The 72,089-nt window shown below is 33.7% G+C and overlaps 3 protein-coding genes across 6 annotated transcripts; 2 read left to right on the top strand and 1 right to left on the bottom strand.

Moving 5' to 3' along the window:
- Positions 1–5,342: 5,342 nt before the first annotated feature.
- On the bottom strand, positions 5,343–21,659 carry LOC132065374 (hydroxyproline O-arabinosyltransferase RDN2-like). 3 transcript variants are annotated; one of them, XM_059458750.1, is made up of 9 exons: positions 21,534–21,659; positions 17,700–18,262; positions 16,986–17,053; positions 16,701–16,902; positions 16,011–16,108; positions 15,862–15,931; positions 15,452–15,523; positions 15,258–15,371; positions 5,343–5,600 (listed from the first exon to the last, which is right to left on the bottom strand). In XM_059458750.1, exons 2-9 carry the CDS (start codon positions 18,120–18,122, stop codon positions 5,547–5,549), a joined length of 1,101 nt encoding a protein of 366 aa, XP_059314733.1. In that variant the 5' UTR covers positions 18,123–18,262; positions 21,534–21,659; the 3' UTR covers positions 5,343–5,546. The 3 variants fall into 3 exon arrangements, with proteins under 3 accessions (XP_059314733.1, XP_059314731.1, XP_059314732.1); XM_059458748.1 differs by lacking the exon at positions 21,534–21,659 and adding an exon at positions 18,961–19,134; XM_059458749.1 differs by lacking the exon at positions 21,534–21,659 and adding an exon at positions 18,834–18,901.
- A 6,287-nt stretch (positions 21,660–27,946) lies between these two features.
- Positions 27,947–31,948, top strand: LOC132065375 (SHUGOSHIN 2). Its single transcript, XM_059458751.1, has 9 exons — positions 27,947–28,570; positions 28,672–28,709; positions 29,106–29,214; positions 29,302–29,325; positions 29,414–29,479; positions 30,392–30,430; positions 30,526–30,616; positions 30,698–30,758; positions 31,371–31,948. Exons 1-9 carry the CDS (start codon positions 28,400–28,402, stop codon positions 31,657–31,659), a joined length of 888 nt encoding a protein of 295 aa, XP_059314734.1. The 5' UTR covers positions 27,947–28,399; the 3' UTR covers positions 31,660–31,948.
- Positions 31,949–66,334: 34,386 nt separating this feature from the next.
- Positions 66,335–68,583, top strand: LOC132065376 (uncharacterized). 2 transcript variants are annotated; one of them, XM_059458752.1, is made up of 3 exons: positions 66,335–66,566; positions 66,970–67,192; positions 67,729–68,583. In XM_059458752.1, exons 1-3 carry the CDS (start codon positions 66,513–66,515, stop codon positions 68,184–68,186), a joined length of 735 nt encoding a protein of 244 aa, XP_059314735.1. In that variant the 5' UTR covers positions 66,335–66,512; the 3' UTR covers positions 68,187–68,583. The 2 variants fall into 2 exon arrangements, with proteins under 2 accessions (XP_059314735.1, XP_059314736.1); XM_059458753.1 differs by lacking the exon at positions 66,335–66,566 and adding an exon at positions 66,588–66,754.
- Positions 68,584–72,089: the final 3,506 nt, after the last annotated feature.

Genomic DNA, 72,089 nt, shown 5'->3' on the forward strand with positions numbered 1-72,089 from the left:
ACATACCACATCCGTCATCGATTCTCTATCAGCCATGCCAACATTTAGATTTCCTTTACCATAGCCAACAATGAAGGTGTCCATGGTTCTGTGGAAAGAAGAAGCAGAGTATACTTTTGTATTTATAAAAAATTAACTTAAATAAACATTTTATAGTGGAAGTGATTTTAAAATATAAATTACTTTTGATTTGAATCAACTTTAGAGTTTAAAAATCTTTTAAAGCAACTTATTATGGTGTTAACTTGACTTTAAGGGTATTTCGGTATTTTGACGGAAAATAAGTGCTTAACAACACTTCTTTACCAAACACATCAACAACTTATTTTCAGCATAAGCACTTTTATCCAAACACTCAACTGCTTATTTATAAAAATAACTTTCAGCACTTAAAAGTTCTAAAAGCACTTTATACATAAAAGTCACTTTTTTTAAGCCCATCCAAACGGGCTCTATGACTTTAAACATTCTATGTTTACACCAAATCAGGTAAATTTACTACAGTTAAGTGATTTAATGAGTTGAGACACATGTTAACTAACCATAATTAATTGTTAAAGATTATGTGCAAATATATGTCATGCATTTATTCGCTGGCTGAAGTGATGAAAACACCCCTAAACTTGACACGTTTTCATACTTTAGTCCTTGAACTATTGTCACACTTAAAAACACCCCTAGACTTGGCTAACTACATTTTAATTCACCCCCGCGTTGACACGCCGTGGAATGCACTCACTGTCCACTTGGCATTTTCGTCTTATGTGTCCTCCACGTAGATAAATCGTTTTAAAAAAAAATGGTAAAACTGATTTTTTTATAAAAAATTTGGAACAATGGTTTTTATTTTTAAAAATCTGGAAATTTTGATTTTTTTTTTTAAAAAATAAATTGGAAAACTAGAATTTTTTTTAAAATGTGGAAAACCCATTTTTTTATTTTTAAAAAATCCTGTCCAGATTTTTTAATAAACAATACAGTCCAGATATATTTTTTTAAAAATAATCCGGGAAAATTAGATTATTTTTTAAATCTAGAAAAAAATTATCAGTTTTCCACTTTATTCTTAAAAAAAAATCAGTATTCCAGATTTTAAAAAAGTCCAGGTTTTTTTAATTAAAAAATCAATTTTTTTTTTAAAAATAAATGGTTTTGCACATTTAAAAAAATAAAAAAATAAATCAGTTTTCCAAATTTTTTTAATAAAAAATCCAGTCCAGATTTATATTTAAAAGAATGGGTTTTCCACATTTAAAAAAAATAGTTTTTTCTAATTTTAAAAAAGTCCACTTTTTAATGGAGGAAGGGGATAATTTAGATGTTGGAATAGGAAAAAAAAATTAAAGGGAAATGTAAAAAAAAATTGATTTTTCTAGTTTAAAAAAAATAAAAAAAGCTGATGTGGCTGCGACTCACGTGCTTGTTGGAGTTTGAGCACACTTGTTGTGCCATGTGTCAACGTGGGGGTGAATTCAAATGTAGTCGGCCAAGTTTAGAGGTGTTTTTAAGTGTGGCAATAGCTCAGGGACTAAAGTACGAAAACGTGTCAAGTTTAGGGGTGTTTTCATCACTTCAGCCTAAAAATATTGATCTTCTGTAACGACCCGTTTGGCCGTTACCGACTTTCCTCAAGTCGTGTCCTAATCATCCTTGGTTAGTTGTGCCCTGTTAGTTGTACGCGGGGATTTTCAGTTAAAATTGATTTTTAGTCCAGTTAAAAGGAAATTAAAGATCGAGTTATGGCCACCTGAGCTTAGTGCATAGCCCCAGCAAGGTTTGGACCATGCCGCGGGTCCTCCCTAAGGTGCCGATCTTCACCGTAATGAAATATTCAAAGGATTAGACGTTTTGCCCCAGCGATTTCTCCTACGCCACGGCGGAAGAATCGAATCTCCTTAATGACCGCCCCCGCGGTCGAATATGCGCTGTAGCGGTTGTTTGCCATAGCGGCCCATGCTCGCCACAACGAGAGTTGCTGGGCAGACCTGGTATTTAATGCTCATTTCAGGATTTGACCTCATTTTTCACCCAACTCTTATTCCAAGCCGCCTTTGTGGACACTTTCAGAGAAAATCCCATGAAACCTTGGGAAGGGTAAGCTCTAAACCTTAACCATTCCATCTTTCTTTGATTTCTTCATTTTTCTTATTAAGGTTTTGATTCTAGGACTTAATAAAATGGGAACCTCCTAACTTGTAAAACCCTAGATGGGTAAAATGGTTTCCTTAACTTAGAATCATGGCATTGTTGAAAGAACTTCTTGGTTGCTAACCTAAACTAGTTACCCAACTTCAAATTCTATTTCTTTTATTATTTCGCAAAATGGGTTAAGTCTTGAGTTTTCTTGAAATTGTGGATTTTAAGGAAGAATGCAATTGATGACTTGTTTGGATTTAGATGACTATAAAATCTAGATTATTAACCATTGGAGACCTAGAAAACCTAGTTTGGAGAAATGTTCTAGTTTTACCGCAAGGCCGGAGTTGTAAGAGATTCTCACTGGACGAGTATACCTCGTTCCTCGACACTTTGCTTACTTGGGATTTCATTATTCTAGACCTTTTCGGTTCCCGCCTTTTTCGAAACAAGTACGAAGACTGGCGGACGTTCGGTGCGGTACCGTGCTTTACTTTAGATAAAGTTACAACTTACTTGTTGCACCGATTAGGATTTCATATACGCGGTACAGTAGTAGATCGACGAGAAAGTTAAATGCTCGAGTCTCCGCACTTGTCAAATGATAATTCTAGGTCGGGCACTGTTATGCGTGGCTTGTCTCCCAAGTATTCGAGCTCGGGTACCTTCTCGATCAAAAGGTTAAAGTGATCAGTTGGTGTACGATTTCGCTCACGCTGCTGACTTGAGTTATATTGTTGTCCTAGTTTATCTTTTGGTTAGATTTCAATTAGCGAAGCATTTGTAAAGTTGGTTACTGTCGGAGAAAGCATGTTATGCCTTCGGGTATGGAGTTGGGATGGATTACTTAGGATTGATATTGTCTACTGATTTGTGGGCTTGTTGTCTTTTGTGATTTATTGGCTGGTTGCCCAGTGTGTGATATTGGATTTGTACTTAGTTGCCATATTGTGATTGCGATACAGTTGTCTCTCATTTATCTTGGTACTATCACGGATAGAGGAAAGAACTTGACTTAATGTTGATATTGTGATATGTGTCCATGTGTGGTACGATTGATATTGATATGATTTCACTTGATATTGATATTGATATTATACATAGCACTCATTCTCATTTTACATGATACATTGATATGAGTTGTGACTTGGTTCTGATGATGATAAGTGAGACAAAGGAACATCCGAGGTCTTTGCAGGATTGTATATGAAAGGGATGAGTGTCCGATGCCCGAGGTCTTTATCGGGATCGTGATGGTGGTGCATGGACTTCGCGGGTCCCCATGAATCATGACTATGGAGGCGTGGAGGTATTCCGTCCGTAGCATCTATGTACGTGGATTGATATTTAGCCATCGCATATCATTGCATTACATACGCACTCATTACTTCATTTATACATTTTATGGATTCTGATTTGATATTCTATCCTTTGAGTTGTGGTTCTTGGACTGTCTTAGTGATTGTATTCGGTCAAACATGCACATTGCCCTTTATATCCTGCGTTCCCGCGTTGTCTATTCTCTTACTCTGTGAGTTTTTCTGGATGCATTGTTTATGAGGCGGTAGAGTTCCTGTCGCGAGGAAAAGTATTTAAGGATTGAATGTAAAACTTGGAATGCAACTGAATATAGTAAGGTTACTTAACTTGAGGATTAGAGTAGTTCTTGTGAAATAAGGCATGCGTTATGTGGTGAATGAATTGAGGATTAGAAGTGTATATTTATGCCTGGATACTGATTTATGTGTGGAATATCTCTCTCTTGATAGACCCCTCCCCTTGTACTGATTCTGCTGATTGATTGAGTTGTTACCTATCATTCTTACCTGCTGATTTCTATTGTTATTTATGTTCTCCTAATCGTTGTCGGCCTATGATACTTACCAATACGAGTGTCATACCGACACTGCTCTTGCTACACCCTATTCGGGGTGTAGAGTTGTTACAAGTTGTGTTCGTGGATTTATTAGCTTTCGAAGATATTCCGGTGTCCATTCCAAAAGCTTCTGTTAATTTCATTCCAACAACAGAGGTTGTATTTGTTGTAATGAATTTCGACAAGTTGTAAATCTTAGCCGCTTTTATACTAGTCTAGACACGGTTTTGGGAAATGGTTAATGTATGAGTACCTTTGTTCATTTCTGGTTTTAGATGATGTCGGAATTACTATGTGTAGTATTATTATTATTTCAATTATATAACTTGAGTTGTGTTTTGGAAAAAGGGTTCGCCTACTAGGTGAGATTGGGTAGGTGCTCGCACGATCCACGATATGGGTCGTGACACCTTTACACCAACAAGTGTAGAGATTGGAATGCTCTTTTGAAAGAATTTTCCCTCGCCATATCCACTGGTGCTGATTATGCACCCCTAGTTATCTTTTTTTTTCTTCTTTCCATCAACTCAATCAAACAATATACAAAAACAAACAGCTTTTGCTAAAATTGGCTTATCGCTAAACGTCAAGCTCCACTTCTGTTTCCTTGCTTCGCCGGAGATCGCCATGTACAAGTGTTGGATGCCCCATACATACAATATACACTTTACATACCCTTCATATACAACTGGCCTCCCATACAGTTGGTCAATGTTATGCACATACAATTTGAAAACACATACATTGATTCTAGTTGGTCACACGTACAGTTTATGTTTTCACATACACACACATATATCTAGCTTCTACCTAGAAAACACATGTATACATATGCAGTTGGCCACACATACATTTAGCTTCTGCTTTGAAAAACATACATATGCAGTTAGCGACACATACATACACGTACAGTTTATAATCATATATTGTATCCGTGCGATTTCAGTTAGGAGAGAAATTGAATGCGCACAGATACCGTGTATTCCGCTACGTTTTGAAGTCAAAATAATACTAATGTTTTGTAATATAGAAAAATCTCGCTATATTTTGTGAAAATGGGCGCTAATAACTTGTGAAATTTTTCGTCAAAATTATAAAAAAATAACCTGAGTTAGCCATTGGGCCCGAGCTTAGAAGGGGTATTACGCCACTAGTATATCAATAAAAGTGAAAACACATTTAAGTAGTGTAATTTAATGGTATCTAATGTCTATCAGATTTTTAAAGAAATATTCTTTGCAAGCCAATTTTATAATAACTAACACGAAATACAATGTGAAATACTCGAACATGATTGACTCTTCTTTACGGTGGACAAAAACTAAAAACGTAAAATTTAACCTCCTGTATTTCATTTATCAAAAAATGTCAACTAGATAAACAATTGTATATACAGGTATAACTTTTGTGAACCTTCTTTTGTCCATGTTCTGTGGACAACATTTTTCAAAGGTTTTTCCCGTCAAAAAAGAAAAATCATTTGATTTCTGTGGTTTAGGCTTTAATATTAGAAAAATGTATACTGTCATCCTGCTCACCAATTTGGAATGTTGGCAGTTGCTTCGTTTATCATCTTCACCAGAGTTACCTGCAAAGGTATCAATTATTATATACCTAAAAAAAATAAAATCACCACAAAGCAAAAATGTTCTCCATTATCAAAACTGTTCAATCTCTCATTCTCTTTCGTTAACATGTTCAAAACATTTAAAAACAACCACTAAAGGATCTCTTCAAAAGTTATATATATAAGTTGGTCTTTCAGAATGTTCAAGAAAAAATATATAATATGAAGACGGAGAAGAAGTAACATACATTCATTTGACATACACAAAAGTGAAAGGATAGACATTAAACATGTGATACCAATGCATATCCGTTATTTAGAGTCCACTCACCACCAGCACCCTAGGAAAAGGTTCAAAAGTAAAGGAAAAAAATTCTAGAAACCAAAAAAAAAAAAAAAAGGGAAGAGAGGAGACAAGAGAAGGAAGCAACGTTACAATAGAAAATAAAGAAATTGATGACTTCTAAATCAGATATAAGGAAGTAAGACAATAGGTGTCATATGAAAATATAAACCTGCGAAGAATTGCAATATTCTCAAATTAAATGGACAACATTTTCTTAGGTTTATGTTGAAAGATGCTCAAATCACCGATCAGGTGATCCTAGATATGAAGCAAAACACCTGAGCCAAAAAGCAAAGAATTGACTTTGCAACATGTAATTCGACAATGACACTAAAGACAGAAACCAAATTAGCATTTAAGGACAAGATCTTGAAAGAGGGAGCATGAATATAGAAACTTAGACAAATACCGCAGAAGAAAATGGCAAGTTGCATTAAAGAAGTAACGAGTGAAGTTCTATTATCTGTCGATAGAACTAGGAACTCGACCATTGGAGCAGTAGTGGTAGAATGAATATGTGCAAAAATGTACTAAAACAAAATAAAGAAATGGTGGTATAAGTTATAATAGAATAATAATTTGGAGAGGCCCTAAAAGAGTACAAGAAGTGAACAGAGAAGATAAGAAGATGACACCCAACTCAAGGTAAATCTTTGATGACTTGCATCAATAGTTAGGGATACGAGAAAATCATGTATAAGCTAGAGAAGAAAAGGGTAAAGCATGAGGACGGGGATGAACTTTGATAAACTATTAGCATAAATTACGAGGATAACATTGCATATCTTCATTCATTCCTGACCTGTAGACACTTAGCTACACACCTAGAATTAGATTTAATACTCGAGGACTGATGATATCTTATAGAAAGGATCTCCAGGCGACATTCATTGACATAGAGAAAGCTTATGCTAGAGCACACCAATTTGAGCACTTTAGAAGAATGAATATGTACCAGATATATAAATGCGATAAATGAAATGTAAGAAATGCGGTTTACAAGTGTAAGAACAATAGGAGGAGATACAAAGAGTTTTCAATAATTTGGGTTTACTCCATGCACCAAGGATTCTGAGTATGTATTTATATATCTAATCAAAAATAGAGTTATCCAAAACAATACAAATTAGGGTTTCATGGTGCATGCTATCTGTAAACAATATCGTGATTATTGACAAAATTAATAAGGAAGTCCACCAAAAGCTGGTATTATGGAGATGAATTCTAGAGATTGTATTTTTTAGGGTAAGTAGAAATAAGACGGAATATGCATTACAAGTTTAGTTTTATAAGAAAATAAGGAAAAGTGAGACCAAACGATGTTATGGTGCCTAAAGCAGGAAATTCAAATATTTAGTTCTAATTCTTCATAAGCATCGCATAACAGATAAAGATGAAATACATATTCAACATAGGATGGATGAAACAGAGAAATGTTATGGGAGTGCAATGCAACGGGGAATACGTGACAAAGTGATTGGCAAGTTTAAATATGGTTGTGAGACTTGTAAGATCTTATATATCCATAAGATGAATATCATAGAAACACAAAAATCGAAGATGGATGTTCGATCATACACGATTAGAAATGATCATATTAGCTGGAAGTAGTATGAGAGGTCATATGAGACGATTTGACCATGCCCTATGTAGACCTTCATACACACTAGTCCATACCCGTAAATGAGTCTGTACAACATTAACTAAAGTCACATAAATGGAAATGATCTCAAAGAACCTACAACCTCTCTTAATCAGTTGGGATCTTAGCTAAGAACAAAACATAATGAAAGCAAAGGATCCATAGAAGCAGTACCCACTAATTGTGGTAAGGCTTAGTTTTAATATTGAAATGAAATTGACCTGAAAAAAGAATAATTAGTATTGCCTTAAAAGATAAACTCTTAATGGATTTGTTATTGGAAAGGGAATCATTAACAATATTTTATATAATATCTGAATATTATGTTATAATAGTTAGAATTTGGGATTGAGGAAACTGCTCATTTTTCCTGTGACTAAGAACTCTTATACAAGGACGGAGTTGCTTAAGGATTACGACATTACTATCTTGTATCATTCTGGTAAGGCAAATGTGGTGGCAGATGCCTTGAGCAGAAAGAAGTCAGCTAGCATGGGCAGTTTGGCTCGGTTGATTGCATCAGAGCGTCCGTTGGCCAGGGAGGTCCAGACTCTAGCTAACAGTTTCATAAGGCTTGAGATGTCTAATTCAGGCAGGGTGTTGGTTTGTGTTGAGGCGAGATCATCGTTTCTGAAGCAGATTAAGGCTAGATAGTTTGAGGATGCGAGTTTGAATAAGATTCGCAATAAAGTCTTGCGTGGTGAGGCCAAGGAGGCCTTGATTGATGATGAGGGTGTCTTGAGAATAAAGGGGCATGTTTGTGTTTCCCGTGTTGATGACTTGATTAAGATAATTTTAGCGGAGGCTCACAGTTCTAGATATTCCATTCATCCTGGTGCTACCAAGATGTACCGTGACTTGAGGTAGCACTATTCGTGGGCTAGGATGAAGTGTGATATTGTGGAGTTCGTTGCACAGTGTTTGAATTTCCAGCAGGTGAAGTACGAGCACCAGAGACCCGGGGGTACACTTTAGAGGATGCCCATTCCAGAGTGGAAGTGGGAGAGGATAGCGATGGATTTGTGGTTGGTCTTTCGAAGACCTTGGGTAAGTTTGATTCGATTTGGGTCATTGTTGACAGATTGACCAAGTCTGTTGTAATACTTCAGGCCTTTAACTTAAGCTTTGACCATGATTCTAGACTTAGAAAAAAAAATCAGACAGAAGTGTTGGAGCTGGAATTGGAATTTGTAGGTAAAGTGCGGGCCGTACTTTAAAGTGCGGGCCGTACTTTAAAGTACGGGATCCAAGTGCGGGACGCACTTGGAAGGAAGGGACAAAATTCTATCCGTGCGCCGGAAAATTGGTTATTCTTTGGAATTTGACATTCCGAGTCGGCTGTCCGGCTTTAGATAAATGGTGACATTCGGCTTTATTTTCTTATTTTCAACTTCACGGACGTAGTGCGGCGACTGCTCTCTCAAGTACGGAACACCAAGTAAGCGCCGTCTTTATTCCAAATGGATTCTAACATATATCTATGAACATTAAGCAAGAATTCATTGTAAATATTTTCAAGAAAACCCATCTAAAGGGTTCGACTTAGGCTATTTTCTTTCTTTTCAACTTTTGCGATACCTAACTATCTATGTTAGGGAATGTCCATGATTCTCTCTAACTCCTGAACCTTATCGGGTAATTTGACTCGAAAATATCTTTCCCCTATCACCTCTTAATAGTTTCATAATTCGTTCATGGTTATCATTTTGAACTAGCATGAACTCGGTAACATTATAAACTTATGTAAACATGGATTCTAACACGTATCGGTATTGGCTTAAGTTCCATAATCGAGAATTCATTGTTCTTAACCTAGGGTTTCGAAAAACCCATCTAAAGGGTTGATACGTATTAGGGATAATAGGCTTTTGGGATTCTTCTCAAAGTTTAGGGGTCCACCTTTCTTGCAAATTTTTTCGGAGCATATGCGGCGTATGTGGCTAACTATCTACGTTAGGAATGTCCATGATTCTCCGCACAGCCCCCGCGTGCGTCTTCATTAGGATTTGAAAAAAAAAATCACAAAATATAGTTTAGCCCTAGTTTTTGTAATGGATCAAAGAACCCATATCCAATTCTCCTTTAGGGTTATAGTTTCATCAATTCGTTCATTAGATTGATCACACCAACTTTTGAATAGCATGAACTCCTAACACCTAATAGAACAAAGTAATCATTATAAACTTGTGTATTAACATAAACCCATTTGAGTCTCGGCTTTTCTCAAATTCCTATAATGGAGTTTAATTTTCTTAAGTTCCAACTCCAATGAGAACAAGTTATCCAAACTTCCATCGATTATAGATTTTTTCAACTTTTTTTTTCCAGTTTTTCCTAAATTTTCGCCTTAATGTTTATGATCACACATTGTTGGGAATCATATGTGGATTTTCTAGGCCCTAGGCCACGGATATTATTTTGACATGGAGATGGATACCAAAACATCCCATTGCTTGGTCACGAGGCTTACGGTTTTGTGACGATCTTTATTTCCCTATGCAATCAAAGAAACCACGGGATTATATTTACGATTATACGGGGGTTTTGTGTTTAACTTCATTGAGAAAAAAATGAGAAGTTGGGCTAAAAAATGAGAAGTTGGGTGTAATGGAGTAAATATATCTATATGGCATCCTTGCCTTCTGTTTAAAACACGTTCACGATTTTAATTTCGCGCCCGCTTATATTCCTTCTTTAATGCTTTGTCCGGGGGGTAATAGGACCAATTCAAAAGGTTAGGTGTGTAGTTTTTTAAACATTGGGGGGGACTATTATCGTCACTACGTATCGGTCACAAGACAACGATATACGTGCGTATTTATTTGGACGATCCACGCTAACTGATTATACGGGTGCCATGTCGGCTTCGGATTGGTGAGTTTCGGTTTGACTTATATTATTCTTTCGATCCTCGTTTTTCGATGTCCCCTTTTATTTGCGGTTTCGATAGTTATCTTTTCTAGGGCATTATCGGCTATTGGTGAGAATTATCCTGCTTCCGGTTTTGACATAGTCCGGTATTCTTTAGAGTCAAATATTAGTAGAATTTGATGTGTTAGCCTTGATGGCATTTATTTAAGATGTTTTAGACTTTAAAAGTATTTCGCAATTAATATATTTCAGCCAGACTTTTAGTAGATCGGCATGTGTTAGTCTTATTTCCTTATTTTAGCATATTTTGATATCACATGTTGATTCGGCCGACAATGGGCTCGCTGGGTCACATACGATTGGGTGCGAGTGTGTCGTGTCACGCTCGAGCCATGGTTCGGGCGTGACATCAGCCCGTTTCATACGGTTCGGATTACCTATCTTGCTCGGTTTTGGCGCCGGTTATATTCGGGAGATTGTTCGCTTGCATGGGGTTTCGATTTTCGTTATATCTGATAGAGGCACGACGTTCACATCCCGATTCTGGAAGACTTTGCATTTAGAATTGGGTCCTAGGTTGGGACCTTGTACAACTTTCCACCCTCGGACGTATGCAGCCGGTCGAGCGGACTATTTAGGTCTGGGGTTATGCTAGCTGTGTTATTGACTTCGGTGGCCGTTGGGATCGATTCTTACCATTGGCCGAGTTTGCTTATAATAACGGCTACCACTCGAGCATTGACATGGCCGTTTGAGGCTCATAGGAGGAGGTAGGTCTCTTATCGGGTGGTTTGATGCTTTTCGAGGTAAGGCCATGGGATACGGATCTCTTGAGGGATTCCTTAGATAAAGTTAAGAGGATTCAGGAAAAGCTCTTGGTGCACTCAGAGTAGGTAGAAAGATTATGCGGATCGAAAGGTCCCAGATCTTGAGTTCATGGTTGGAGAACAAGTCTTGTTGAAAGTCTCACCCATGAAGGGTGTGATGAGGTTTGGGAAGAAAGGTAAGCTTAGTCCCAGATTCATTGGTCCATTTGAGATTCTCAATCGTGTGGGGGATGTAGCCTATGAGTTGGCTTTGCCCCCAGGTTTGTCAGGTGTCCATCTAGTGTTCCACGTCTCTATGTTGAAGAGATATCATGGCGATAGTTCTTTTATCATTCGTTGGGATTCTGTCTTGTTGGATGAGAATCCGTCCTATGAGGAGAAGCCTATTGCTATTCTAGATAGAGAGGTTTGTAAGTTGAGGTAGAAAGAAATAGCATCAGTGAAGTTTCGTGGAAGAACCGCCCCGTTGAGGAAGCTACTTGGGAGACAGAATCCAATATGCGAAAGAATTATCCCCAGCTGTTCATTGAGTCAGGTACCTTCCCTTTGTTCCTTCTCTTTGTCCGTTCGGGGATGAATAATTGTTTAATTGGTATCTAATGTAATGACCCGCTAGGTAAAACTAGACCTTCGTTGGGAATTCTGACGTTGCGGGTGAGTCCGTAGCGCGTTTTTATGTATCTGTGCATGTTTTGTTTGCGTCTGTAGGGCCTTATATTGGTGTTGGGATTTTTGGTTGGAAACTATTGTAAAAATCCGAGCTACTGGTCAAAATGGATCGCTGCAGCGGGTAGGGGGTCGCCGCGCGGGAAGCGGGACTTTAATGGGGTCCGCCATAGCGGGAGCTTTCCCGCTATAGAGAGACTGTTGCAGCGGTCGACGCGAGGCTGAACCCGAGTTTTATATGTTTTATTCCGAACCCATTCCCCACATAACTCCAAAACAATTTCCAAGAACTGCTGTGGCGAAATTCTAAGGCTAGGGTTAAAGTACTCTTGAAAGGTAAGTCTCCACCCTTGACTTTGTTAATTCCATCATCATGTTAGATTCCAGAATTTGTTAAAGGTCTGTTAATGGTGAATGAAAAGGCTAAAACCCTAGAACTTAAGAAACCCTTGATTAATTAATGGGTTGTTGATTTTATTGTTATTTAATCATCTAGGAGTATCAATTATCACTTCCTAGGATGAGAACTTGTCTATTAATGGTGAACTTGTTGAATGAGACCTAGGGTTTCCTAAGGATGATAACTTTGGCATAAAAACTGCTTGTGAAAAGGTTAGGACAATTAGAAAACCCATGAACGGATAGAGTATGATTATTAGGGTTGATATTATGATGAATTCACGCTTAGTGATAGTTCACCCATTTGAAAAGGGTAGAAGTAGTTGGGTTCTTTTCCCCAAATTGTTGTATTGTTGGAGTAGATGATTGAATACTGATGTAACTCTATATTTCTAGACTTTGAACGTTCGGAACCTTTGCTAAAGGGGAAAGGTATCGCGGAGTGATTACATTGCTCCAGTTCTGCTTTGAGGTAGATTACGGTCTACTTAAGTTAGACTTTGATTAGTTGATTGTATATGTTATGAAATTGATAGGAGAAGCATGATTAGGGCTTCAGACATAAAGTGTGGTTGGAAATTCCTTAATTGATTGTGTTTGACTTAATTATGTAATGAACTGTTATGAAATGATAAAGAAAGAGTTCATAAGTACTCTTCTTGTTGACTTGGAGTAGTCCTTTATTCATGTTATTGATTCTTGAGTCTTGATATGACTTGTGACACGGTGATTTATGTTCCCTGATATTGATTTATCGATTGTTCACATTCCTTATTGATTGTGGAATGGAAATACATTGTGATGAGAAAGATATTATAAATATGAAAAGGCACATTTGACAGGGGGTGAGGATGTGGCCTAATAATGGGCTCGTGATCCGAGGTCAGTTCCAAAGCGAGTGGTACATGGACACCATGGGGCCCCTGCAGGTCATGGCTAATGGGTCAAACACTACCATTTAGCATGTGTGTACGGATATGTAACAGAGTTGGGATAATGTGTGATTTGCGATTGTGTTTGGTGATTACATGGGTTGAGTTACTCTTATTGATTTCTACTTGTGTGGATTTACCTTATCCCTGTGTTGGATGATATTTCGGAGTTGGATGATTTCTGTTGATAGTTTCTTGAGATTATGTGCCGTTGTGCCTATCTGTCTATTTTATTGATTTTGTGATTTTATGCATGATACTAATCTTAGTCAGCCTATAATATCTACTGGTACATAGTGTTTGTACTGATACTACCTTGCTGCATTCTTTTGAGTGTAGATTGTGATCTAGAGACATCTACGAGATCTCATATTTAGCGTGAGGCCAGTTTCCTCCAGATTCGAGGGTGAGCTCTTATCCATGCCAGACCGCCTGAAGATCTTTCCTATTTTAAATGTCTATTCCATTTCAAACATTTATGTTATTTTTAGACAGTTATTCATTCTTTAGACAGTTATATTTTAGAGTCCTTGTACGATGACTTTCGGATTTTGGGGTTGTAATAGTTAGACTTCCGCAGATTTTATTTATTTATGGCATGACTAGACATTTGGAGATTTTTATATCTGTCATATCCTTGAATGTTTTAAAATTGGTTAAGTAATTTGGTAATCATTTGGATGGTTGTTTAAGTAGATGGTCCGCTCACTAGGGAATTTGTGTGGGTGCCACTCACGGCTGTTTGGATCGTGACAGTATGTCATGAGTTCGAACTCTGCCAAGGACTAAAGTCTGGTATTCAAAAGGGAGGGTAGAGGGCCGGACACATACTCCTCCAAGTTTTGAACCTATGTGAAAACTAGGACGGTATTAGCTATCCTACAAGGATTCCTCAATTATATATATAAAAAAAAAAAAAAAAAAAAAAAAAAAAAAAAGGGCAAGTACTACACTAGATATACTCAGTTTCTAGATTGGTTGGAATGAATACTGAGCTAGATCCAAATTCCAATCGGGATAAATATACCATCTTTTTTATAAGATATGAACAGATACTACACATGGTTTACTCTGTTTTGGATTGCTTGGAATGAATAGCACGGCTAGATTCAATCTAGATAAATCTGCTCTATGTTTGGATAAGATAAGAATAAATACTACACTTGATGTTTAGCAAAATGACCGAGAAAGGTTAAATATTATTTTTACGCAAGAGAGAAGCGGCTTACAGTTTCTGATTGCTACAAAAAATCAAATCAAGTTTGTTGGAACTCACACGTCACAAGGAAACTCTCCCATCTGGATGACTCAACTCTAGCCTAACAAAGTATTTAAAAGAAATGATGGAAAGGCTGCAAAATCTTGTCCTGCCAAACGTTAAATCTGAGGTAGGGAGTAAAGAGGCGAATCTAAAGATAGACCGGTTAGTCATCCTTATTCTTCAGTTGTAGCTTAAACTTAAAGAACCAGTGGATTCTCCTCGAATGAATATTGCATATTTAAGAGCATAACACATTAGTAGTAAGTGAACACTGGCAAAGAATTCTGTCGTCTAACAAGGCCAAACAATTCTGTCATCTAACTAATAATAGAATGTTTTATGACAACAATAATGATAAGATAAAAAAGAAACAGGGTTTATCAGCTCACAGCTCTTCAGGTGGCAAATCTTATGTAATAAGAAAACATACAATAAGCCATCTGAAGATGAGTAGGACATTTTCAAGCATGCCTTAGCTTTTTTCTTTCTGTTCTGTAAATAACTATTCAACTACATTTGAATAGAAGACAATTTAGTTTGCCAGAATTAGCACACATTAAATCAAAATGAATAATATCAAACAAATAGATAACCTTGCTGAATCTAATATCAGCCTAAGAAGATGCAACTGATTTTTCCAAAGAATTGTACCAACATACCACACTAACCATTTTGAATATGATATTTTAATTGAGGAGTGCAACTGATTTCTTCAGATAGTTGTATAAACATACCACACTTTCAGGGACATTAGGTGGAGGCAGGGATAGATTTTTAGGTGGAGGTCCTCGTTGATAGGACCTCTTATCAAATCGCCATTCTCCAATTTTTCCGTAAGTTAGCTCACCCTGAGCAATAAGATTATAAGAATTTCTTAGTAAGAGCATAATAGAAAGGTTGAAACTTAATTACACAACAATAATTCTACCTTCAAGTTGTAGTCACACCCATAAGTGTAATGGATGATGAACTTCTTTCCAGTTTCCAAATCCCAGGGTGGCTAAAATGTTAAAATTGAAGAATTTATGACTTATGAAAAGTATTAAAAAAAAAAAAAAAAAAATCAAAGTGCTAAAATGATACAAAGACTACACACTGTGTAGTACTCCCTCCGCCCCAAAAAGATTGTCTTAGTTTAACTTGGCACGGAGTTTAAGAAATAAAGAAGACTTTTAAAATGTGTGGTCCAAAATAAGCCTTAGATATTTGTGTGGCTGTAAATCATCTGATAAAGTTAAATTATTTCTAAATATATAAATGTGCCAATCTTTTTGGGATAAACTAATAAGGAAAGGAGGATAATCTTTTTGGGACGGAGGGAGTAATTAAGATCAAAACCTGTAGCATAAAGTCTCTCCAAAGGATATGCTGCACACCATGCAAAGAAGAAGCTACAGCATAACCATACCTTAATTCAAAAAATAGGAAAGTCAAAAACACAGTTATGACAAGACCAACGTCTTTCAGCTCATTAGCAGTTATCTCACATTTCTAAGACCCAGCCAAAAGTTTTATCTGTTTCTTCGTCATGTTTCATTCTTAGTGAAATATTCATCCATGTAGGTGCTACTTGCTTCAACAAATCCTGTATAAACCAAAGAAAATATTCCTTTGAAATCACAAGACAGACAGGATTGAAAATCCAAGTACAGAATAACCAAAAAGTGCTGATCAAAGAATTGATGTAGTAGTAATAAATAGATCACAGTTGGGAGACCGGTATCTAATAACAATCTAGTGGTATACAAACAGACACGGGACAAAGATCTAACATGGAAAATTTAGAAAATGAGAGAATGACATGGTAGGGACACGTCAATGATTTTAGGTCTACATGCCTTTTTAACACCTTCAATCACCATAGTTTTACACCTATTGGCCGGTGCATCTGTAGGTCGACGCAAGATATGACTAAACCATCTCAAGCAATCTTCTCATTTTATCCTTAATGCATACTACTAGCACCTTCTGGCGAATGGCTGCACATCTATCTTGGCATTCACAACACTCATCTTATGAATATGGTGGTCTTTAGCGGTCCGACATTCACTACCATATAATATTATTGGTCTTACGACTGTTTTGTAGAACTTTAATTTCACTTTGGACATGAACACCTAAATAAAGGGTCTTGCTTCATATATCACAATAGACCATTAAATGCAAGTAAAATTTACCTTCTTTATAATAACCGGGGAATTGCCAATGGGATCAACATTTGTTACAGGACCATTTTCTTTGGGAAAGAATTTCCTTATGATCTCTTCGTGTTCGGCAGGTTTAATATAGAAAAAAGGGAAAGCAGCAGGGTAATCTCCATAAGCCAAATTGGGCAACGGGTTCACAAAAATGTGATCAGGCTCTGCCATTAGTATATATCTGTCATAATAGTAAAGGGAACAGCGAACAGGCTAAGATTGTTGCCCAGTCAAGCAAATTCATATAAACATTGGAGAACTCACTCCTCTTCAATTGTAGCCTTCTCCAGCCACTGGACGAATGCCCAAGGTCTATTGAGGACAACGTAACCCTGTAAGCAGCAATGAACCATGACAAGTGAGTCTAAAATAACATATAGAGTATATGACGACAAAAACAAGCAGACAAGTGAATAGAGACTATATTCTACAACAACAACAACCTACCCAGTGTAATCCCACAAGTGGGGTCTGGGAAGTAAAGGAGAGACTATGTTCTAAACTCCATAAATATAATAGTTAAAAGGACCAGGAATGACATGAACCACAACTACAGACAAAGAAACAATATGAATAAATAGAAAGCTGAAGTTAGTATTTTTTTCAAAATCCGACGTTGTTTTTTTCTGGAATGAAAATAACATTAAACATTTAATGATTTTTGGTTTTCCTGAAAGATATTCCATTGCTTTAGATGCAGTAGACAACTTTAAGTTTTCCAAAGAGGAAAGAGAACCAAACTATATAGACATCTTAAAACTAAGTTAAGTAGTGATGCAACTCAACCATGATACAATGATTTAATCATACTTAAACAAATTTTGCACTTCCTGAAATAAATTAAATGCTGTTAATCAAATAATGATTGCAGTTGCAACAACTTGTCTGCTACAAGTTAGACAAAAGACATGTCAAGCAAACATGGTTAGTTCTATTGCAAAAGAGAGCAAAGATGGGAAACACAGTCCCCTTTCTCACCAGATCCAAACCTTCTGGAAGAGGATCAACCACAAATGTCGGAATTTCATCCATCAGATTGTCGGGGCTTCCTGAATGGAGGATTCGAGTGAATTTTCCCATCTCTGAACCTGGTAAATCCTTCTTTTTCTTATACCAGTAGTACATGATGCGGCATTGCCATTTGCTATAAGGATCATCAGTTGCGGTTACCGCAATATGGAATAACAACTTTTCAGATTTAGGTTTTCTCAGATTCTCCGGCATTTGAATAATTGGATCAGGAAATAGTTGAGTGTTCGAGGACACCAAACCACCAGCCTTCCATTTCCCAGAGCCAACTGTTCTATACCGTATAATCATGGTAATCAGATTATATGTTGCAAAGAAAGAAACAAGGGACAGAAGAAAAAGAGACAGTGGTGTCACTCTTCCCATGATCATGAGAAATATTACAAGACAAAGTGATAGCCCAATACAATGAATAACACCTAGTTTCCTACTTTATGAAGGTACATAAATAACCACACACGCAATATTAATGCCCCAAGAGTATATGTGTTCAATATAGTGTGTCCTTCGCCCTGCAAGAACAGAGGCAAAAATTAAGCTTAAAAAGACATACCTTTTCTGCAAAAAGCCAATTGAGACAGATTAGTGTATTATGCCAACTTATCAGATGTCAGAGCATCCAATCAGACTAAACGAGGGAAGCACTAAAAAGTAAAAACCCCAACATTACAACAAGAACAACACACCCCGTGTGATCCCACAATTAGGGTCTGAGGAGGGTGGCATGTACACAACCTTACCCATACCTTGTGAAGGCAGAGAGGTTGTTTCTGATAGACCCTCGGCTCAAGCAAAGCATATAAAAAAATCAAGTATGTAAAGAAAATATAGCAGTGAAGAAGCCATGCTGAAAACAATGAAGAAGAGAACAATAGCAGCAACAAATAATACGATAACTAAATCATTATGATCACCAAATAAGGAAACTGAAAAAAGATGGGGGTGATTTAGGCATTCTGCAGAATAACAATGTAGAACCTCAACATTCATGATAACTCAACATACAAAATCAAGTCATCCCTTGTTAGCTTCTATATAACACAAAGCAGAGTGAATCACTAATCTAAGGAAAAGAAAAATCACCACAAGCAGATAATCAAGTTATGGGGGATCAATGTATATACAGGGGAAAAACTTTCACTAAAATCAAACAACTACTACTATGGATGATGCGCAAATATAAATGATAAGAAATTTTGAAGAGACAAACCAGAAACTAAATTCCAAGAGAAAACATAGCGAAGAGAGCAACACAGAAGTGCAACAACTTATGAAAAGGAGATGACACAGAAGCAAAATCAGAATCAGAATCTGAATGAAAGATTCTGTTTTTATTATGGATAATTTTGGAGAAACATTAACAAGTTTACCATAATATTGCTTACCTACCATATTTGGATATCTTTGTAATAAGTATTTTTTTCAAGATATTTATTATTTATATAAAAATTACAAAATTGACTAAAGTACCCTTATTAGTACACTCTTTTATTGATTGTTAGTAATTTTGTAACTAGGTGATTCATCTAGATTCTCTGTAACTCTCAAAGCAGAGAGACGATAAATTTTAAGCTACACTTCACATAAAGTTTGAGCTTCATTATTTATATAAAAATTACAAAATTATCTGGCATCTTCTTAGTATGTAATGTGTTCATAGATTCTCTGTAACTCAGAGAGACGATAAATTTTAAGCTACAGTTTGAGCTTCAAATTTGTACACGTAATTTAAGGACACATAGATTGTAATGACCAAATTAATAAGATAAAGAGCAAGATATAGCAATAATTATTAGGAAAAAGTAATCGATTAATCAAAGATCGAGGTAGCCTGAGTTTGGCATCGCACTGAGCTATGGTCACCGGAGAAGACTCCTTAATTGAGCTTGTAAGCATTGTTACGGTTCACTTTTTCGCAGGCGCAAAAGCTACTATCATAACTTGGCTACTATGCTGGATTTATAGAGTCGTCACCTAATTAATTATGAGAAATTAGGAAACCATTTGTTTAAGGTTGTCTATGAAAAACCTTTGACTTAAGTGGTTAAAACACCCCTAAACTTGGTGCGGATTATTACTTTAGTCCCCAAACTATGGGAAGTCTTAAAAATACCCTTAAGCTTGGCTAAGTGGATTTTAATACACCCCTGAACTCATACGCCTTAGTGAGTGTAGTCACTCGCGGTCCAGCTGGAATTTCTAGCTGATGTGTCCTTCGCATGGATAATTAAGAAGGCAAATAATAAAATAAAAAGACTAACCTGTTAAAACACTTGACCCTGTAACCCACCTGATCAAATAAATCACCCAACCCATTAAAACCCTCTAGAAATATCTCTCTCTTTCAAAACTCTCTCAAATTGCAAAACCCATCTCCTTTGTTTTCCATAAAGATCTTAATGTTTCGGCCAAGAAATCTTGATAAACATTGGTTGTGAGGGTAGTATCCTATTGGTTCTTGGGTTTATTAAGTGTGGATGGGTTCAAGTTCGTGGATTAATTAGTCATTTTAGTTGTTCTCTTCAAATACCCAATTCAATTTTTTTCTTCTTAACTGTATCACTTGCAGAAATTTTGAAGTTCTTCCAATACCATTCAATGGCTGTAGTTTTAATCAGCTCTTAGACGCATTTATCTCACCCTTTTTTTTTAATAGTAACTTCAATACCCACCTCTTTTTTCCTTCTATCTTAAACTTTAGTACTTATGAAGATAATTGAGAGAGAAACCTACAAATATAACTAAGAACTTTAGCAATTAGAGAAGAAGGTCAAGAAAAACAATTGAGTTCAACTTGGGGTGTGTTTTAATGGAGGAGCATTTAAATAAAGACGAAAGAACCTTTTTAGCTTTGAGTTGGGATTAAAGATAAAGGGAAATGTAAAAAAAAAATGATTTTTTGTCGTTTTGGCTGAGTATGTGGCATGTTTTTTACGCTCTCACGCGCATAAAAGAGACTGAGACCACTTGCTATGCCATGTGGCAGCTCCGGGGTATTTTTAAACTCACTTAGCCAAGTTAGGGGTGTTTTTAATACTAGGCATAGTTCGGGGACTAAAATAATAATCCACGCCAAGTTGGGAGGTATTTTAACCACTTCAGCCTTTATTCGCTTGGTCGTTGTTTGTTAGTCGTATACATAGAATCATTAGACTGGCTTTATTTTTACTTACCAAATACAAATTTCAACTATCTTATATATGTTGTGTCTCTTAGATTCTGATTTTTCTTGACCGTTTCAAGATATTAAATTCCACACAAGGACTTAATCTTTTTCTCTATTGCACTGTTTTTGCCTATTAAACTGTTTTCCAAACCTTGTGCTTTCGAAATTAAATCCTAAACTCATAATTTATTTCAAAAATACAAACTTCTCATCTAAGTACAAACGCCAAAGCTAATAAGTAACAACACAAAGGGGCTTAGGCAAGATGGTATCAATAAATATTATGGTATCAATAAATTTTAGTACCTTACGAATAATTGTTAGTTACGAAAGAAAACTTTGAGTTGCACACAACGTCAAAGCATAAATTTTAGACCACAAGCTTCAAATTAAAAGTCTATAACTTGTTTGAGACCATAAGTTTCAAGAATCTTTCTTTTTTTCCCCTAAAATTTTATGCTTAGTCAAGCATCATCACATAAAATGGACGGAGATGTTACGGAGGGAGTATATATTATTAGATCCTACTATCTGCTCGTGTACAGTGAAGAAATGGAATCAAAATTAGAGGATTTCATAGAACTTGAGCAATCCAAAACAGACCTGAGGGAACTTACCTCTGATCTGGAAATGCTTTGCAAATTAGAAAATCAGGATCAGACACTTCCCAGACCAGTTACTAGTAATTATGGCTTTAGACCTTGAACTTTGTTAGCAGTATATCGTCATTAGCATGGCCTAATTTTATACTTTCCAATTGCAAATTCCCATTATTTTATATGTTGGGTATCTTGGGATTCTGATTTTTATGGTTTGTTTCATGACATTGAAAATATTCTAAGATAAAAGTCTTAATTTTCCCATATGCGCTGTTTTTGCCTATTAAAACTACTTTCCAAATCTGCACTGAAGAGTGTGGGCTAGTGGTCAATTAATTGGATGGAAAACTCTGACGACGTCTCTGATTCAAAACTTAAATGATAGCCTAAAAAAGAGAGATTTACATAAATCAGCCCATGCTTCCGAAAATGAATGCAAGCTCAGATATATTCCAAAAATCAAACCAAAACCAAAATTTTCCTCTCAATACAAACGACTAAGGTAACAATAACAGAGAAAGGTGAATTTGTAAATTCAGTCTGCAAACCCTGACTAAGAAGTTGTAGTAAACTTTGGAGTAGGAATTATCCATAAGACTGGTAGCATGTTAATTTCATCAAAACTTGGCGTCTCGATAGAAAAATGGGTGCTGAAGTTCCCATCATGAAAGTCTACAAGGTCCATCATGAATCCTGATGACCCAAGCTTTAGACGAGGATCTATATAGTATACAGAATTGGCTTTACATCCCGAAAATTTGGAAGCCGAAACACACATGGAACTGTGTGGAGATAAGAACAAGTCATCATCTCCCATTACGTTCAACTCTGCAAACATGGATTCTTGGGTCATAATAGGGCTTACTACCAACTTGGAAATCTTTAACACTTGATGACTTATCCCTTGATAGTATATCACATGGATGAGACATTTGGACCATTATAAGCTCATTAGTTGTTGTCTTTATGAGATAAAATTCTATGGAAAGAAAGGGACACATAACTGACCTTGGTCAACTAACTTCCTTAAAACTCAAAGTAGTTTTGTCTATAGATAAAACACTACGGTTGGAAGTCACAACATAGTATCTGTCGTCATAGTATATTACATCACAAATAGCATATGTTGATCTATAATCAATAATGGAAATCTACGCGTTACTACCAGATTTTAGGATAGCCAACTCAAAATGCGGCAGGACCCAAACCTTAAATGTCGGGACGACCTCAAAATCATATGGATTGATTGAAGGATTCTTGGATAGAATAACTTTTTTCGACATGACCATGAGGCCTAGGAAGATCGATTGTCTCACCGGAGAAAGGGTTGAAAAGATGGATAGTTAGAGAACCAGACTGTTGAAAAACCAACCAACCATGAGAAAAACCGCAACAAATATTTACAGTTTTCATATTTATTATCTCAATATTTTCATTTCTCAAACCTGAATTTTCAGTTTTCTATATACAACAACATATCCAGTGTATTCCCACAAGTAGGGGTCTGTAGAGTGCGCGCGGACCTTACCCCTACCTTGATAGGTAGAGAGGTTGTTTGTAATAGACCGCCGGTTCAAGTAAAGCAGATTTCAATATGATATATTAATCCATTTAATACTAGGAAGAACCTAAATAAGTCTAAGAAATAGTAAATCGTAGAGTAAGAATGATCTACCTTACGACAAATCATTAGTTTCGAAATAATACTAGAAATCATGAACAGAAAACAAGTTTTGAAATACCAAGTCAGAGTACCAAATTCGAAAGCCAAATTTCAAAACAATCTAAAAGTTAAGCATTAAACTTTGGGCAAGTCATATATTTGGCCGGTAAGACAAAAGTATAATTACATTCGCTAGCTAAATATACATAAATTATACACTAATTATGTATAATTTATCTATATTATAAGTATATTATACATATGCAGGCTATTATTTTAGGTAATGTCTATTAAACTTTGGAGTAGGAATGATCCATAATACTTGGCGCTGGACATCGTCACCACAATTGATCTCTCGATAGAAAAATCGATCCCGAAACTATTTCTCCGGAAAATATTTTTTTTGAGGTCAATAATTCCCATATAATATTGATATACTTGTCCTGGCACTCCTGACTTCTCAAACGGTGCACCATATTGTTCCATATAGTATATGGAATTTCCTTTACACCCTGGAAATTTGGAAGCCAAAAAAGACATGGGCTGACTATCACTCAAGAACAAAGCTTCATCTCCCAAGTAATTGTCCACATCAACGAACATGGATTCGTTCGTTGATGGGTTCGAAACCAACTTGGAAATCTTAACGTCTAATCCAGATTTGTGAATTCTTAAAAGATCGTTACTTGTGGATTTTACGAGATAATACCTTCCGGAAATTACACAAGAATTATTCATTGGTGGTACGATTTCCTTAGACTTAAAAGTAGTGGTGTCCCTAGATATAACCGCGCCTCTAATGGATACAACGTAGACGCTATCGTTGTAACATATCATGTCAGAGGCTTTACAATCCGTTGATGTATAAATCCAGGTTCTACTACCAGGTTTTAGGATAGCCAGTTGACGCCCTTTCCCATTCTTCAATGCCACTACCTCAATATTATTAAATTGATCACTAGTTGAAGGATTTTGGGATAGAATAATTTTCTTGATATCAAACATGAGAGAAGGGAGGTGTCTAGTTTCACTGGAGAAAGGATTGAGAAGCGTCACACTGTACCAATACGTTTGAGAGAAGGTAGACGATTTATAGTCAGGTGTTTGAAAAAACAACCAACTATAAGAAGAACCGCAACATCTACAAGTCGAAGGTATTATTGGTAGGTTAAGGTACGAGGTGAGACCGTTGATCACATTGTATGAGCTTGCGATTGTGTTAAAGCCGCCTTTATCTTCCAAGATCATTAGCCGAGGAAGCTCTTCAATAGAGTTTGAATTGATGTAAACATCGTAATTTTTGGATACGTAGGAAAACCAGGGTTTGCACACCGCGCTAAAGCGTACGCAATTAGAGATGGAAGACAACTTTTGAAAAATCAAATCGAGTATCAAATCAGTGAGTTCTGCCCAATCTCTTGATCTTAACTTTGAATCCATTCCTTCACTTCTTTCAATGTGCATATAGGTTTCAACAAGAGATGAAGAAATCAAGGAAAAATCTTGCATAAGAATATCCTAATCCAGGTAAAAAAAGGACTGTACAAGCCAATGCTCATAATTACGATCTCCTAAATCAAGTATAACTCCTAAACTTGACAAATATATTTACATCTAATGTGCAATATTTTATTCTTTATTAGAGTAGGTTGAGGAAAATAGCACTCCCCAAAGTTTATTTGGACTTGGACTGTATTCGAACTTACACAGCCCTAAATATGTACTTTTACTCTGAAAGAAATTATATGATGAATATTGACTCATACTTGCCTAGAGAAATTATAATTTAACATTTTTCAATTTGAAGAAAACGGTATCACTAATTATATGATGAAATTTGACTCATACTTGCCTAGAGTTTTGACATAATTTTAATGGCTATCGAGTTGATCATATTAAATTTTTGACAATTAATTTCAAAAGTGAGATGAAATAATCTTTTTGGCCTAGTTATCAGAATAAAGAAACATTGTTGATACTTTTATTCTCCATCTCTAAAATCTGGAAATAAACTTAAATATATAAAGAGTTTCTACATGTAGTGTAGCTTGGGAATAGTTCAATGGTGTATATATGTTGTTCATTGCTTCAATGATGTTGAAGAAATAAAATATCTATAACAGAGGAACGATTAAACCAAGAAAACGGGAATCCTTTTTATTTTTGTAAACAAGCTCATAAATTGGGTAGAATAATAAATGTAGATTGTAGAGTGTAAGTAAACTTCTACTACTATTAACCTTATTTGTAATTGAAAAATAAAAATATTTTAGAGTTTACCTTTAATAGACTTTAAAATTACCTGACTGTGTAAGAAAAAGCTTACACCATCAGTTTATATTAGTTAAACTCTTACTAGTTATTTAATGTTACTCGACCGTGTAAAAAAAGCTTACATCGTCGGTGTATATTAGTTATATTTTAAAGCAAATAAAAGTTAAAAGATACATTCCTTAAATTTCCAACGGAAATAAAAGAGGAAAATATTTTTTTTTCACAAGGAATTAAATCATCTGCAACTAAATTTTTTTTGTCAGCAACTTCTAAAAGGGATAAGTAACTTTGCGAGAAGGAATTAAATTGTCTTCTATTCCTAAGAACAAAACTAATGGTAAATAAAAAAGTATTTTTTTTCTTCGAGAAAGAATGAAATTGTCTTCAGAGTTTGAAGTTCGATTTCGACTGAATTTAAATACCTTATGACTTTTGATTATATTAGATAACGGTTTCAAAAGCTGCTGCTATTTGGGCACTTCGCCAGGTCAATTGGTTTTGTAGTTCATTACAATTTTGTTTTTAGCTTTTTGTCATTTTTATAAGAGATCTTTATTTTTATACACTAACAGATTTTTATATAGTTTTTTTTCTATGTTTAGGAAAGAAATAACATAATATATTGAGAAATGTTTGGATATTGTACCTCCAACATGTAAATAATCAAGAATTTATTTGATGTCTGCAATTTAAACCATTATTTCTCTAAAATTTTAGATCTGGATGCAATTAAACTCAAGTCAATTTAAAAGATATGTTGTAGTCATAAAGAAAAAACTTGCATTGGAGACAATACCATGACCATCGTTAAGTCTTTCTATACAAGTAAAAAGAGTCATTAACAACTTTTATTACAATAACGAATCATTAAAACGAGTATTCTTTGAAGATAAGTGTTTTTCGATAAAAATGGACGAAACCGAACTTTAGTTAGAGATTTATTTTGGTAGGATTTAAAAATAAATGAGTTGTATCCGATCCAGAAACTCCTTTAAAAGTTAGGATTTATAATAAATAAAGGATATATTATCGATAATCAGTAAGAGTTCGAACCTTCAGCATATATCTTCTTTTTCCACATTATCGATAATCAGTAAGAGTTCGAATCTTCAACGTATATCTTCTTTTTCTACATATGTTTTTTACACATAAGGCTTGGTAGAAAGAAAATATTCCAGGGTTACCGATGAATCCCTTTTCTTCCCCCCCCCCCCCCCCCCCCAATTTATCCTTATGTAAGTCAAAACCAGACTTTTCCACCCTAAAGAACGGGTGACGTGACATATATGCAACACTAACGTTCATTCATGTTGCGGCGCTCCGATCAAGGCCGATTAATGTGACGTGAGTTGTTGGGAATGAAAGACAACCGTGAAGATCCCGGACGCCCTGGTGTCGGTCGTTAAAGAATACCCGGGTGTGCATTTTTCCCAATATAATAAGAATTACTAATATTTAAAGACCAATTGCAAATGAAAATATGAAATTGAACTATAAAAGTTAAGCTCATTGGAGAAAGAAAACAAGTGATCTCTACTGGACATCCCATAAAATTAAGAAATTTTTACATGGAGTAGCTACCATATAAGAGGTAGTAGGTATAAGGTATTTGTAATTGCAGTTCATAGCTATGTTTTACCTGTTTCGCGTGTATTCTCGAAACAGGTAAAACATAGTTACTAACTGTAATTACAAAAACAGTAGCTATGGGTTAGTTAGAACCCTAGAAACTATAGATATTTATATAAGTTACTCTAAAATTAACTAATTGCCACGAGTTAAGAGAAAAAAATAGTTGTTCAATTACTGACAATAATAACTATGCACCAATCCCAAATAAATTTGACTCGGCTATATAAATTATCACGTTTCCATTTAACCTCAAGTCATGTCATCATTATACCATATAATCATTTTTAACTACTGACAAGAAATTAAAAAGTTCAATCGGGATAATTTCAATATCAACTATTAAAACTAAATTCAAACACTCCTTTTCTTTTAAAAAAAAAAAAATGTTTGAGTCGGCTATATAAATTATCACGTATCCATTTTATCTCAACTCATTTCATCATCATACCATATAATTAGTTTTAACTACTGACAGTGAAAAAACAAAGTTCACTCCGAATAATTTCAAAATCAACTATTAAAACTAAATCGAAACACTCCTTTTTTTTTTTTTGGTTCTCGTCCAAACAAAACAAAACGAAGTGCTTAAAATTTTCATATGAATTTCAAAATTCAAAAATATACTTTTTCTACATTTTTTAAACAAAAAAGAGAAGGAATATGAAAAAGAACAAAAGAAAAGACAAGGAAATGTTGGAATAAAGAATAAAGATCTGGTTAAATTTGAAAATTAGGCTCGGACTCTTCCCAAAGCCAGCTAATATTAGCTTCGGAAAGCCGTTAATCCGAACCTAAGTAATCTTTTTTTCTTTTCTTTTTCCTTCTTTAGTTCTCATTTCTTCTTTCTTATCTTCTTTACATTCAAATCAAAAATCCTTTTCTGAGAAAAAAAAAAAATTAAAGGTTTTACTGATAATTGAATCTTCTTTGATCACACACTTTAGAAACTTCTTTACTTTAAATAAAGTTTTAAGCTTTATGTTGAATTTGAGTATATGAGAGTTAGTTTCATAGAAAAAAAAAATTCTGGGGTTTGAGTTTTGAAGTCATTTTTTGATTACCCAATTTGGGTTTCTTGGATCTTGGTTAAAAAAAATTCAAAGATCAAATTTTTCAGTAACTACTATTAGTATTATATATGATAAAGTTTTCATCTTTATATTGAATTTGGGTTTATTAGAGTTTGTTTCATAGAAAAAAAAAATTGTGGGGTTTGAGTTTTGAAGTCATTTATTCAATACCTAATTTGGGTTTCTTGAATCTTGATTTAAAAAAAAAAAATCAAGATCAAATTTTTATTGATTACTCATAAGAAATGAAAGGTGATAAAATGGTAAAAAGATCATCTTTGGGAAGCATTGTGCGGAAGAGGTTATCAGATATAACAAATTCACTTCCACAAACACAGCAAAAATCGCCTATTGATGTCGATAAGGTTTCGCCTGATGTTTCTTCAATGAAGGATTATATTAATCATCTAGCCAAAGTATGAATCTTTCTTGTTTTTTCCTTAATGGGTATTTTTTTTAATTTAATTCTTGTGTGATTTTCTGATTTTTGTGTTGTTTTTTTGGGTGGTTGATACAGGAAAATGTTGCATTGGTGAAAATTGTTCAAGAAAAGAAGTGAGTAATTATTGTACGCAATTTAGAGCAAGCTATCCTTTTTTTTTTTTTTTTTTTTTTTTTACATTGTTCGTGTCAGGTTTTAACGTTAGATAGGAGGTTGTGGAGAAAACAGATTAGGGTAATCCTTACTAGTAGTCGTAGTATTTCTCATGTACTTTCTTATCCTTTGATTTTTGTTACTATCTATTGTCTTTTGTTATTCATTTAGCGTACTGTTTTGCTGTAGTTACTGTTCCTCTCTACCTCCCAAGGTAGGGGTAAGGTCCGGGTACACTTTACCCTCCCCAGACTCCACTTGTGGATTATACTGGGTATGTTGTTGTTGTTGTATTGTTAGTGTCCATTTGTTTGATTTTTTTTAAAAAAAAAAATATGTTTTGATTGTGTCAACAGCAAGATTATAGAATTAAGTGGGAATGAGCTTCAAAAAATGAGGATTCATCTACAAAAAATGCAGCTACAAAACTGGAATCTTGCTCAATCGAATAGTCATATGTTGGCGGTTAGTTCTCTTTATTTTCTCTTCGCTGATGTAAGTGGTGTTCTTGCATTCATGAAAAAACTAATGAATCATCTATTAATATTGCAGGAACTCAATTTGAACAGAGAAAAGGTATTTTTTTTTAATTAAGAAGGTTGAACTTGTAAAGGGAAATTAGAACTTCTTGTTGAAAAGGAGTTAGTAATTTGTTTTGTAACAGATGAAGACGCTACAACACGAGCTGGTTTGCAAAGAAGTATTACTTAAATCGCGGAATTTAGTAGAGGTATGGAGTTTGTACTATGTCTATTTTGTGACATCTTACTGAAAGAAACATTGATGTATAGTAAAATTTTAGGTGCATACAAACTTGGGCATGCCTAAGTTCATCTTGGCAATAGCATGAAGTTTCATCAATTTGTGTTTGAGTAGAATAAGTTGACCTTTTTTTGTTCAATTTGGTCATGCCTAAGTTCATTTTGGCAATGGCATAAAGTTTCATCAACTTTGTTTGAGTGGAATAAGTTGCCTTTTTATGTTCAATTTGGTCATGCCTAAGTTCATCTTGGCAATCATGAAGTTCCCATGTTGAGACTCATCTTTGAACAATTGAAAACTACTTCAGAAAATTTGAACCCATACTAAGTTCGTCTGGTAACTTTTTTCTCTAAAAAATTATTGTTGGGATAGAGATTATACTTGCGTGGATGTGAAGGAAAGATTGAAGATTGATAGTTCAATGTAGATCGCCACAATGACTAACATGCTTACATCGACAATTATATCTTTTCTGCCACGAGTGGTGGTACAAGGGGGTTGTCTAATATATATATCCAACCAAGAGGGTTCAGATGAAACCCTTACGCTCGTATAACTCTGCCCGCAGACATGACGTTACGTCTTCATTTAACGCCTGAATGAGTTGACAATCGATTTTATAAGGTAAAATCAGCTTGAAGCATTCACCTATAAATTGTGTTGAAGAGAAAAGCCTTGTTAGATAACCAAAGTTTAAATAGTTTTTGAGATTCACACCTTAGGCCATTGTAGAATGAAAATTTTCAAGCAGCGAATTCAAAGCCTTTTTTTCTGCTTGTCACATAGTCTTAGATGTAAATAGTTAGATGAGCCCTAGGGCTACTTTTCGTAATTGATCAGTATAGAGACATAAAGCGATATCAACTTCTTGTAATTGCAGGAACAAGAACAAAACGACCTGCCAAAGAATGACTTGCAGGTATGAACTGAAACTTTCAATTAGTTTTCCATTTGCAATTATTGGCATTCCTCTATCTTCTCTAGCTAAGTAGATTTTCGCGTTTTTGGCACTAGGATGAAGAGTTTATGGATATCGACTCTCAATTGAACAAACATAGCAAGCCTAAAAATGGTAACAGACGCCAGCGTGCTACAAGAAGTCAATGTAAATGCTAGTTTCTCCATTAGTGCATTCTTGAGTTCCAATTTATTTTTGTGTATCCCTAACCGTTAAGTAATATTTCAGCTATGGGCCATTCGACAACCTCTCAACAATATGCAGAAAAAGAAGCAGCAGAAAACAAAAGGTTAGTTTTATTTATACCAGAAATTATCCCTGTACATGACTTTTCTTGGTAAGTCAAACCTCTCTATAACAACGTCATTTGTTTCGATTTCTTTTGGCTGCTATAGTGAAATGCATGGTTGTTATAGTGAAAATTCTGTTATAGAGGATGAATATTATAGAGAGGTATGACCGTATTATAGGTGTTGGTTTATTCCACATTGGCTTCTACATAGGAACATTAAATAGTTGAACTTGTCAGAGGAAAACTCAACATTTTCATTGCAATAACTCCGCAAAAGAGTGTTTCCTCATTTGAATTTTAGGATATATTGACGTGGGGAGAACATATTTAACGTCAAACCTCTTTATAACAACGTTCGTTTGTCTGGATATTTTTTGGCTGCTATAGCAAAATGTTGTTATAGAGAACACATAATATAACTTAACATGAAAGACCGGTTCGACAGAAAACATGGTTGTTATAGTGAGATGTTATAGAGGGTGGTTGTTATAGAGAGGTCTGACTGTACTTGTTATACTATCTCCGATTGCTTGAATGTCTACTAGTTATATCATATGCAATTGCTTGAATCTCAAGACAATTTTCGAACCACAATCGTATCTTTTTCAGGCGGTGTTTTAGAAGAAAGTCTACTAATTCCAAAATCCAACAGCCAGAACCACCAACAGAGGACTTGTTTGAGTTAGAAGGCCTTGCTGTACCCTTCAACAGCCCGGTTCACATAGACGGTCTGGTTTCATCGCCTTCCTCTGGCATTGAAGAAGTGAAACATGACAAGGAAAATGTAGCTCCACTTTCGCGAAGGTCTTCTATTGGAAGACCATCGCGTAAAGCAGCTGAGAAGGTTCAGTCCTACAAAGAGATTCCAGTTAACATCAAAATGAGAAGAGTTGCATGAGCTTTTTATAGAGCTTGAAGAATATTATAACTCCATATATGTAAGCTGTGTTTGTCCTATGTTAATTTGTTTTGTGACACTTTTGACTGTTCTGTAAATTATCCATATTTAAAACATTAAACTGTCACCATGGCTGCAAAATTAATTCAATCTTGTGACTAGGATCATATGGTTAGTTGTTTTAAGAAAAGGAGCAAAGTTAGCTAGTCATTTGCTATATATTTTAGGCCCATGATGGACTTTTCTGCATTTAAAATGGTAGAAATAGCGCTCACTAGCTACTTTTCGACCCTGTTTTTGAAAAATAGCCGCTATCATGAGTTCACAAGTGAGACTCCATGATAATGTCCTGAAATTTCAATTTTCACCTGTGAAATTTGAAATTCCATGACAGTAACTTTTTTAGTAATAGGGCTGAAAAGTGGCTATTTGCGAATTTTATCCTTTAAAATGTAGTATATCCAATTCAACTGGGCTTGCTGGTCCTGTCATGTATGAAGTTTGATTTCTTGAAGGCCCTATACTTGGAGGAATAGCCATGATGCAATCAACACATTATCTGCCCAAAAAAGATTCAGTATATTACTACTCTATAATTAAGACTTCTGCTGACTTCTCTTGCTTTGTGACCCCATGAAATTAAAGTATCATACTGACTTGTTTTACCACCCTTCAATGATGCACTAATTGCTTATTATTGTGCCACTTTTTGAAATTTAATTTCACAAATGATCATTCAACTTTAAGCTTATTGCACAAATATCATAAACTGAATTAGTGCAACACGAAAAAACAATTCAAGCATGTCTATATTCCAAATATAAGCTATATAGTCGCTCACGCAACCTCCTAAACTAAAAAGTGCCGCTAATGTATAATATATGTATAATTTACTTATTCCGACCAGTAAAAGTAAACAATAAAATTCAACCAACTATTTGTGTAAAGACATGCAAGTGCATTAGCAACAACTCACCTTACATAATATCTAAAGGAAGCCACTTAGAAGTGCTCATTTTTCGACCCACCTTAACACCCACACTTGTTCCGACAATACAAAATCTCAAGTTTTTTTGCCCGATCCGGTCAATTGATTTTACAGCCCATTACAAACTTATAAAAATTATAATTTTAACATAAAATATACATGCAGGATCGTTTTTTATTCAAATTTTAAATGGTCATGTTCATCATTTTCTATTCAAAAGATTAGTTATTCAAATTTTAATAGTTGATGTGATATTTTCCTATGAATTCTATTGACTTTATTTGAAAATTTAATAATTTTGAATTAATATCCTTATTCTATGTCAAATCAATGCTAATACCTAAAACTATGCTATGATTTTTAAATGCTTTTAGCGGCAACAACCGCTTGGGATTCCAAGTTAAAGGAGTGAAACTGACGAGCTACCTATATACAAAGAATAATAGGCTAAAGGCCCTATCTTTTGGGCCCTACTTTTGTGGAACCCAATGGTACTTCATTTAGGCCCATAAAGCTACCCTACTTAAAACAACATGTTGGGCCCACACGGCATCGAGTTTCGTGTTTAGAATCATTTTGACAATTTGGGGACTTAAATTTCTTAACAAATATACTCCTAGTAAGAAGTGAGTATTCTATTGATTTCACTTTATTTGTCATAGTTTAATTTAGCAAAAACTTAATAAGCAAAAAAAAAAAAAAAAAAAAAATTACGATCTTAAAAGTATCACGATTGTAGTTATAAAACTTTTAAAATTACTATAATAACAACAACATATCAGTGTAATTTCATAAGTAAAATATAGGGAGGGTAGAGTGTATGTAGACTTTACCCCTCTATTTTGGAGGTAGAGAGGTTGTTCCTCGGAAGACTTTTAAAACTGATAATTTTAAATATGTTATACACTTATAAGGATGTAAAAGTTTTTCATTCATCAAATATCGAGATATGTCCTTTCATATTAGTAATCGCATTATCGCACTATAATTTCTTGTGCTTTGATTTCTGCTACTATCTGTTATTTCATGTACTTTGATTATCTTATTTTATTTGTGATAGCTATTGTCCCTTTGCAAACTACTTTATCATGGCTTAGTCGCTTTCGTCATTTTCATTTCCATATCGCTTTGAATTTCTTGTCCTTATCTGACCTCTTTTTATGCTTTCTATTGAGCCGAGAGTCTTTCGGAAACAACCGTCTTACCTTAGTAGGAGAAGGTCTGCGTACACTCTACCCTCCCCTAACCCCACATTGTGGGATTTCACTGAGTTGCTGTTGTTGTTGTAAATATAGAAATATGTCATTCTGGTTTAAACGAACTAAAAGGAATATAGTGCCTAATATGATGGAAATTTTTATGACAGTTGAGAGGCTGAAGTGCACAAATACTCAATTTGGGACATCATTTAAGCTATATCTGCAACGCATAAAATTTTTGCAAGTATCCCTACTTCGGGGCAAATTATCCCTACTTCGGGGCAAATTCGCACATCTAAAGTTAGTATGTGAAGTTGTTCCGAAGTAGGTAGATATCCAACAATCTTGAAAAAAAAAATAAACAAATTAAATAGCAATATCCAAATAAGATTCCCGTGAAATTTTAATTTTGAAAATCCTACTTGTTAATCCTTAACATTAAGCCATTGGATATGGGCCTGTATCACGGATTTTGAGCGAGTTATCCTTATAAAGAAATTGGGGCAATTTGCACGATTGACCTTATTCGGGAGTGGTCTTTAATTTTTGCTCTCAAATTGGTGGTCTTTAATTTTTGCCCTTCGCTAAAAACCTGGAACACCTCGTACCTTCAAGCTAAGGTATAACCTTTATGACGGGGACATAATGTAACCAAGATGAGGAGTATAGGAAGTGTTTCGAAAACCAATCAAGTTATAAGAAGAGTCCTTGGGAAAAGTAAAGTCAGAAGCTAGCCTACATAACCTATTTTCAAGTGAGTTTACACAGGATCTCACTTCAAGCGAGTATTCAGGAGATCTATAAGGAATTTGATAAAACTTTCTCATGAAAGTTGTAGATCTTTAAAATACCTTTCTAACGGTATATTATGGAGGTCAAACGGAGATCTGTACAAAACATTATGACCGTTTTACTGAAGGACTCTGAGAAGCCCGCCGGACAAGCGCAGGTGCCAACGTAGACAGCCCCGGGGGTCATTAAAAGCGCATTTTTCTGAATTTTTATTCCATTTTTCAGTTCTCCAAGTCCTAGCATGACTTTTCTCTCCTCTATTCATCCTCCCACATCAAGCTAAGTCTCTCCCATGTATTTCTAAGTAATTCCAACACATAAACATGAATTCTTAACAAGATTCTACACTACAATCTTAGGGTTTCCAAGAAAACCCTTCTCAAGGTTTCAAGTTTAGATTCTTGGGGTTCTTCAAAAGCTCAGACTTTTTCTTCAAGTTTTGGAGTAACTAAGGTATGTGGGATTTCTATCCACGTGTGGGAACATCATTGTTCTTCCCCACTCTACGTTCATCCATGAAAATATGAAGTTCCACAAACCTAGTGTTTCTAATCTAATTCATGATGACCCTAAGTTACATGTACCATGACATACCATGTTCGTATTAATAATTCGTTATTGTATTCTTGATATTCCATTTTGGTTATTGGGAATCCGCCGTAATCCATGAACACCCATCCTTTGCATTTCATGGGTTCTTAAATGCAAGATATGAACTATTATGCTTAGTTTCATGAAAATCTACATGCTTTCCATGTTTTCATTCAAGTTATACTATATACTTATATTCATGCTAGCTGATACTCAGGAATCATGTTTACGAATTATGTCTACAAGTTATGTTATACAAACCATGAACTCAGATGCCACCTATATCCATGTTCATATTTTTGGGAGTAGCATAGGTTTACCGAGAAGGCTCAGACAGCCTGAAACTACGTATGCCAACGTAGGGCAAGGGTCGATCCGCCCAGATTAGGACGACACCTTCAAACAATTGAATTGGATCCCTCAATGTTATGCTTATGTCTCATACCTTGGCAAGGTGTGAGGCTGCTCTGCTAGTCGGGCCAGGTACCAGACTCTACGTACCCACGTGGTGATTTCATATTGTCGGTTATACTACGACTCTCCCACAAGATACAGATATACATACGTACTTAAAATGTTTTTACTCATGTTATAAATTTATTCATGTCAGATGATGCTCATGTTCATGTTCATGTTCAGATTACAGTTTCAGTTTCAGTTCTATTATTTCGTGTGTCATGTTTATTTCATTCAGTTGTTTTACATACCAGTATAATTCAAATGTACTGACGTCCGCTTTTATTACCCGGGGGCCTGCATTTCACGATGAAGCTAGTGATTTACAGGACAACGGATCTGCTCGTTAAGGTATTTCTCGTATCAGCTTTTGGTAAGCCCCATCTCATTCGAGGTTTAGTCATTATTTATATTTCATGTTCATTTTGGTTATTTAGTCAAGGTATGCTGGGGGTCTTGTCCTGGTAAACAGCTTAGCAATCAGACTCACGTTTAGATATTTCATAGACTAGTCAGTTATGTCATGTCAGATGTTTAGTTGAATTAGCCTCGTTGGCTACATTACTATATTTCTGCATTCATGATATAATAGTATTTTCAAAACTTATGATTATTTAATCCCCATGTTTTACTCACACCATGCATGTTTATATTATATTTTGCATCAGTACATGCCCCATGTTGATTCAGCAAGCCATGTGGTTCGCTCGGTCACATGCAGCAAGGCACCGAGTGCCGTGTAATTCCCAGACCATGGTTCGAAACGTGACAAAACCCCTTGATTCTGGGTTCGAACCCACGTTCAGTCAAAATTTAAAAAAATATTCGCAAGGTAGAGTTTGGATTCGTAAGGCAGAATTTTGCATTCAGGCAGAGTTTCAAACTTTACCTTAAGACAGATTTTGCCTCAAACTCTACCTAATCTGCAAACTCTACCCGATCAGGCAGAGTTTGACTGCGAACTCTACTTAAGGCAGAATTTTGCCTTTAGGCATAAGGCCAACTCTCTTAAGGCAGAGTTTTGCCTTCAGGCATAAGGCAATTTTTTTTCTATTTTTTTAACTCAATTGGAATTTTGCAGAACTCTGCCTTAAGGTCTAACTTTTTCCCGAATAGGCCTAATTTTCTACGAAACGCTGCCTTGCGAATTTTTTCTTTTACTGAGTCGGGATTCTAACCCCGAACCTCATGATATTAAGCGAAGGGTAAAATTAAAGACTAGCAATTTGAGGGACAAAAATTAAAGACTAGTGCGGCAATCCACACAAAAAAGGTGGAAGAAGAAGAAATTGTGCTCGGCCTTATGTGTTTGGACCATAATTTGATGAGTAATAGAGTATGTACAAGAGAAGGCCCTTAATCGATATGTTTTTGGGACAAGTGCACAAACAGTCAATTTTGACACACCATTTAAGTCATAGTCAATTTTGATATACCATTTAAAGTCATAGATTTGTGCTTTTAGCATGGGTGAAACTAGAGGCGGATTCACTCGTATTCCGAAAAATTACAATATATATATACACACACGCATCATTTCAATTTATTTTGTTATTTATCTTAACATTAGTTTGCTTATAACTTATTGAAACAAACTTACAAATTAGTCAGATGTAGATTTAGAATTTGAAATTTGTGACTTTTAAAATATATTATTCAGATAATTTATCCAAAATCTATATAGAGTTTGTATCAAAATTATTAAGTTATCTTGAACCGGTACTTTACCCGTTGGATCTAGGGCTGGGCATAAATACCGAAAATTGAAAAATCGGACCGAACTGAACCAAATCGAACTAGTTTGGTGTCCACCTTCAAAAAACCGAAACCGAAATAGACGAACTGAAGTTTGATAAAACCGAACCGAAGAACCGACCGCCCACCGAAATTTAATACATTACCCAAAAAAATTAAAATAGTCCAGGCCCATTAAGTTTAAGCCAAAAAAAAAAAAAAAAAACTCAATTGTAACAAGCCTCTTTTCTTTTGATCCCTAATTTTTCACTTCATTGAGAAAATCAAATATCCTTAACAAAGGAAGGTGACTAGGATGTGTCTTTAGGATTAATGTATGTTATTTATGTGTTTTCTTAATTATTCTTACGGATGTATATAACACCTAAGAATCCTATATCATGATTATGGTTTTACGTTCTTGTATATCCTGTTTATTTGATTTTGATTTCAATTTATTAGTTTTATGTTTTATTGCTTTTGAAAATATGAATTAGTGTAAATGAAAGCGCTTCTAATAGCATAACAAAAAAAAAACGAATTGAAAAAATCGAACCGAACTTTAAAAAATCGAAACCTAAAGAACCGAACCGAACTAATTTGGTTCGGTGTTCGGTGTCCACCTTCAAAAAATCGAAACCGAAATAGCCGAACCGAAGTTTGATAAAACCGAATCGAAGAACCGAACACCCACCCTTAGTTGGATCTGCCTCGGGCATAATGGATCGGAGAAACAAGAGAACCATTTATAAGAGACAAGATGTACCAAAAAATGGATTTTTTTTTTCACTATAATTGTTTTCTAATAGGAATTGCCCAATTTTGGCAAGTAAATCACCTTTGACTCATCCATTTTTATACCAAATTCATTTAATGTTCCAACCCCTGCATTAATCAATAAAGTCAGCTTACACAAGTGCTTAAAATTCAAATTCATTCCTATCATAGATATGCCGGCGGCGGATGCAGCTTTTTTGGTATTATGAATTGAAATCAAATTCGGTATTCTAAATATAAACAGAAATATACAGATGATAAATAATAAAATTTTAATTAATATTAAATTGTGAATTTATAATTTTCAAAATATAATGAATTTGTGCCAAAAAATTTAAAGATTAAGCCATTAAATTAGAATTTCATCCCGTCGCAAAAGATATAAAAGATCAATTAGTGTTATTGTGGGTGGTTGACGTTGTTGTTGGTAATTAATGTAGGACACTACATTAAATTAAAAAGGGATATATTTATTTCTAGGATTCTTCCAATTTGGATAAAGAAAAATAAAACACACACACACACACTCTTGTGGTTGTGGTTAATGCTCTTTTTTTTTTCCCACCGGTCAATAGATAAAGAAAATTTTAACTTCCATCTTAAATACGTAACCAAAGGCCTTTAATTATCTCATTGATTTAAGTTAGCGTATAGATTTTTTATATATAATTAGTGAATTACCTATTAAGTAAATTATTTACATCAATATTTTTTATATCGTTAGTATAGTATTACTTTAAACTCATTATCTCACATATTGTCATTATAATTTGACTATTGATTTTAATCATGATTATGATAAGTGACAAAACTCCTTACACATGCAAACGTCCATCTCTGCTTCTCTTTTGCCTTCCACTTCCAACCCAAATACAACCAAATGAAAAAGAAAAATAACCCCTCCCCTCCACAAATCAATTATCACTAAGTGTGTTTTTTTAGATCCTGTCTTGTTTCTGAAAATGATTTCATCAATCATACAGCTAAAAGGAAAAAAATTAACTTTGCAAGATAGTGCATGTTAGAATTATTAATCATCATCAATATCAATTTATTGCATTGAATTTATTAGTATAAATATACTACTTATTGAACTACTTATCATCTATATTAATTGTGAATAACATTTATTGGAGTATTAAAAAATTGCATGCTCAAATGTTTATATGATTATGAGTTTCATCACTGTTAGTTCGCGCGCCATCAATAACGAGGGAGGGCACATGATACTCATTGTCGATAAGCCTGGTTTTTTTTTTTATGTCTGATATTTACATCAAGGTCGCAATTAATTAGGATTCACATTCTCTAAGGCCCTATTTAAAAGGGACGTGCTTCCTATATGATTTTTTCAATTCAAAACTTGAACCCCAGACTTCTAATTAAGAGTGGAGAAATTCTATTCATTCCGCCACAATCCTCAATAATTTTTCTAGATAAGACGTTTTCATCACTACTTACAACGGCTTATACTTTATAGCCAACCATAACCAACGTGAAGGATTCGATAATTCTGATTTTACGTACTTATCGATAATAAAAACAAATTCTCAGCATATGTAATACCGACTAATTGAGATTAATGCTTGGATGTTGTTGGTCCATATAATTACATTAGTTTTGGTGTTTTAAGTAGTCAGGCTTTTTAACATGGCCAGGAATTGCACATCGAAGGGTTTTGCGAAATTTGAAGAATTTCTAGCTTCAGAAAACTCCACATTCGTCAATTGATAGAATATACGACTCCACCAAACAAAGATAGAGAACCAAGTTCTCTATCTGTTCCCTTGAGTATGATAGAAAGTAAATAACACAAGATATTTACGCGAAAAACTCCTTGCTCAAGGGATTAAAAACCACGACCTATCAGAGTAGGATTTCCTCAACTTCACTATAACTGAGCAACTTCAGATTACAACCTATTGCAACCTAGGAATTAAACCTTAATCTCCCCCCCCCCCCCCCCCCCCCACAATAACTCTATTGCAAAGAAATAATCCTTGACTAACTCTAGCCAAGATACCACCACAAAAGGTTGGAAATCTGTCAATTGATAGAATATCTGACTCCACCAAATGTAAGATAGAGAACCAGTTCTCTATCCGTTCCAGTATGACAAAGTAAATAACACAAGATATTTACGCAAAAAAACTCCTTGCTCAAGGATTAAAAACCACGACCTATCGTAGTAGGATTTTCTCAACTTCACTATAATCGAGCAACTTCGTATTACAACTATTAACCTAGGAATTAAACTCTTAATCTCCCCCCCCCCCCCCCTACAATAACTCTATTGCAAAGAAATAATCCTTGACTAACTCTAGCCAAGATACCTGTCACGACCCAACCCCGTAGGCCGTGACACGTGCCCGAATTGGACACTCATACGTACCCATATCCCACATTAGTATAATAGCAAAATAAACATACATAATAATTAAAGGATGACGTCAGATGACGCATAAGGGCGAATATGGCGCACGAGGGCCGATCCGGCCATCACAAAATATATACAATCCCCAACGTACACAAAGCTCACAGAACATATACAGAACCCACTATACATGTCTACAGACCTCTACAGACAGACAACATATACATCTGACGGGACAGGGCCCCGTCGTACCCATGAAATCCGTATATATACATAACAGAACAAGACTATACCAAAAGTGCAAGCTCCGAACAAAGAGTGCGGAAAATAGTCGGGTAGATAGCCTAAGCGCAAGGATCGCAGCGTGTGTCGGTCGTGGGCATGAAACACTGACCCGAAGAAAGGGGTCGATGCGGAAAATGTCGAATACGTAAAGCTAAGGCTAGCGTAATAAATAATATCGAATCGAACAGCAGTGTGCGAAAAAACGAATAAAGTGCTTAGCCAATCAAAATGCAAATCGTAAATCATAAATAATGCGGACGGAGACATATGCGGAACCGAGTACATTGGGGACTCGGTCGAACGAACGTGGGTCGCCCCCGACACCGGCGCCACAAATCATAACGGATCGGATCATATCGATGGCCATATCAAAGCATAATCACATATGTCAACATAAGTGTACATGGCACATCATACTCCACAACCCTACGTACATATAATACCGCCTCACACCGAGCACGGCGAACAATGCGAGACATACGCTTGAGAACATATCTGGCCGGGCTCGGGTGGGAAATATTGAGGCATCCACGAATAGAGTAGTGAGAAACTAAATGCAATAAAATGCCATATAGATTTTTTCGGAGACTCAATGAAGCATAGCGAATGACAAATCAAGCAAAGGAATCGGACGAAATCACATTAAGTAGGGTTCGGATATCATAGAGGATTACGGAGACATACTTTTTCTGAGACCGTTTCCAAGATCCCAAGTGGTTTGTAAGACTCAATGGAGTGTTCAAAGTAATTTTAATTTTTTTTTTATTTAGAGGCTGAGACTTTCTTTTAAGAGCCGCTCAAAATAAAGCATAAACATAAAAGGGGTAAAATCGGAAATAGTAGGCCCACCTTGGTCAAATGAGGTGGCGTACTTAAATCACGCTCCTAGAACCTCATAACCTTATTAGTAAGTAACTTTGAGTGATCGGGTTTGGATTTGTACAAGTTTTAGATATCTAGGAACAATCTAGCCAATTATGGTCTAAATGGCTCAATTCTACTGAAGGAAAGAGGTCCGACTTTGGATGCAGATTCCGAGGGGTAGGAGTAATTCCGAGAGCCGAGTTCGAAGCTAGCATACTTATATCATGCCATAGAAAGGAAGTAGGAAGCTTTACATACCTTTTTTGCGTTTTAAGCTCGCCAAAATTCCAAACCCGTTTCGTCAGAAATCTGCAAATGGCCACTCTTGCCCGATTCTTATTCATGTAGTTCAAATTTCAACTTTAGCCTAATATTGGATCTACCGAAATTTCGGCAAAGATCCCCAAAATATGACGCCCGAGAATTATTCTTGGCTCAGATACCAACAACAACCAAGCCAACAACATAAGACATCAATAAGAATCACCTACTAACACAATTAGCCATCTTTATGCATAAGCGACAACTTACAACTAACTTCGCGTTTTTAATCCAATCATAGTAGTTTCATACTCATTCCCTCTCCAAAATCATTCCAACATCAATTAGAGGCATTCCATATAATTTTTCATATTATTCGCAAAATATACGAATTTTCCACCGAAGCCATAACTCGTCCCAAAACTTCCATTCTTCAACTAGCATATTCATAACATATTATCATTTATTAAATCATTAACAACCATCATAACTAACACTTCAACAGTGCATTTCCATAGTTACATATCAAGTATGTCCAAGCTCATATGTTTTCCTATAACACGTATATACAATTCTAACGCTAAACTTTAATCGTTAAACATTCATACACACTATAAAGATCAAAGCGACGCAACTAACGTATTAAACAAAATGAGTTCCTCACTATTCTATTGGCTTGTGGCACACGGCCACAAGCTATATTTCACTTCAATAAGTTTCCTTTCTATCTTTCCTTCCCAATGCAATTTCTACAATATCCATAGTCATAATACAACATAAAATTTGACATAATCATCCTACACACTAACATGCACACACGGCCATGCACTACATTCCTTGTCCACCTTGCAAACTTCCATTTTTCTACCCTTTCACTCCATTTCCATGCATTACAACACAACCAAATCATTTTAGCATAAAAGAAAGGATGAATTCTCACCTTGTTCTTCAAACCTTTTCAATGAAACAACTTGTCCAACCGACCAAACCGAGGCTCAATCTTCCGAAGCAACTGCGCCACGTCGAAAAGGGACCTTGAATTAGTATGGAGACCACAAGGAAACAATTTTGGAATCAAAATTTTGGAAGGTGGAATTTGGAGGTGGTGGCCGAATACTCTTCTTGCTCTTCTTTTTTTGTTTCTCTCTTGTTCTTGTTTCTTGAAAATTCTTGAACCTTAATCTCTTATATAATTTAGTTGATCATGTGCAAGGCACATGATCATTAAGTGGACTTGGGCCAAGCCAATACATGGCCGGCCACCTTGTCCCCTTTTGGGCCTTAATTTCTTCAATTTTTTTCACTTGGTTCCTTAGGCCCAATTGACGATGAGTCGTTTTCGGAAATTCACGGGACTAATTTCCAAGGTTACCATTTTGCCCTTACGCTTCTTTAATATTTCCACGTCAATATTTCCTCAAAAATCACATGCACATTGAATAATAACCAATTAAGGCCTTATTTCCTAGCATTCCATATTGCTTCTAGTTTTTCCGAATACGCACGAAATGCGAGGTGTAACAATACCACCACAAAAGGTTGGAAATCTGTCCTACCAAGAACTTCTTGAAAGTAGTGTAGGAGAACAAGCTAAGAGCAAAAGACAAAGATTTAACAACTAAGAGGACTTAAGACATCGACATTGATTAAAGAACTAGTCCCTTTAGTTGTTGCAGCTTTGATCTTGAAGAGCTCTTTGAGAGCAACGGCGGCTGCTTCTTGTGAATGGATGATTTCTTAATTTTAAAGTGTTAGGGTTACCCTTGTAAAATGTTGTTTATATATGAGAAAGCACGTGGGATGTGAGAGGGACATTTCATTATTTGCTTGGGCCTCTAGCAAAGCTGCCAGTCGGTACAGTGTAGTAGCTTTTACAGCTGTAGAGTTGACTGTACAACGGCTAAGGGAACTGTCACATCTGGTCCCTATCTGGTTCTTCATCTTGGTTTGTGAGTCATTCTTGCATCCGTATTTATTGCTACTGCTTGATTGGTACGGTAATACGTCGATCGAATACGGATTCCTCTGGTGAGAGTATGTCAACTTAGCAGTACATGAGACATCATAAGGTTGACCAAGCTCATCAAGTGAACCTGTACATAAGACATCATAAGGTTGACCAAGCTCATCAAGTGAACCTAATCGCATCTAGTTCCTCGAATGAGGTTTGTCAAATCATCACGACACAAAGTATCATAACTCATCAATTTTCCTATCGAGTGAACCTGATTGCATCTGGTTCCTCGAATAAGGTTTGTCAAATCATCAAAACGTAAAGTATCATAACTCTTCATTAATAAATCAAATAAAATGAAGTTTATTTTTAAAACGCATATATTATGGTTTTTCGCAAGAGTTCCTAACCATGCATGCACCTAAATTATGGTTACCCTTAGGGCTTATGGTGTGTTTGTGTATATAATTTTATCGCTTAATTATGATTAATTAAGTTTTTTTAATTCATTACATCAGTTAATCATAGTAAGTTTAATTGACTTAGTGTAAACAGTCGATGCGGGTTCTTATCACAGAATGAATAGGATCCCTCCACCATTGGTTAGAATTCTCAGGTTTGAGTCCTGTATATGCAAATTCTTATAGGGAGTGCCCCCTTTAATAGGCCTTACCCAATGTTACTCCGATTAATCGAGGTTCTAATACTGATACTGGACATCCGGTGAGAAGCAAAAGAATTATGGTTTTCACTGTGCTACCTCGTCTATGCAGGTGGACATATAAAGTTTACCTCGAAGATAAGCTAACCATCCATGATTCATTAATGGTGGAACACCCTTACTCATATTTACCTCCTAAACTTTTACTCTGCTAAGTACCAAAAAGATTTTAAAATTCCTCCAACAATGATTTGATGGATATACTCCATATACTTATGTTGGTTAAAGCAATAATTAATTATAATTGATGTCCCTATACCCTTTTTGCATGTGAAAGTAGTCATGGTTCTACGTTCTTGTAATCATGTTTTATCGATTGTCTCGAAATTAGAATGTCCCTCAACACTATTTGTCTATTTCATTACTAATATTACTGTGTGTTTTTACGCGTTTTTATCACATGATCTATTTTTAAGTAATTATTTTAAAGTTTAAGTTGTATACTATGTGCATAATCAATATAAAGAAGTTTTTTATATTATTAGATCATTTAGAGATTAATGTTTCACGGATAAGCCTCTTTAAAATGTAAAATTTAAAATTTTATAAATAAGATAAATTATCTGCTATAACAAGTAAAGATAATTTGAGTGTATTACATTGATGTTTTATACTTAAAACATTTAAACTCACTATTTTATGAGAGGTTAAGTTCAATGCGCAGAAAGTATAGAATATATTAATATATTGAAATTATTTAAAAGGTAATTGAAGGTAACTTTATTTCATGAAATATAATTGAGAATTTAGAATAATTAATAAGTAACTTATTATAATACGCTAAACTAGAAGAATATGGCAGGTGATGTGCTACCTGGATACATCTAACTCTTAGACAACCTGACAATTTTGTTAAATTGATTTGGAATTCTTGTTACAGACAAAATTTAGACAGAACAGATCATTTTCGTTGAAAAAGAAATTGGATATCACCACCTGATGTTTGAGTACTGCTCTACATGTGAAATTTGAACCTTGAACTATGAGATACATGTTGACAAGAAGTATAAGATATAATTACACAATTAAATATATAATAACAATTAACAACAACTCAATCTCAAGCGTGGATTATCGGGCTCTATAAATTTCCAATGTTCATGTCTTACCATTTAAGCACAATGTGTGCTTAAGTGAGCATGTCTCAACGTATTTAGTATTGGGGGAATTTTGTCATAAATTGATTTGTTTTTATTGGTTAATTAATATTTACTTACTGTAATTATACTCGTGTATCAAGTTATGAGAAAATAATTAGAATTTGGGAAAAACATTCAAATTTGCCTTAATTTATACGAAATGATTCAGATTAGCCCCTAAACTTTGGAAATAATATATATCTCATCTTTCTCAATTACATCCTTCAACCCTCTAGATCGATCATTATTATGATAATTAATTCTTTCCACTCTCAAAAGCACCACCAGAAAATCATCATTAATATTCTGTCACTACTTCACTCCATAACACTCAGAGAAAGAACAAATGAAATTTCCACATAGACACCACCGCGTTCAGACGATCTCTCTCAAATTACCTTCATCTTCACGTTACCACTTTCCCAATCACCATTTTACCTCCTCTAGAAGACCACCTACTCTCAGCCGCTATATCACACCTTAACTGTCATAATACCGCTGCAAATGATTTAGAAGTTAAGTTTATTGTGTATCTGAATTTGTTTAGCATTAAAATGTCAATATGGAGCTTTAATTTGGCAGCACTATTGGTGATTTGTGACGGATTGGAGGTGATGGAGTGGTATACGTGTCGATTGAGCTCATATATGAGAGCTTAACTTAGTAGTGCAACTGATCATTATTTGATTTCCATTATATTTGGATTGAATTGAGACTCGAGGCTTTCTGGACATATTCAGCATTGAAAAAGATGATTTGTTGCTCTTGGAACAATCAAAAGTCAAATTTGATCCTTTTCGTGCCCACATATTGAAAAACTTTTGTCGTTATTAAAAGGATAAATTTGGTCTGTTCTCTAATGGTAAAGTTAGTTTAACCCTAATCTTTAACAAAGGATAAATTTAAACATTTTCGCAAAGTTTAAAGACAAATTTAGTTTGAACCTTTTCCTCAAAAATCTATCATATTATGAGCCACATGAAGTAAGTTAACATGAAATTACTAGACACTTAAGAGCCACATACTCCAATCATTGACACATACCTTGAGATCAAGACCCCTTTGGAACGACATGCTCCAATTCTTGATGACCTTCATATCAAGACACTCACATGATCCGATTTCTGATCCACATTCTTATCAAATCTTCTAAAATTGACATCTTACCATATGTTCTCCCTTAATACAAAAAGTGCTGTTTCTTTAATAGTTCTTTTATTTTTGATTATATGAAAATTAAGTTTTTGTAGGATACTATTGTTGAAGTGTGATTTCTGTTTTATGGGCAAACACATAGAAATTGTTTTTGGTAATGATTAACGATCATATTCGATCTCGGGACCTCTGTCTGCTCTAATACCATGTTGAAGTGTGTGATCGTCTCATCAACAAGCTTAAGCTGCCAGAGAGAGCACACTTTTATTCACTTAATTATATTCTCAATTAACTATTCACGAAGAATCCTAGGTTTTTTCAACTAAGCTAGGTGAAGTGTGAGTTCTCCAAACTTATTTTGATCTACAAATTAAAATAGATCGTGATCGCACTAGTTAGCAACAACAACGATAATAATAAAAGAAACTAAAGCTTCCAAATTGGAAACAAAAATAAGAAGGATCAAACAAGATAAAAGAGTTTGAATCCAGGCTAGTGACGGAGTCACATAAATCGAAAGGTGGTCAGTTAAATTCTTTTATCGAAAAATTATGTCGTATATATAAATAATTATATATACGCATAAATATTTCGTCAGATCCAAACTGTGAGGTAAAACCTGGGGGTATGAACTAGAATAGCCTTATGTAATGAAAAAAGATAAAAGTTAAATTGGGGTTACTAAAGTCATAATTATATCTCTTTTTTAAAAACATAACAGCATATTGTAGTTGAACCTAATTCCAGTTCTCGCCCGATATATTTAATATTTAAATTTAAATCTGATGTACTGATGGGGTAAAAAATATTTACACAATCAAATTACTTATTAGATAATTTACATAATTATTAATTAGTAATTTGGTAAAAACAATAACCAGGCTGCTATCACAAGTTAAAAGTCACAAATAATATTTTTTTAAAAAGTACTTTTGACACTGTATGTAATTTACGAACTTCATTTTCTTGTTCGTTGAATGGAAGCTTAAACTCTTTCCCATCAAACAAGACTTTACCAACCTAATTCTTTACCAACCTAATTCTTTTTTCCTCTTTTTTTTTGTTTTTTTTTAACGGGTCCATTCCATCACCCTAGTATTACAGGTATTTCATTTCAGCTTCTTTTTCTGACTACTTATAAAACTAATTTAAAGCTGACTTATTCAGTAATAAAACAAAATTCATAAAGAAAAACGAAGAAGTTGGAGTGGAAGAAACTGGAAAAATGAGTACATGTTGGGTTTAGAAAAACACCCTGTTGTGAAAAAGAAGTGCACATGCAGCTTCTTCTTTTTAGTCAAATGTAAATATCCATTAGGTGATATAGGGCTGTTCACGGTTTTGATTAAAATCAAAATCAAAATTCAAATTAAAATCAAAATCAAATGAAAATTTAACCAAACCGAATAAAAAAATTGATATTTGGTTTGGTTTGATTTGTTTTAAATTTTAAAACCGATAATATTTGGTTTGGTTATAGTTCTATTAAAAAATAACCGAATAAATAACCGAACCAAACCGATAAATTATATACATAAATTTTATAATTATTTATATGTATAATATTAATTTTTCATAAATAATTATAAATATTTTATACCTTTTAATCATTAATTTGATTTTTGGTCTACTTATTTCACATGATTGTTTAAGGCCCCTGTTTTTAAGAATATGTCTAAGCCCATGTCTTTAAGTCTTTTAACTCTTTAAGTGTTAAGTGTAAACCTACTAACAGAAGCTCACGTTAGAGTCTAATGTCTTTAATTTAAATTTTAGCCTTTCTTTATCAGCCATTTGATTTTAGGTTGTTTCTTCTCTTTTTTCGAATTTATACCTTTCTTTTTTCTTGTTTGAATGGGTCCTAAACTTCTAATATTTTTCATATGAAAAAGACAGAGGTTGTAGATTTGGAGGTTCCTATAGAAGCTACTTCGATAACATCGCATTTGCTTTCGCAACTCAAACACATGGTAATGCCCTAATACTTCTTCCGTGAGTAATCCTCCTAAAAAGCGAGAAAAAACAACTCCTTGTAGTCGAGACCCAGCCTTGGGGATAATGATAGAAAAACATCCAAGTTTGGAATCATTACACAAAGTTTTTTTTTTTAATAAAATGGGAGAATTGAGGGCAAAATACAAGTTCTTTTTAAAGTTTGGGATCATTACACAAAGTTTTTTTATTTCATATATTTTAATTTTAATTTTAGGTAGTCTGTATGTTTAATTAATATGTATATTTGTAACAACAACTAAAAACTCTTATGCTCTACTTTATTTTCAGGTATGTGTATTAAGATGACAAAAATGGTGCGGCACCACTAAGTTAGTCTTTAGCTCTATATGTAATAGTTTAGCAACTTTGGGTAACTTAGAGTCTACACTATCACTAATAGTGAAAATGTTTTTACTATGATGTATGTTCCACCTTAAACTATAAATAAAAGTTATCGTTTGAATAAAAAAAAAGACATGTCTTTTTAAACTTATTAATGTTTTACTGATAAGTCTCATAGCTGCTAGTCATAAAACGAAAAATCGAACTAAACCGAACCAAACCGACAATAATCAAACAGGTGGTTATTATTTTATTTGGTTTGGTTATGGTTTTAGACATTTAAAAACCGACTAAATTGGTTTGGTTATAGTTTTAATCAATAACCGACCCAAACCGAACCATGAACACCCCTAAGGTGATATATACTTACTAGTAAAACTAGACTAAATTATTCTATTTCATTTATTTTTTATGATTCTCTACTTTAGGTAAAATTCATAAAGAGCACTTTTCAGCCCTTGTAATTGTAAAATAATTGATTATCGTGGAGTTAGGATAATATATCTTAGAGTTCTACATGTGAAATTTAAAACTCTATGATAATGATTATTTTTCAATTATAGGGATGAAAAGTGCCTAGCAGGAGCTATTTCTACCTTTCTTTTTTTAGTTGTTGATCTGTTCAGAAAAATATATGTATCATGTAACTCTTCAATTTTAGCATTTTCATCTTATATCAAATTAATTTCCATCTTACCCCCTTATATATCAAAGTTGCTCATTTTTGTTTGCTTATGCTCTTAGTCAAAAATTTTTATAAAAAACAGAGAGTGAAAAAGATACCGTTGTAGAATGTTCACTTGCTAGCATATCGTCTTTGAATGTCTCAATTATTGCCTTTTGTTTGTCTATAGATATTTATCGTAATTTATATTTTCTTACATGGGAGTGAATCTAGAATGATTTGGTAGTTTGAGAATTAAAGTTTGCTTCCACGAGCCTACTTAAGAATAAATTATTGTCCTCATTGATGTCTATCGAACAATTCTTTTATGGATAAAGTAAGATTAAATTGTTAAGGAAAAAAAAAGGACGTATATGTCTACATATATTTTTCTTCTTGTACACAATAATTAAAGGGCAGGCCGGATAAAGTCCGACATATCCATTAAAATTACTGAGTGATGCAACCATAAATTTCAAAAAAAAAAAAAAAGCAGTCTTGACTTTAAAACAAAAGTAAAAGACCCTTCACCTAATTCCATTGTAAAACTATTTTAATTATGACTTTTGATTTTAATACTTAGTATAATAGGGCATGACAATCTTTTTTCATAGACATGTCTCCAAGACTATAGCAGTTTTTAAGACTGTTCAGTTGTAATTATTCTGTTATTTAAAATTTGGGATAAATTAATGCATGGATTACCTTATAATCATGCCAATATTGTCAATGATGGAAACTGAAAAGGATGACAGAGTCAAAGCAATTCAACGATCAATTCTCAAAGTTAAGAAAAAAAAAAAAAAAAAAGTTAGAAAATTATAATTTTAACTGTCAAAATAATCTAACAAACTAAAGCTAGCACACTTTAACACATTTCTCTAAAACATGTATAACTTAAATATCGTAAAGGAAAGAGGCTAATATAATGCTGATTACTTTTATTTCCTCAAAGAAAAAGGGAAATTTGGATTAACCAAAATTGATATTTACCTATTCCTCTAACCAAAGCGTAAAACTAAGGACTATGAAGTTAATTACAACTTATATATATATATATATATATATATATATATATATATATATATATATATATATATATATATATATATATATATATATATATATATATATGGAAAGAATTTGAAAAAAGTATATCCTAAATTCTTGTGTGAGCGAACATATGTCCCAGGAATATTTGCCAGGGATCTTTAATCCTTTTGGTCCTCTACCTGTAAAGGCTGTAATAGTACCTCAAAGACTATGAGCCCGTTTGGATTGGCTTATAAGTTCTTATAAAAATTTGTTTTATTTTGAGTGTTTGGTGTTTAGGCATTTACATAAAAGCCCATTTTGTCTAAAATAAGCCTCAAAAAAAATAAGTGGACCCATTTGGCTTAGCTTATAACCAAAACAAATTATAATGTTCAACTTTTAAGCCCATCCAAACAGACTCTATAATCAGTATGTACAGTAATTTTACACTGAATATTAGCTAATTAAAAAAAAAAAATTACTATGGGCTATTATTGCGTAGTGTAAACATGAAATAACTTGACGAGGTATCCTCATCAAAAATCGTTATTTAACTTATACCCATTTTTTAAAATGTTTGCACATTATCCAGTTTGAAACAAATTCACACATGTCTGAAATTAGGCAATACTGGCTGAATTTGGCCATGCATGGTTGAAATTCGTGCAAAATGACTAAATTCAGCCATATATGACTAAATTTCATATAGAAATGGATGAACTTTACACACTGCATGCCTAATTTTTTTCGAAATGCTTAGACTTGTATTTCAATGCATTATGAATATAGTTTCGATAGTGGTTACAAAATCAGGTATGTGTGCACTTCAGCCTGTAAAATTTCATAGTTGATAACAGAGGCGGATTTAAAGGGGAGGGACGGTGTTCCAAACACCCTCGGCAAAAAATTTCACCATATATGTAGGGTAGATTTTTCTGTGTTTATGTGCATATATAAGTTTTGAATAACCTGAACAAATGCAAAAGGTTAGCTCTCACATTTTATTTTATTTTTGTTTAGCTTTTATTGTTTTTCCCGAACTCCCTAAGTGGAAATCCTGGATCCGCCACTAGTTGATAATCATATTAATCCTTGATTTCTACAAAGAAACTTCCCTTGCAAACTAAGTCACCTAAAAAGCAATTTTCTTAAATTTTCATCTTATATTTTTGTCTGTCATAAGGGATTCAAACTTGTGAGTTGTCTTTCATCTGGAAAAATGTAAAGGCAGTATTCTTAATTTTTAATTACCTAACACACGTCAAAGTTTATAAAGTGACTGTGCGACTTAAGCAAAAATGGATGTCACTTTCAAAATAAAGGTTGAAATTCTTAAAATTAGTTTATTAGCACAATTGTTCAAAAATTTCATGCTTTTACATTAGAATATGTAAAATTATTTCTTATAGTCCAAAGACTTACTAGTCTATACATGTCATTTTGTCTTTGCTTCTCTTTTGGCTTCTGCTTGTGGAATATGTGTGGAAAAAAATCTTTAATAATGATTACTGTACTAGGTAAAAACTTAAAACTACCAGTTGGGAACAATTAATGGTTAAACCTCAATTTTACTTTTACCATATATCAATCACCCGTAGAAACACAATGTTCCCATTTATAGCCAGTGGCGGAGCCAGGATTTTCATTAAGGGGATTCAAAATATGTAAAAGTGAACACATGAAGAAGTCGAACGGGATTCAACGTCTACTAAATACACATAAAAAATAATTTTGACCATGTATAAATAGTATAATTTTTCGCCGAAGGGGGTTCTGAACCCCCTTGGCTATGCCTAGCTCTGCCCCTGTTTATAGCCATATAACCATGAAATCATTGGTGCGAGAAAAATGACAAAAATAGTCTCATATGTTTGGATAGGTTTAAAATAATTTTTTAAATATATTTTTGAGCAGCTTTGGTCCATTAAATTCGTCAACATAAAATATTTTTGATTTTTGTCAAATATTTTAAAAAATCCTATACGTTAGATTTGAAAAAATTAACGATACATACCATAAAAGTCCCAGCAAATTCTAGAAATTCTACTAGATAGTTGACACCAAAACTGACGAAAGTTGCACATCAAAAAATTTCACCAGACTCTAGACCAAAATTAGTTGCAGAACTTACAACTCTGAATGTGAGTTTCCGTTGAATCCTTTTGTTTTCCCAGTTCCAATAAAATCTAACAAAAATAAATCTAGTTTGTTAAGGAATTGACGCAGATAAAAAGTATTTACTTACGTAAAGACTTAGAGGACCAAACTATTCATGAGTATATTTATAAGAGTACTTTGAACCTACTCCCAAACATAAAGGACTAATTTTATTATTTTATATCATTGGTGCAAAGTGCAAACATATTTTAGAGATACATCTGTAGACAACGAGAGGGAAGTTGTTTTTACTCTTTCGTCATTGTCTAGAAATATAATGAGATGGATGAAATTTCTCCGCCTTAAATTATAAATCTCGAATTCAAACTTTATAAACAATTAAAAAAAATTAATAGGGAGTGATTCCTCCTCTTATGGACCTTTTGCTAGCCGAATTTTAGATTAGTTGGCCTTTAATGAGTCTTTACACAAGACGAATCCAAGTTAGTTTGGATAATGATTTTCAAATACCAGTTGATTTTTCTACAATTTGATTATCTCTAATACTTTACTGTTCGTATTTTTTCTTCTTCAATATTTTCATTATAGCTTTTAATTTACTCTTGCATTTCTTTCAAATCATGTTCTGGAGAAAAGATTTTCTTGAGTCGAGAGGAATTATTGGAGACAACCTAAATGTCTACGGCCACAAAGATAAGATGTAAGGTATGTGTATACCCCACAATCCCAAGACCACACTTGTGAAACTATACGGGATATGTTGTTGTTGTTTGTAATTGACTATTTATTTATTTATTTATTCTTAAAAAAAAAAAAAAAAAAAAAAAAAGAGAGAGAGAGGGAATTGTCTTTACTCCCGCATCTAGCGCTGATTTGTGAAGTCTGAAATATAAGCCAATGACTTGCCACTTACCCCTCTATAGTATTAGACTATTATCCCAAACGTAGCTTCATCCAGCATATAGCCTTCTTGGCCTTTTGTGCATTTGTCTTAGCATCCTCCTATATTATTTCCTAGTCGTAACCTTTTCTTTTTTCAATACTTGTGAAAACTGCAGAGTTGAAAAATGCGTAGTTGATAATGAATCATCTAATAATTAAGGGCTGTATTTAATCTCACATGATAAATGGATGACACGGTTTGAAACCATCATGACCTTAGGTTTATGAAGAGAAGAATCAATTGAATCAATGGTTATGACTTATGATGTGTTTCTAATTAATAATATGTATTCATGTGGATCAATGATGAATGCTTATGAGATTATCAAATGTGATTTTTTAATATGAGAATCTAATGAAATGGTTCATAAGCTTTCTGGTATGGTAATCCTTTTGAGCTTTGGTCATGGCTCCTGATTTAGATCGTGACAAAGTTAGTATCAGATTTTACTATTTCTCTGTGGGTAATGAACCAAGTTTATAATTTCTTTAGTAAAATCTCAATTATGACTATGAAGCCAATAATATACATAACGGAAATGCTACTCCCTCCGGTCCATTTTACGTGTTGTCCTTACTAAAAACAGATGGTCCAAAATAATTGTCATTGTAAAAAATAAAGATATAATTAACTACTCCATTAGTTATCACATTTACTCTTACTCAATAAACGCGGTGAAAAAGAAAGTAGTATTAAAATGAGATCAAGCAATATATAATCTTTTAATTAATATTTTCTTAAGAGACATGCAACAAAAAGCATGACAAGTAAAATGAATCGGAGGGAGTATTAATAGTAGAACAAACGAGCCACCTAAAGAAAGTATAGAACTTTAGGTCTCGTATTTTCTGCCCTACAGGTACGAAAGCCAACTGTTTTTTCTTTTTCTTCTTTTGCCACAAAGTTTACCCTTAAAAAAACATAATGGACCCACACGGCATAGTAGATAAATTAAAAGTTTTCCATAGGTTGCAATAAGAAACCCTTTCTTTGACTATTGGCCACTTAAGAATATTTGTTAGAAGATGTTTGTTTTCTTCCAACTAGTAAGTATATAATTGAAAGAATTCATTGTGACCGTTTAGAGACTCTCCTGTAGAACAAGTAAAGGCGTATTTATTTTCACGAAAAAAAAAAAATTGCTTTGATGCAAAATAACATTATTACTCCAATCTTAATTTGTTTTCGGTAATGTGCTTTAACGAGAAAAGAAATGGTTTATAAAGCATTGATTGACCTTTCCTTGAGCAAATTAGCAAGGTTAATAACGGGTTAAACCTATATTTGTTGTTTGCATCGAATCAAATTAAAATGTATATGCAATATGTGTGTGTATATATATATAGAGACACACACACTAAGGAATGATTACCCGTGCTAGCACGGGGCCAATATTATCATAAGTTCCTATCCGTTTGATGTTATTATAAGTTCTTATCCTTTTCTGTGTGAATAAATTTTACATACAATAACTAAATTAAATACTAATTGGTTTGTTTTGCATATAAAAGAACATCATATTATTTATTAGTGAATTATGTTAATCCTCACTGGGTTAGAATCTTTTCCGTATTTGATATTTACATTAAGTTAACAAATACTTGCTCCGTTCCTTTTTTTACTTATCCAATATTACATGACACTCCTCTTAATAGAGTATTTATCAGAAACTTATTTAATTAAATTAATCTTATTAATTATGCTTTGAAATCTAAGTTTGATTAGTTGTATTTTATGTAGTTACTTTATGATAAAAGTGATATTGAAAGAAACTAATAAATCTTTCTTAATTTGCTAAAATGGACAAGTAAAAAGAATAATCCATTTTTAGTACAAGGTGATAAGGATATATGACATGTATTTATATATAAATTTTAGCATTTTATAGTAATAACGAAATATAAATTATAACCTCATTAAACAACATAACTACAATAAATTTACACACTTTTATATAAATTTAGGTATAAATAAGTATTTAAACCTTAATCTAATCAAATGAGAAACTAAAGTATGAGCACATGTGTTATGTGATTCGTGTCGATTTGAGAAGTTTAATGGCCCGCCATATTCAATGACATCACAATGAATGACATGACCTGTAATTTATAAGGAAAAAAACAAAGGATTTTTTATTCAATTGTTGATAAGGTTCAAACAAATAAACTGAGGGGCCACCTTTCCTAAGCAAAGGTCAATTTGCAAAATGTTTCAAACACCAATAATATCCTTATTTTTTATTTTATTGACAATAAGCTAACATGTTAAATCCACCACTTACAAATATATACAAAATATATATATATCCGAAATGCTTAGGTAGAAAACATAAGATTCATTCACTATGGGTATGTAGCATTTATTTTTTTAATCATTGCATCTCGAATGTGGCAAGACACTTGAGTTTAATGGCTATAAATGATAGAAATACCTGATACATTTAATGTTTCAGTCGTGCAAATAGCAAAATCGGCTCACGGAGTAATAATTTTCTTTCTTTGCTGCATTATAGTTGATGCTATTTTTGGTAAACTGTTACGCACACTAATCTTGTACTAAAACATACATACATATATCCATTATTGGTCGTTCATAGTATCATTGTGATTGCTAATGTCATTTTGTTTACTCTTTTTCCAGAAAAAGGTAAAAATTAAAAAAAAATAGGCTGAACACATCACCTGCCTCTCAAACCTGTCAACTTTTTTTTAATTTGATTACCTAAGGCAAAAACTTATTAGACGTCTAATTCAGGTTAAACTGTACCTAGGGGACGATGTACATGGTGGTGAGGGTGTTCACCCGAACACCCTCGGCAAAAAATTATAATGTATAGATATGGTAAGTTTTTCGTGTTTATATACATATATTAACTTTTGAACACCCAGAACAAATGCAAAAGGTTAGCTCAAGCAGTTTAGGGTGTTCAAAATTGTCTCTAAAGATCGTAGTTCGATCCCCAAGGACTACATAGTTTTCTATATTTAGCTTTTGTTATTTTTTTCGAATTCCCTAAGTAAAAATCTTGAATCCGCCACTGACTGTACCTATTAAACACGTTATTGATATGATACATTATATATACCATACAAAACATTTTGAGTGCGTGAAAACCTAATTTTTCTATTATTTCTTTTTGTTTTTATGCATGTTCTATGTACTGTTTGGGACTTATTTGGGTTGCGAGGCACTATATCTATTTGTCAAAATGGAAGCCTAACCCTTTCCCATCAAACAAGACTTTGCAAACCTACCAAAAAAAACATAAAAAGATTCCATCTCTTTTTCGTTACAAATAGGTAGATATCTTTTTCTTTTCAGTTTTTCTTTTTTCTGACTTTTGAAACTATCTTAAGTTGACACCTTCCACAATGAAACAAAATTCAGTAGAAGTTGAGGAGTATGGTTTTAAAAAGCAGCATCTGGTGATAAAAAAAAATAGTGCACATGTAGATTCTTCTTTTGAGTCAAATGTTAGTACCATTCTGTGTGGTGTTTGCTTACTACTCCCTCGTCGTGTCAAATCATCTATCGTTTTTCATTTATCGAGATTCAAATTATATAAACTTTGATCAATTTTTAAAATTATATTTTTTCATCATATTGACATGAAAAGAATCATAACTTATAGTATTTTTCATATATATCTAACTTATAATTTTATGATATTAAATTGATTTAATATAACTTAGATTAAAAAATGAATCAAATTGATTCTCAGAAAAGGAAACGTGACACTTATTCTGAGAAGAAGGGAGTAAGACTTAGTAGTAATAAAACTAACACATTAAGTACTTTTTTGGAATTTTCACTTGCCAATAAAAATGTTCCCCTTGCTTGAGGGTATAATTTTTAATTTCAAAGAGAGAAAACTCTACTCATTAATACATGATAGTTCTAGTAGTTTTACTACTTCATTGGACCGGCTAGTCTTATACTATATATGTACTTTATTTGGAAAGTCCACTTGCGTTTGCCAATTATATTGTTCCCTTTGCTTTAGGCTAGCTTCTTCCTTCCAACAACAAAATTCTACTCATAAATACATGATTGAGATATGTTATTAATGTATGCCCATATTGTTACTAATGGTACACAAATGTAACTCGTTCTCAAACAACTATTTAGAGTTTCTCGTAAGGCTTGCAAATTTCTTCGTTATTAGAATGAAAGGAATGCGCAATCTTCAATAGTTTAAAAGGTTTTGAAGTAATGGCAAATTCAAAATTTGAAATTTACAGATACAGAATTCTATGACAACGATCTCAAGTGTTAATAAAATGGGTTTAGAATTTAATATTTGATCATATTTTGTGATTTTCTTAATATATATACAGAGTTTGAATCAAAATTACAAGCTCGACCGAACCCATACATTACTCTACATTCACACGGTTTGAAAAAGTGAAGTCTTATAATGAATTGATAGGAAGACTTTTTATTTCTCCAGCTATCTCCAGTAATACGAGGTAATATAAGAAGCAAAGAAAACGGTCTATGAACAACATTTTCTAGTGCAATTTCTAAAATCGAAAAGATTAGACAGAATCCTACCAATCAGGCTAAAACTGTCCTTTAAATGAATTTACTAATTATTCATCGTTTGTTAGCGTATTTGGTTTGGATAATTTTAAAAAATGTAATTATTTTTCTAATTAAATCAGTTTTAATAGACACAAATCTATGTTTACCAATAGGATACTATAATCAGAAATAATCTTGACTGTCCAAGAAAAACATGTCCAATAGTCAGACAATTTCAAGTTCAATAATTAAGAGTCAAATAGAAGCTTTTACTATTCTTTCAGCCTGATGGTACCGCTGTTCTTTGATTCAGAAATATTCTATTTGCCTTAAAATTTCAAAACTCGTGTTACGCGAAAGAGAAAAAACAAGCAAAGAAAGACTAACAATTGTCTTTTAATCATACTAGAGATTTATAAGTTAGTAGAAAATACATTTTTAAAAAAATGATTTTTTATTTTATTTTATACGGCAAAGGATGAAACAGCCCTAGACTATACGAAATGGAATAATCTTACCTTTTGTTTAAAAAAATATCTTATTTCTACTCTTGTTGTTACCAAAGTGGCTCGATTTTTGTCCTTACATACTAACATCACAATTAAAGGGCAAATTCGGACCATTCGAAAAGTTCAAGGGCAAATCGATCTTTTTTTCTCCTTTCCCCAAGATCTTCTGTAAACAAATTACTCAAATCTAACTGGAGGTAATTAATTAAATACCACCAAGTATGTGAACTTTTTTTCTCTCTTTATGCCATTAGTTAATTAAAAAATTTAAGCCCAATTCGTTCTGTACTTGATCAATAAGTTATTTTATTACAAGAAAAGGTCGAACCTTGTAGTCATTTTTTGAATATCTTGCTCTTGGCTTTGTTTTAGAGACATAAAACCTAATTTATTTTTTATTGAAAAAAGTGACGAATCTAAAAAGTGATATAGTAGTTTTAGAATGATGTTTGTTTTCCCCGAGTCTTCTTAAGAATAAAAATATAATTTGCCCCTTTAATTTTATATTCTTCCCGTACAATTTTAGTTATGGTACAAATTTATTTATTTATACAAGATAAAATATATATCCTTGCATACACACACTAAATTCTAAATAGGACAAGACGGATGATGTCCGCGTATTAATACGACCATTCAATTTAAATATCAAAAGGGAATAAAAGGCTTTCTTGAACTTCAAAGCAAAAGTAAAAGATCTCTTCACCTAATTCCAATCATAGGTCTATTTAATTATGAATTTTAATTTAATACTCCGTACTTAACATGATAGTGCATGACAATCTTTTTATACATATATAGTACATTCTTAGGAAAATTGTCTAGACGTAACTATGTACTTATTTAAAATTTGGGATTGAATAACAAAATGCATGGATTCTTTCATAATAAGCCCATTGTCGTCAAAGGTGATATATATGACTGAGTCAAATTAATTCAACCATTTACTCCAAAAAATTATTTTAAAAAGAGTTCTAATTACAAGATTTAGGTCACCAATTGTGAATATTAGTTGTTCCAGTAGTATGAGATACAAAATTTTAAGTACCTAGTAAATTAGTAGTTGTCCACTATACGAGTACATCACAACCCTAAGGTTTTGGATCGCGAGGAGAAATTTGGAGAAATTACACTCTATATCTAGTTTTGAAAATATTTACCCCATATAGCCTATACTTTATGTATAAACACCCGATTTTCAATATATTTGTGTATAAACACCTTTTATACACTTTATACAAGATTGATACATTATCTATAATGCTTTCCCTCTAGATATAATGTTGACAATATTACATAATGTTGTATAATATTATATATTGGGTTACGTGGCGTAAATATTTTTAAAAGTTGTATTATTTTTAAAATGTCCCGAAAGAAAAAGAAACTATACTTTTAAAGGAAAGAGGCTCATTTTGATCATTTTTATTTCCTTAAGGAAACAGGGTAACTTTGTTCAAGCAAATTTGATTTTTACATCTTCCTGTAACACGACAGAAAAACAAATTAAAGGATAACAACGTTTTGATTACATTGAGAAAATTACATTCCCAAATCCATGTGGGTCAGCAGCCCATGTGCCACCCAAGGATTTTTGCTAAGCATAACCTTGAGTTTCAAAATTACATCATCTTTTTTTTGTTTTCTAGTATCATTTTTTAAAACCATTTATTAGTATCTAAAATTTACTAACCTGACTAATTTAAATTCAAATCAAAATGGACAAAAAACTAATTTTTGGACAATCTCGCTTAGTAATTAGCCACTTTTTGAGGCGAAAATAAAATTTTGACAAAAGTATCCACCAATTAAAATACGGAAAAACTCCAAGAAACTTTTACTGGAGTTTGGACAGTTATCAGTTTGAACTCCATTAATCACCGCTGAAGTTGATGAATGTTTGAACTCCATGATTGTTTATGGAGTTTGAAATTTCAGTAAATTTTCGAACTTCGGCTAATTGTGCTTGAATTTCACTTTTCAAGCTTCGAACTCCAGTACTCTGGACTGGAGTTGTTTCGTATTTTATATATGGATATTCTTATCAAAATTTTATTTTCGCATTAAAAGTTATACTTTCCAGTTACATTTGAAACGGTGACTAAACTTTAATTGCCTGCTCAAAAACTGATCATCTCATCTATAATTTTTACTTCAAATTAATCTTGCATAAAGTCGAAAACGTTCTCTACTAAAAATTTCCAAGATCACTAGACTCGAAAACCATCTTTTTCTTATCTTTCATAAGGAATTCAACGTCTGAGTTGTCCTGGAAAAAATACAGGTCATTTTTGGTTTTTAATGCCTATCACACGTCAATTTTTAAAAAATGTTAGTATGACTTGATCAGCAAAAATGGACGGCACTATTAAAATAAAGGATAACATTCTCAAAAATAGTCTATCATCTAGCACAACAAAGGGGTTAAATTGTTCAAATTTTTCGGCTTTTCCATTAGCTGTACGTTGAGTCTTTTTAAAATTCCTTTTCTACTCCTCCAAAGACTATATTGTTCATGTGTTGTTTTTTTCTTTGGGAATCTACTTGTAGAATTTGCATTTGCACCTATATATCTACAAACAGTTAGGGATCGTTTTGATTGCTTTGTTAAGGTTATGCAGAGATTAATTATATGATTCTTTTTTCCCTTTTTTCATACATTATACCATGTAGATTAATGAGCTGCGGGATGAAATGCAGTGAGCAATAAGCTTCAAATTGACGGCTTCAACCTTTTAAGATTATTAATGTTGATTCAATTATGCTTTTCAAATTATCAATTGAAATTATAATATGTATTAAAGTTTTAGTAATTTTCTACATATTTATGCTCCATAGGGAAAGCATTTTGATTCAATTAACTCATTGAACCATGTTCAGTCCTCTATGTAAGTAGTACTTTTTTTTTTATTTCTCATTCGATGTTGGTATCATTTTTGAAGTCCGATTAATCTGAATTGATATCGAAAAATTTACTTTTAAAGATAAAGCTCTTTTTATTAAATGTGGTTGTATATTCATGGTTCGAACATAAAACATCGGATTAAGAAACATAAACTTTGATGGTGTAAGAGTACTTTTCAGTTTTCACCTAATTATACATCTAAAAAAGTAATTCTTTAAATTGGAAGGAATATAAAATAAAATTTTGTTGCGGGAAAATTCTTTAATAGGGCTAGAGCAACAAGTGGGATTAATGATTAGCGGTTAAACCTCTAGATTACTATAGGGCTAGAACAACAAGTGGGGCTAATGATTAACGGTTAAACCTCGAGATCACTTTTACCATACCATATATACAATCACTATCTCTTCCAAATGCATGTGCCATTTTCTAGCCAATAAAACTCACATAGGAAAACAAGAAAACGGCCGAATACATTTGCGCCAATTATTTCTAACACTCAAATTATGATCCATTTCAATTGAGAATTTGAACGCATGATAAAACATTTTTAGAAATCACTTCTGAATCAATTTATGAATAAAGTTTTTGGGAAAGTTTTCAAGCCCCTATTAAGTTGAAAAGTTAACTATATAAATATATCACCTCTTTAGATTATACGTATTAGCCCCAATAAGTCGTAAAACTTCAAGCTTATTCCTCCTTTTATAATAGAACTTTTGAGAATACGCACAAAAAAATATTCCAAAATTTGAGTCAGAAGTATTTAATAAGAATACTTAATTTATCATCTATTCAGGTGCTTAATGAAACAAGCCATAATTTGAGTGTTTAATTAATAAAATGTACCCACAAATTTTAAAAAAAATGTCAATGTTTTCTATCGAAGAAAATATAAAGGGATTAAATTCATTGGAGCAAAAATACTACTCCCTCTGTCCTAATTTATGTAATACATTTTTCTTTTTATTTTGTCACAAAAAGAATGATATATTTTTATATTTACAGAATGATATATTTTTATATTTACAAAAAAATTAACTTAAAACTTCCTCTTTTACCTTTATTAAAATAATTTACAATCACACAAATATTTATAATTTATTTTAGATCATAAATTTTAAAAATCTTTTATTTTTCTAAAAAATTTATGCCTAATGAAAATATATCACATAAATTAAGATGGATGGAGTAATAGAAACTTTATCGTCTGTTCGAATAGTTCTAAGTGCTTACATGAAATTATCGATAAATTCATTGGAGCAGAAATGGTAGAGTAGAGGTAACATCAATGGACAGTGAGCCTCGAGTTGTCTTTACTCCCGCATTTGGCGCTGATTTGTGAAGTCTTGAGAAGAGCCATCAGCCGACTGTGTCTAACAAACATTACTCCTAAGCCAATGACTTGTCACTCTAATACATACAACAATACCCCTAAACCTAGCTTTATCCACCATAGCCTTCTTGGCTTTTTCTGCATTTGTCTTAACCCCAGTAGACCTTCATCACTTAGCAGCTTTTTTTTCTTTTTGAAAAATAAAGCCTTGTGGAGAACTTAGGCACTTCTGTTAGTCTCTACTCTAGAGTCTAGGTCTAATTAGACCTGTCTTTTTCGAAGACATAGCACATATCTCGACTAATTCGTTAAAAACTTGTTAATTTACTATCACATGTATAGATTAAGTACAATAACAACAATGCCATATGCAGTGTGATTTTACAAGTAACATATGGGGAGAACACAGTGTACTCAAACTATAGTTTTATCTTGTGTGAACTAGAGGTTGTTTAGCGTTTTCAAAAATAGGTTAATTTGACAAAACACAAGAATAAAAATTATGATGAAAATACTGTAGAAATGTAAAGTACTGTGACAATAAAAATAATAAAGATAACCTAAGTGAAAGAAACAACAATAGTAATACAATTGCAGAATAAGATAATAATGATACTAATAAGTAGAGGAAGGAGCGGAGATGGTGCTCTAAGTTAGAATCATGCTCTCGCATATGAAAGAGAGAAATACTAACCTTCTACCTTAATCCTCGACCTCCATGCTTTCCTATCTAGGATCATGTCCTTGATGAGTTGAAGATGTGTCATGTCATGTCTAATATCGGAGCCAGAATTTTCACTATGGAAGTTCAAAAATGTAAAGGAGTAAGCAAACGAAGAAGCCAGGGTAAGAGCATATACGTACGTGGTAGTTAGTTATGGTAAAATTGGTTAGATCAACTTGAACATCGTGATTTTGTGTTCAAACTCTTGCTTGATAATTTAATTTGGACCTTTTTTGGGAGGATTTGTTCTCAAATCTGTATTACGAAACAGTAACTTAGCAATATTTTCGAAATCGAACTTTACAAAATCGGAAGTATAAACAATGTAAAACGAGAATGAAAAATAATCGAAAAGTATATACGAAAATAATTTTTAAGGAACCGAAATCCACCCATTTGAATGCACAGTGTGTCCTTAAGAAAATTATTCCCCTCAATCCCGAGGTTGAATGTGGAATATTTCCTCCCAGGATAGAAGGATTTCACTCACCGGTGTATTGGTACCAAAAACTCCGATGTCAGGCGAACCACTTAATGGCAGTATATCACACAGAAGCAAACTTTTCAGAAAAGTTTGCAACCTTTCGTAAAAAATTCCGTTGGAAAGGGTCAGGATCTTTAATTAATTAATTAATTATTATTTAATTAAATAATTAAAATTAAATGAAATTTGGTCCAAAAAGATTATCAATCAATCAGATCATCCAAATCCAAATCCAAATCCAAATCCAAGCCGAGCGACGACGACGGCGCGAGGGGATACCCTTTTCTTGACCCTTTAGCAACACGAAGTAGTGCTTCTACTTTTAAGTAGGAAACTTTTCTTTTCCACCACCTATGAGGACAAATGCTTATTTCATGATAAAAGCGAAAGAACAACTCATTTTTCCCTCCACTTTTTTTCCCTCCATTTCCCATTCAACCTATCAATTAAACCCAACAGGATTGAGTAGGTAAATTTGGATTTATTTTGATGATGTACTCAGGCCTGCATTGGGTAGGTTCCTTCCTTTTTTCCTTTTGCTTATTAGGTATTTCCCATATAATTTGGTTAGCCTTTGAACAATTATTCATCACTATCTTCTGTTTTTCAGATGTAAAATATTTCTTCAAGAAAAGAAAGTTGTTAATAATTGGTAAATGTCATTTATAGAAAAGAGTTTATGGTTTTGGAAACAATCATTTGAAAATATCTCAGCTTTCACGGAAGCTCATGATATATATTTAGACATTATTTCCTTGACCCTTTGTTCCATTAGTCACATTTGCAGAAGCGTCATATACTTTATTTCTATTTATGATGACCTAACAAATTGCACTTGCATATTTGAGCAAAAACTACTTAAGACTTCACGTTGTAGAAAATTTTAATCTTTTGAAGTGAAATTGACTTAGAATAACTCCAGTTAGATTTAAGAAAAGAGATCAATTATAAAATAAAAACAAAGTACATAGATATAAAAAGTAAAACCACACTAAAGAACCACACTAAGGAAATAGGCTAATATATAAGGCTACTAGCTCTCATTACAGTATTTTTTTTAAAGGCTATTGATTAGGACTTAGCATTATGTGAACATGTGCAGTACACACGGTGACAGAACAAAAAAATGCCAAAAAACAGTTGCTGCAACTGGGGTTGAACTCAAGACCTTTCTTTATATTTGAACTCACTAAGTCTTATTTTCTATGTTTCATCTCAGTTCAAGTGGATTCAAATTATACATATATGAACATTCATCAGAATTTTATTTGTATAAAATATCAAAAAATTTCAATTAAGTGGGTCCATTTTAATCCTCTTGACACTTACTAGGTCCGCCCCTGCCAATGAGAGGTCTTTCGAAAAAACTATAATCTTGTCTGATAATACACAAAAGCATCTATAAAACTAAATTCACCGGTTAGAGCGAATTGGATTATTAATATCCTAATTTAAAATATCCTTGATCTTATAGACTAGAGAAATAACTATCCTTAACCTTTGTCATTAGAAAGAAGTTGTAGAAGTAGAAACCAATTTTTTCAAAAAGACTTAGAAAAGCAACTTGGAAAAGGAAAGAAAAGAAAAATAGATGGTCGCAAGTTGCTCTACCAATTGCATGAATCATGCTAACCAAGTCAAGTCTTGTAGAAATACGTTCCGAGCACTTCTATTTTGCAACTTTATAAAATGTCTTGGCCCAATGTGTTCTTTTTAAAAACTTCTTGTACCTAATTGGTAAATCACCTAAAGGAAAATGCTCCCTAAGAAAAACATAGTGCAAGTGAGAAAATGAGCAACATAGTGTCAAAAAGTAGTCCTTAAAAGGGGCCAAATCAGAGCAACCTAACAAAGTAACAACACTACTTTCCTCTAGTTCTTTTCTCTTATCACACTACTTTGCCTTAATTTTTCTTCTTTCTTCTATAGACAAAAACACAAAATTTCTCCTTAAACTTTAACTACATTTACTAGACTTTAGTTTATGGATAACCAAAGAACTACTCTTCTTAATTGGGCTTACTTCTGCCAAGGCAAGGTCAGTATTGGTCCTCACTAGTTCAACATTTTTATACATTTTCAAGAGTCTTTTTTTTGTGCATATCTTAAGACCATTTTCTTGGAATTAGAGCAAAATCTTGATGGGGTTTTCTTTTCTCTTGTTCTCTTTAAATTTCTCCATCAAATATAACTAAATTTAGTAGACTAAAGACTTTCTGCCACAAGGTCAGAATTGTTACTCACTAGTTCTACATTTTTATACAGTTTCAAGAATCTTTTTGTGGTTAGTTTAAGACAATTTTCTTGAAATTTTAGAGCAAAATCTTGATGGGGTTTTCTTTTCTTGGAATTTTAGAGCAAAATAATGATGAGGTTTTTGTTTTCTTGAAATTTTGGAGCAAAATAATGATGGGGTTTTTGTTTTCTTGATATTTTTCTAGAGCATGGATGAACTGAGGCAGACACTGTTGCTAACAACAATGGAGTTGGAGAACACAAGGTTGAAAGCTCAGGAGGAGCTAAAAATGAGGGAAAATGAGATAATCCAGCTCAAAGATATGTTAAACAGAGCCATTAATGACAAAAATGAAGCTCAAGAAAAATGCCAAAGATTGGTCTTGGAAAAACTCTTGCTCCAACAACAACACCAGTTTCAGCAAACAGGTACGGGTGTCAAATGGGCGGATTAGCCTGAATTTGTATTGTTAAAATGAGCCTAGTTAATAAATGAGCGAGTTATTGATCGTGAACCGTCTAAAGATACTTGAGCTGAAATGGATTGGGCTAAAAAGGAGTCATAACTCAACTCGCTTAATTCTTACTAAGTTTTAGTAGTTTTTTTTGTTTGTTCTTTTATAAATTTTAGTACCTAATAACATACCAAGTTAATCAAATGATTTTTTGAAAATAATTTAACAAAAATTTTCGTGGGCATTAAGTTCAATTTTTATGGGCTGAAAATTGTTGAGCTAACTAATAGGCTAGCCAAATAACTTGCCCAAACTTGAGCCGGTTGGACAAGTCTTATTACTATTACCAAACTATAAAAAACATATACACTAAGTATGTATATTATATATATGCATATACAAAATCTATACATTTGATCGTACTTTGCAAAGTAGATCATGCAAAGTCATTGGGTCGTAATGTTCCCTATCCCTATTTTCCATGGCTAATTTTGTCACCTTTACAAACAGGTCCATTATCTGGAGTTTCAAGCATTGAAGATGAACCAACTATCAAAGGCTTAGTAGAATCCACCAACAACAACAACAATGGAAATTTCTCTTCTTCAGATTGTGATGAAAGCATTGTTTCTTCACCACAAGAGAAAGAACAGCAACAACAAGATTTTCCCATTCTTATTGACAAACCATTGCCTGAAAATGGGAAGTTCTTGCAAGCAGTAATGAAAGCAGGGCCACTTTTGCAAACACTTCTTCTTGCTGGCCCACTGCCTACGTGGCGCCACCCACCACCCCCTATGGATACCTATGAAATCCCACCACCTCCTGTTGTGATCCCAAATCAAGATCCAATTTTTAATGCTTTTAACAATTGTGGAAGACTAAACAAGAAAAGGGGTAGTGTTGGTGGTCTTTTTGATGATTGTGATACTTCCATTGGAACAAAATACCAAAGGGTTGTGCTTTGAGTTTCAATTTCTTGGTACAATTTAGTTCTAGTACTAGTATAATAGTTTCAATTTCCATTTTGAGCCGTGGAAGCAGTAGGGTAGGCTATCTAGATCACACTTTTTGGGTGCGGCCCTTTCCTGGGAATGTTTTGTGCACGAGGCTGTCCTTTGCTAGTATAATATTTAAGGAAAGAAAAAGGAACTGATTTGTAGAAATTTTTGTATAAAATTGAAGAGGTTTGAATTAGGAAAGTTCAGGAGATGAAGATCTAAATTTGACTTTTGTTGTAAGAAAAGGGGAAAGAAATAGATTGTTGTTCTGAGCTATTTTTAGTTTTTGGTCAGCTATAGTATGTTGGTTCGATTGTCTCTTTCCTTCATAATTATTATAATCTTTTAGAGTTTGATTTTTTTTTCTCTATCATGATTCTTGATGTAAATTTGCTTAGCTGCATGTTAGTGAGTTCACTCTCCCTCTCCTTGCATTTTCTTGTTTTTTGTTCTTATATAATGGTAAAAGAGAGATAGAAAAGTGAAATTCAGTCTCAATTTTAAAGATTATCAAGCTCATTGGATGAAAATATTCAATGTCAAGATTCTTTTAGTATATGCTTGGTTCCTAACTACTGAACCCTGCTGGAGCTAGCAGTGCAAGAGGATTCATTTGAATATTTTTTAATATATACCACATCAAAATTATATATAGTGAATCTTGAGGCTTAATGCTTCGAGTATTTACTTCTTTATATGAATCCGTAGTTAAATATTAGCTTCGCCGTTGATTGAACTAATTCCTAGTTAAAATTTTGGCAAAAGTCATAGATAGCCCCCTAAATTTTGTCACATTTTTTTCTCGAAAGACTAAATCGAGGTTGTCTTACCTTGAAGTCTTAAACTAGTCCGAATTCGATTCTATTGGGTATCTTTTTCACAATAATCAGCAAAATTAGGAGAGTGTATTACACTTTCCATGACGTGACAACTTTATTAAATAAAAACATGACACGATGGCAGGGTCCATCATAATAATTTAAAAAATAATTATACAACACCCCCCCCCCCCCCCCCCATTTTCATTACATCCCCATCCCCACGCACTCAACACAACCCTACCCTTCTTCTTCCCCGCAAAACTATTCCTGACTTTCCATCAATTCAACAGCCCATTTTTATTTTTCCTACACCTGATATCGTCGCCGGTTGACTGCCAAAATCCGGCTAAAACAGGCCATACCAACCCTTTTCCAGATGGCCTTCAAGTTGTTCCTTTCGTTTTCACAAAATTTTCCACCAAATTTTTTTGCAGATCTGAAAAGTGTGAAAATTTGTTAAATCTTCCATGGATATTAGCCGGAAATTTTATCTCCGACGAACCTTTTTATTCATCTATTTAATCTAACATTCTATCTAATAGTTACATAATAGTTTATGAATAAAGGACTTACTATTTTAAGAATGAATTAATGGAGTTATGAGAACAATTAACAGAGGGATGTGGTAGCTAAAATGGTGGTTAGAAAAGCAAAAGAGGACCCACGCTGAAAGAGAAACAGATTATTTGAAAATCAAAATAAATGAAAAATAAGAAGAAAGGAAAAAGTTATTTAAGAAATACTAAAATAAGATTTTACAAGAGGACCTACGCGCCTATTGTACGTGCAGTTCAGTTTATGTGCCAAGTGGGCAAAAAGTGTCTATATGGTACAAATTCAGAGTAATTTAGGTATTAAATTGAAATAATGTTAGGTTTAAGTAGCCATGAGAAAAATGTGACAAAGTTTAGAGGGTTATCTATGACTTTTGCCTAAATTTTTTTACATATGAAGGCATAATAGATGTTAGAGGGAGCTATTCTTTTTCCCATACCACTCTGCTCAAGAGGATCAATAGGGTTCTCACTTACCTTTTACGAGAATCGAACCTCTATTTAACCAATGGGTAAAGATACTTCATTATTAGAACAAGCTTCACTCTTCTTGATAAAAGTTTTTTTTTTTTTTTTTTTTTTTTTTTTTTTTGAGGGTGGATTTTTTATTCTTGCAGTATGGACTATGGAGTTTTTTTGTTGTTCTTTTCACAAGATGTTCGGTATTGTATTAGAGTTTCGAGTCATTTAGATTCACATCGTGTAAGGTTTATTAAAGAGAGAAGCATTTTCTACTTGAAGTCTTTTCATACCTAAAATTAGAGCTCGACATATCTGATTAAGGACTGAAGGATTTGTACTATGGAGTTGTTAGGATTGGAAGGTGGAAGAGCAACAACCAGAAGGTCTAGGAGCTCATCTTTGTCGAGTGAATAATGGAGTGGGAACCACAAATCTGAATCAGGATCTACTGCTCTAATGCAATGTTAAAATTATATAAATTTTGATTTGATGTATCTCTTAATCATATTCTGTGTCTCTAGTTTTCTTTAAATTAATTGATTAATACCTCTGCTTTTGCTATCAAACCCCACTAAAGTGTCTTTATTGTTCAATTTATTACTACGGCTAATACTACTTTCTTGACGCAATCCGATGTATCATAGCTTTTGCTTTCTCGTGTGCTAAAGTTTATATTTGTTGGAAAAGTATAACGGAGAGTAAGTATAAGTTAATTCAGATAGTAGAGGAGCAAATATAACCCTTTTTTGTAATAGTGTATGTGCTAGCTTGTGGATATATCAATTATTCTATTATTATTGCAGTATCCGTTACCTCATCAATATGAGCACCGATAATTTTGCCTATCAAAACGCGGAGGATGAAAACACTTAGAGCCCGTTTGGATTAGCTGGAAAAAAAAGTAGATTTTAAGCCTACGTGGTTAAAGTACTTTTAAGTGTTGAAAGTTATTTTATAAATAGCGATTCTTGTTTGGATAAAAGTCTTAAAGGGTTTTAGAAGTAAGGGTAGTATTGGAATTAACGAAAAAATATAAGGGATAAAGGTTAAAGTTGTTAATTGAAACCAAATGGGCTTTTAAGCAAAACAAAATAAGTTGTGGTTGAGCAAGCTTTTTTTGGATTTTTTTAAGTACTTTTTAACTTAATTTAAACTATTTTCTATTTTTGTCAAACACTCAAATAAGTTAAAAATAGCTTATAAGCTGATTTGACCAACTTATAAGCCAATCCAAACAGGCTCTTAATCCCTTGTTGTCACATTGGTAGCGATTGCTAATAGTAGCAACTTAGTATTCATGTAGCTTTCAATTGACTCCCGTAAAATCCAAAAGTAATAACTCAAATTTTGATTTTTAGAACATGAAGTATTGAATTATTTGCTTTCTTATCATACATAGATCATGTGCAGACAAGTGAATTTCGACCGTTTAAAAAGTAATAACATAGTAAACAAGAAATTCCATTTTCACATGTTCAAACTACCATATAATCCAAAGTGGTCGTTTGGTACGTGGACAAAATTATCCCAGGATTATAATCTTGGGATTAATTTATCCCATCTCTTGGGACTAATTTATCTCATCTAGGAGATGGGATAAAATAATTCCAGAATTAATGGGATAAGATGGGATATCTCATCTTTAAGTTTGGGATGCATATTGTACTTTGTTTGGTACAAGGTATAAATTTATCCTGAGATAAATTTATACCTTCTACCAAACATGGTACAAAATTAATCCCACAGTTAATGCTGGGATATCCCAGCTAATACCGTGTACCAAACGACCCCAAAGGGTATAATCCAAAGGGTAGGACAGACAAAGCCCTTATAAATTAACTACTAAAGATAAAATTTGCTTTACAAAATTTTGCTACAAGAGCTCTCAAGACTTATGTACAAGCAATTTTCCGGACTCATCTAATCTGATCACTCGGGATTAACGGTAACTATCGAAAACAATTAGAGACTTTGAGCGTGTTTGATATGAAGGAAAATGTTTTTTCTGAAAATAAGTGCTTTTTCTTACTTAT

Source organism: Lycium ferocissimum, chromosome 7 (genome assembly GCF_029784015.1).
Source record: "Lycium ferocissimum isolate CSIRO_LF1 chromosome 7, AGI_CSIRO_Lferr_CH_V1, whole genome shotgun sequence".
NCBI lineage: Eukaryota > Viridiplantae > Streptophyta > Magnoliopsida > Solanales > Solanaceae > Lycium > Lycium ferocissimum.

What these genes read in the sequence shown, in the direction of transcription:
- LOC132065374 (XM_059458750.1), bottom strand. Translation starts at nt 18,122, where the DNA reads ATGATCATGGGAAGAGTGACACCACTGTCTCTTTTTCTTCTGTCCCTT. An exon ending in TTCCAGAAGGTTTGGATCTG is followed by an intron (nt 17,054 to 17,699) that starts GTGAGAAAGGGG and finishes TGCTGCTTACAG; the next exon opens with GGTTACGTTGTCCTCAATAG. An exon ending in CTAATGTCCCTGAAAGTGTG is followed by an intron (nt 5,601 to 15,257) that starts GTATGTTTATAC and finishes ATACCTTTGCAG; the next exon opens with GTAACTCTGGTGAAGATGAT.
- LOC132065375 (XM_059458751.1), top strand. Translation starts at nt 28,400, where the DNA reads ATGAAAGGTGATAAAATGGTAAAAAGATCATCTTTGGGAAGCATTGTG. An exon ending in AAAATTGTTCAAGAAAAGAA is followed by an intron (nt 28,710 to 29,105) that starts GTGAGTAATTAT and finishes TTGTGTCAACAG; the next exon opens with CAAGATTATAGAATTAAGTG. An exon ending in GAAGCAGCAGAAAACAAAAG is followed by an intron (nt 30,759 to 31,370) that starts GTTAGTTTTATT and finishes TATCTTTTTCAG; the next exon opens with GCGGTGTTTTAGAAGAAAGT.
- LOC132065376 (XM_059458752.1), top strand. Translation starts at nt 66,513, where the DNA reads ATGGATAACCAAAGAACTACTCTTCTTAATTGGGCTTACTTCTGCCAA. An exon ending in CTTACTTCTGCCAAGGCAAG is followed by an intron (nt 66,567 to 66,969) that starts GTCAGTATTGGT and finishes ATATTTTTCTAG; the next exon opens with AGCATGGATGAACTGAGGCA. An exon ending in ACACCAGTTTCAGCAAACAG is followed by an intron (nt 67,193 to 67,728) that starts GTACGGGTGTCA and finishes CTTTACAAACAG; the next exon opens with GTCCATTATCTGGAGTTTCA.